Below are 72089 nucleotides of genomic sequence, written 5' to 3'. Positions count from 1 at the left end.
CATAGATTATAGACTCAGCCAATGTAGACAGAACTCTCATAGATTATAGACACAGCCAATGTAGACAGAGCTCTCATAGTTTATAGACTCAGCCAATGTAGATAGAACTCTAATAGATTATAGACTCAGCCAATGTAGACAGAACTCTCATAGATTATAGACTCAGCCAATGTAGACAGAACTCTCATAGATTATAGACTCAGCCAATGTAGACAGAACTCTCATAGATTATAGACACAGCCAATGTAGACAGAGCTCTTATAGATTATAGATTCAGCCAATGTAGACAGAACTCTAATAGATTATAGACTCAGCCAATGTAGACAGAACTCTAATAGATTATAGACTCAGCCAATGTAGACAGAACTCTAATAGATTATAGACTCAGCCAATGTAGACAGAACTCTAATAGATTATAGAATCAGCCAATGTAGACAGAACTCTAATAGATTATAGACTCAGCCAATGTAGTCAGAACTCCCATAGATTGTAGACTCAGCCAATGTAGACAGAATTCTCATAGATTATAGACTCAGCCAATGTAAACAGAACTCTCATTGATTATAGACTCAGTCAATGTAGACAGAACTCTCATAATTATAGACTCAGCCAATGTAGACAGAGCACTCATAGATTATAGACACAGCCAATGTAGACAGAACTCTCATAGATTATAGACTCAGTCAATGTAGACAGAACTCTCATAATTATAGACTCAGCCAATGTAGACAGAGCACTCATAGATTATAGACACAGCCAATGTAGACAGAACTCTCATAGATTATAGACTCAGCCAATGTAGACAGAACTCTCATAGATTATTGACACAGCCAATGTAGACAGAGCTCTCATAGTTTATAGACTCAGCCAATGTAGACAGAACCCTCATAGATTATAGACTCAGCCAATGTAGACAGAGCTCTCATAGATTATAGACTCAGCCAATGTAGGCAGAACTCTCCTAGATTATAGACTCAGCCAATGAAGATAGAACTCTCATAGATTATAGACTTAGCCAATGTAAATAGAACTCTAATAGATTATAGACTCAGCCAATGTAGACGTAACTCTCATAGATTATAGACTCAGCCGATGTAGTATCTTTACACTGTCACACTCTTTATATACATATCAGTTTTACTTAAATTGCAGATTCAAATTTTGAAGATGATGATAATAGTAACCCTGGCAGCAATTATCACATAGCAATGGAGAGTGTAGATGTGGATGTTGCTAATAGTGATCCTGAGTTGAGTGAGTTAGGAACACCTCCAGAATATGAATCACTGGGATGTACAGGTAACAAGTCAAATTTAGGTGCACACACTTGATAATGTACAAAAATGTCTGATTTATTCATAGTAAATGTACGTACATGTACATGTGATTTTAGGCTGTAGTATTATGTTTTACAATCATTACATGAAAGTAACCACACTAGGTTGTACCATCTTCAAGTTCAACACTAATTAACTTATGTTATTTCTAATCTATTTGCTGGACGGAATTGAGTTTCAATTTAACAAGGATTTAAGGTAAAACCCGGTCAGGTATTTGCACACATATGCATTATGGGATCATATCAATGAGTTTCAGTACTGCCTGAGTCCATACTCTTTCCCTGTGTGTAGTAATAATTTGGTGAGATCTAAAAAGGTCAAAATGCTATTGATTGCATTTGGTGACATGATTCTACTTCAGGAGGGCTACATGCTGCATACAATGTAAACAAAGTAAACTTGCCAAAAGTGACGTCAATTTACTCACATTTTTTAAATTCTATTGTTTTCAGTGTCAGATCATAATTATCATACTTCGCATTGTTTCAAAGCTAATAATTTTATCCTGGAGAGGCAGGTCATATCAGTTGCATTCTGTTTTCTTGCACAAAATTGACAAACATTAGTCAACAAGTTTAGAATAATATCTGTATGAGCTTTTTCATCAGTGCTGTGTTTATGAGAACATCTGCACTTGTCAAAAGTATAAATGTAATTACATTTAATGTGAAAAACATCTAACTTGTCATCGCTTTATGGTGATGATACATGTAAGGCAGTATAGTGGTTTCAAATAAATTCAATGAAAATTCAATGAAAATTAAATCTCAGGGGGTTTAGTATTTAGACAAAATTAATGACATTTCTCTGAACAGGTTTTACATTTTAAACTACAAGTACATGTATACAGAATATGACAATATCTTTTCAGATTTTTACATGAAGTACAAAATACTGTGCGAGAAATGAGTTCAACCTACAGGAAGTCAATTCTTTCATAGTTTTTATGATTACACGTGTGGACCAGGTGTTGTAGTGATTTGGGCAACCATTAACTTTCCAATATACCATGACGATAGAGAATTCCGTAACAGACTTGAATGATGTTCTTGGATTATCTCAAAAATTTAAAAAAGGTTTTGTAGTGAGTCCAAAGTGGTCCATTCTAGTAATGCTTGTTTTAGACTGATTTAATTGGTTTTTAAAAGATATCACTTCTGCTGTCACTAAAAAGCATAGAATGATGAATGCTGTCATGGTAACTGCATGTCCTTATGATTGGTTAAAATATATATATTTTGTTTTTTTTCCCATTCCAGATTCCACAGTTCCTCCACCACAGGTGTCTGTGCAACAACCACAACTACCAGAACACAGATTTACTGAGTAAGAATAGCTTTATATAGTGTGTATAGTGTGAAATCATTAAATGAGTTTGTATTTTTGCCCATTTCTCTGGTAGCTCTACGGGAATATATTGTTTCCTAACAAATCAGTAAATTAAAAACATAGTAAGTATCCTTCCAACATCAAATCTGCTAAAATTACACCCAGTGAATATTTTAATGGAAAAGTACAGTGCCCCCCCCCCACATGTAGTGCTTTTTAAATGGTATGTTGCATTTAGTATTACTGGAAAAAAATCAATACATGGGTGGCTTTTTTACCTAGCCAGTATAATAATGAAGTGTTGAGGTATAGATGTTACCATATCTTTCATTGCTGTTGTCGTTATCGTTATCACCTCATTGTGGTCAGGATAATTCAAGTAATTTTTGTTTGATTTTCCTCAAAATCCGCGATAAAATGAATGTATAATCAGTGTAGTTCAATATTGCAATGGCTGCATGGCTGATATATTTTCTGGAGATGTTGGGGGAAAATGTGCTTAGGTTTTAAATTTGTAATAATTATCCTATTTCATGCTCCTATACCTGTATCACATAGGACTTTATTTTTAGCTTCCTTTGATTTTCTCATTATCATTTAGTCTTCCCTACCTTTCTGAAGATGATGTAAGAGATGTATTAATTGATCATGTTGCTAATCAGGATTGCTATGGTAATCGAGCAGCAAGAGAAATGAACATCAGTAACATTATTCCGTCCAATGCACTTCATGTAAGTATACATGTTAGCATTCATAATATTGAAATTTAACGGCAATTATGTGCCACTTAGTATGTTGCCTGTTTTTTTGTATCGCATGTACAATATTTATCATTTTTAATCACATTTGCAGTCCTTAATTTTCGCAATTTTGATTCACGCATTACAAAGCTAACCTTTACATACCCCCAAAATGATTTATGTTTCCTCCAATGATCGACAACCTCTAATTGCATGCACTAATAATAGAACAAATACTGTCTATGTATTTGTTTATATTGCTATATATATTATGTGTTGACATTATGTGCAGTTATTAATTCAAATCATTGTGTATATTTCTTGCAGTATGAATTGATTAGTTTCACAGAATGCCGCCATACTAAGCATGTCAGTGTGCCATACGGAAGTGAGTATAACACAAGTAACATAAGGTTATTTAACTTATTTTAGAAAATTGGAGTTTTCTTTTTTTTTCCTGCTTTCATTTAATTAATTGAATATGAAGTGAGTGAAGGTTATTATAAAACATATTTATTTCAAATATTTTAAAATGTTATTTTTTATTTGAAAACCATTTTGTTTCATATCTTGTACACAATTAATCATTTCACGATACTTTTTTTCAACACAAGCCAATTCTGATTGGTCTAGGAATGATGTATTTTCATGTCAATGTTTGCTGCTAATTTATAAGACACATGAATATAAGTAGAACTGAAATAAAACATTATCTTTTGATGTCACTAAAGAGGTTCATGCCATATTGAAGATTATGTCATTTTGTTATTGCTTTCAATATGATGGGTTAATGGCATTATAATTCTGAAAATGAAAAAAACAACACTTGGTCTCAATAATTCTGTTCAAAATTAGTACACAGCTGAAAACAGGGACTTAGATTGACCTCAGTGCAAGGTGGCACACATCTACCATATCATGAGCACCAAACCTGATTAGATTTTGATACATATCTTTGCATGTTAATTAGGTAATTTGCATAATAATTAATCAGTTGTAGCATGTTTACATGTAGCATCTTTGTATATGTATTGTAACTTGTTACATGATTGCTGTTTATATGTAGATATTAATTAGTTAATTATCTTTCAACTTGTTTATTCTGTATCATAACAGTTTGCTTCAATGAATTGAAACTTGTACATTTGATTGTATAATAATAATTTCTATATAATCTGTTTTGTTTAATTAGCAAAATTACATACTAATTAACTGTTATCATATTTTGTTGGTTTGTATAACACTTTGCTCAAATGAATTGAATCTACTATTAATAGTACACATTTACGGTTTTTCTAATTCCTGACTGAGCCGATCAGTGCATTTTAATTGAATAATTTGCATAATTAATTGATTTCAGCATGTTCTTTCTATGTTTGAAAACAGTTTATTCAAATTTTGTACATGCTTGCTGCTGATTCAAACAAATATTTAATTAATGTTTAATAAAATAACATTCTATGAATATTGATTAGCTAATTTGATGTTTGTGTAGATAAATCCATGAATGATAGTTTATAATAGTTTGCAGTTATATGCAAATTACATGTAACTGTTATCAGCTTTTTTTCTGTATTTTACAAACATGACTTGACAAAAAAATCTTTCATTGGGAATGTTTAAATATTAGTTTTGAATTAATCTGCTCACTTAATCTGCATAGTTAGCAATCAGTAAACACATGTGAGCACATTCATTTCATGTCTAGCAAGGCCAAAAACTTATCAAAATCACATTCAATATTCTGGAACAGAATTCCAGTTGTGTGTACAGATTTTGTTAAAAATAAGTACATGCATCTTTGACTTCACCTATTATATAACAAACATCATATCTGACAAACAAAGGTGCATTTTTGTCAACATCAAATTCAAAATGGTTGATGACTATTGTTTAAACAATCCAAAGAGCCATATCTCGTATATGTCAGTTAAGATCATGAATAACACTTCTGTAATCATGCTGGTACTATGTCATTGACAATGACTTGTTCAGTTTATTTTTGTTTCATTCAACTTTACTAACTGGCTAGTATTTCAATCCCCAAAAAATTAAGCACAACTTTTTTTCAGGCATGCTTGTACCAATTTCATTGAAAATTGATGAGTTACTGGTGTACGTTAGTTCTGGTTTAGTGATTTGATTGAAATTGAAAAACTGGCTGCCATGTTGTTGTTATCATTTCCCAAACATGACTTGACCAATTTTGCTGAAAATTGATAAACAGATATATTTAAAGTCATAATGGCTTACATATTTGCAGATCAATTTGTTTATTGTTCATTTGACCTTTGACTTACATTTGTCAATTTTTGTTTCAAAAACCATGCATGTATCATTTTAACATGTGTATCATTTTGTTTTACCCTCTGCAAATAAGTTCCCAGATGTTGCTATGGCAATATTCATTTTTTCAAAAGTTTAACACCTATAAGCCCTGTCAAGCTGTATCTGGTTAATACAAAACTAAAATCAGTATGCAAATATTACAAAATTTGATCATTGACAAGGTTTAGCAAAAACTGAATTGTAAATTTGAACTATGATGACTTTATTGTAGGTGGTGAAGTCGATGGTCCTTCGAATGGAACACCACCTAGTCCTTGGGATATTGAAGTAAGCTATCGGCATATATTTGTAGATGAAGTCAAATACTTAGAAATACCGCATACAGCGTCCATCAGATCATGTTATTCTTGTCACGGTTCCGGGAGAGTGGAATGTTGGAGGTGCCAAGGCAGGAAGAAAGTATGATTACATTTTAATTATTATAAATACACTTCAAATAAAATGTCGGTGGATTATAGATTAAAGACTTCATGTCTTTCTGTTATCATTTTCTCAAAGTAGACGGCAAATTTCTCTCAAACCTGACATGTTGAAGACAAATTACTGGATGTGCAATTTTCTTGCGAAATTGTTGCATATTAATTGGGTAATTTGCATAATTACTGCTTTTAACATGTTTCTGTGCATCTCATCAGTTGTATGAAATGTTTTCACTAGTGCGTAATAATTATCAAATTTGCCATTTTTAGCTTGCTTGTAATGTTAGTGAAGGGGAAGTTATATGAGGGATAAATATCTGCCTTGTCGTCGTCGTTGTTGTCTACTTCCTTAACAAAAATGCAATTTTTATCTAATCATCTTCAAACTTGAATATTATTAAGTTCAATTGGGTAGTGGGATTTGCTTGTTTACTTTTTAAAGATATCAAAAAATTGTCTCATTTTGATGGTTCAATAAGACAAACAATTTTTATCTGATCATTTTTAAACTTAAAAATCTTATCTATCACTATGACATTTGGGTAAAATAAAACATTTTGTTAGACATTCTTTTCACCAATAGTTGACAGTCAAGCAGTTTTTTCCTGCCAACAATTCTGGCCTGTATTTTCTCACCATATTATGCTTAGATACATTGTTGTATTATTTGAAAACTATGCAGTAAATCTTATATTATCATCTAAGGAGCCTAGAGATTATTTTCTGTATTCATTTAATTTATATCCTCAGTCAGAAAATCACTACATTGATCAAAATTAACACTTTTTTATGCTTACTCAGGTACTAATTTTAAGAGTAGGTGATCACAAATATGGTTCACGTGGTTTGGGCTACTTGTAAATTGGAGCCCAGCAAATATTTTTTACTGAAATTGTGAGAGTATTTTCCCTCTGTAACTTTCACATAGTTCATGTCATACTTTTTAAGGGCACTGATATAATTTCTGTATGTTTAATGCTAACCAAGAAACAAGAAGATTTATTAATTTCATAATTAATTACTTATGACCTCATTTTCATTGTTTACTTTATAAGAGAACAATACTAAATCAGTGAATTCCCCACAAATACCCCAGCTTTGACCCTGAGAATTATACCCAATGTGTTTGTAACCATTACATCATAAATCACAGTATAGTTCACAAATTATGGGTAAAGTGATCACTATAAATTTACCATGCTATTAAATTAATCTCAATGAAAACGCTATTATATAATTATAGAGTTACAATTTAATTGACTTTTAATTAAACTCCAGTTAAATCACAATTCTACATGGGGTTGCATTTTAATCTGACATAATGCAGCAACTATTTTAAAAGTTAATTAACTTGATGTACTCAGAACATATAGCAATCACAGTATGCATGTGTGTATATGCAAGTCTGTTTCACTATTATCTCAAGAACCGTTGTTGGATTTTGATACAACTTGGTATATTGATGCCCAGAGACAAAGCAAAGACCGAACTAGTAGATGGCTAAATTTATATCTATTAATTTCCTAATTTGCATAACAATTAGCCTAGTTTCATCTTTTCTATAGATCTCAATACACATTTTAATGAAACTTAGTACATAGATGCCCTGGGACAAATCTGATTAGTTTTGGATTGTAATTTGTGAATATTATATATAATTTATCAATCTTCAGCTTTTCTTGAGACATCTGAAGAACTAAAACATTACTTTTCATTTAAACTTGGTAAGAAGATGCTCCTCGACAATGCCCAGACCTCAACAAACACTCATTCAGAAGTTAATAATACTTGGTACACCTGTGCTCTGGGAGAAATCATATACATATTTAGTCCAGGGTTGAATTTTGTGCATACTAATTATCCTATTTGATCATGAGATCTCATGAATATGCAGTTTCAATATTTTAAGATCTAATCTAACACTGTTGTATGCAGGACAATGTAACCAATGCAATATTGAAGGCATCCACAATTATGATACATTTGTATATGACCAATAGATTGCGATGTATGGTAATGTGGCCTAATTAATATGCATACTGTATTTGCTCCATTCGTAGCGCATGTGCTTGAATAATCAGTCCCCATTCGCGCGCAGTTCCAAAACGGCGACTTATGTTTTGATCTTTGTGTGTCTATGTGTCCATGTATCCATGTGTCCATGCGTCCAGACCTGTATCTTAGACATGCCTGGACCAATCACAATAAAACTTCACACATATATCATACATAATATTATACATATGCACATTGATTTGTTTCATGATCTGATTCAAGATGGCCAAATAATGGCCATTTTTGTGCTGAAAAATCAGCATTTATAGATGTATTTTGTTCAAACTTGGTACATACGTTGGACATTATGGGACCTTGATGAACATCGATTTATTTTTCAGATCCAATTTAAACTGGCCGACTGGCATCCATTTTGTTTTAATGATTGCAGTTCTAGTGCCATATCTCTGCCATGCTTTGACTGGTTATGATCAAATTTTATATATTCATTATAAACATGACATAGTTATATTGGTTTGACCATCTGATTCAGAATGGCCAAATCGCAGCCATTTTTATGCTAAAAATCATCAAAAATCAAGCATTTCTGGCTGACTGGCGGTCATTTTGTTTAAATGAGTGCGCTTCTAGAGCCATAGTTCTGCTATGCTTTGACTGATTATGTTCAAATTTTATATATTCGATTCGTTTTATATCATTATGTTATAGATATATAGATGTATTCAAAATGGCCGACTGGTGGCCGTTCCAGAGCAATATTTCTCAATATGGACAAGTACTCGTTTGATGATCAGATACAAGATGTCAATCATTTTAATGTTAAAAAAATCATTATAATCAAGCATCTTCTGGATCCATACTTCTGACATGTTCATGTTCCAACTATATTACTGTAAACAAAACTATATATCTTAAATTTGATAACTAACATGGACTGTGCCATGCATGGCTTCTTTATAAATATTTTTTGAGATGAATAATGTTTTAATGATTCCATATACAGCCAATGATATTTTTGATTTCCATGTGCTTCTAATAGAACAAATTCAGTAACTATAATATCTCAAAATACTGTTGCATATATAGACACACAACCAATACTACAATGTCACTTCATCATGTACTTCATGTCTCCAATGCTCTCATAGCACAGAATTTGTTTCTAAGGTTTCTTTGATTTCTTGTTTAAAGATGAGATGCTCCACTTGTAGTGGTTGTGGTCGAGTATCATACAGAGTATATGAAAATAATCACACAGTAACTAAATATAAGAGATGTAGTAAATGTAGTGGATCAGGAAAGATAGTGTAAGTATCATCAATATATGTTCTGTAGCACTGTATGTATTATGTACAGCATGTGTTCTGCAGCAATACATGCATTATGTACAGTATGTGTTCTGTAGCACTGTATGTATTATGTACAGTATGTGTTCTGCAGCAATACATGCATTATGTACAGTATGTGTTCTGTAGCACTGTATGTATTATGTACAGCATGTGTTCTGCAGCAATACATGCATTATGTACAGTATGTGTTCTGTAGCACTGTATGTATTATGTACAGTATGTGTTCTGTAGCACTGTATGTATCATGTACAGTATATGTTCTGTAGCACTGTATGTATCATGTACAGTATATGTTGTATGTGTTCTGTAGCACTGTATGTATCATGTACAGTATGTGTTCTGTAGCACTGTATGTATCATGTACAGTATGTGTTCTGTAGCACTGTATGTATCATGTACAGTATGTGTTCTGTAGCACTGTATGTATCATGTACAGTATGTGTTCTGTAGCACTGTATGTACCATGTACAGTATGTGTTCTGTAGCACTGTATGTATCATGTACAGTATGTGTTCTGTAGCACTGTATGTATCATGTACAGTATGTGTTCTGTAGCACTGTATGTATCATGTACAGTATGTGTTCTGTAGCACTGTATGTATCATGTACAGTATGTGTTCTGTAGCACTGTATGTATCATGTACAGTATGTGTTCTGTAGCACTGTATGTATCATGTACAGTATGTGTTCTGTAGCACTGTATGTATCATGTACAGTATGTGTTCTGTAGCACTGTATGTATTATGTACAGTATGTGTTCTGTAGCACTGTATGTATCATGTACAGTATGTGTTCTGTAGCACTGTATGTATCATGTACAGTATGTGTTCTGTAGCACTGTATGTATCATGTACAGTATGTGTTCTGTAGCACTGTATGTATCATGTACAGTATGTGTTCTGTAGCACTGTATGTATTATGTACAGTATGTGTTCTGTAGCACTGTATGTATCATGTACAGTATGTGTTCTGTAGCACTGTATGTATCATGTACATTATGTGTTCTGCAGCACTGTATGTATTATGTACAGTATGTGTTCTGTAGCACTGTATGTATCATGTACAGTATGTGTTCTGTAGCACTGTATGTATCATGTACAGTATGTGTTCTGCAGCACTGTATGTATTATGTACAGTATGTGTTCTGTAGCACTACATGTATTATGTACAGTATGTGTTCTGTAGCACTACATGTATTATGTACAGTATGTGTTCTGTAGCACTGTATGTATTATGTACAGTATATGTTCTGTAGCACTGTATGTATTATGTACAGTATGTGTTCTGTAGCACTGTATGTATCATGTACAGTATTTGTTCTGTAGCACTGTATGTATCATGTACAGTATGTGTTCTGTAGCACTGTATGTATCATGTACAGTATGTGTTCTGTAGCACTACATGTATTATGTACAGTATGTGTTCTGTAGCACTACATGTATTATGTACAGTATGTGTTCTGTAGCACTGTATGTATTATGTACAGTGTGTGTTCTGTAGCACTGTATGTATTATGTACAGTATGTGTTCTGTAGCACTACATGTATTATGTACAGTATGTGTTCTGTAGCACTGTATGTATCATGTACAGTATGTGTTCTGCAGCACTGTATGTATTATGTACAGTATGTGTTCTGTAGCACTACATGTATTATGTACAGTATGTGTTCTGCAGCACTGTATGTATTATGTACAGTATGTGTTCTGTAGCACTGTATGTATTATGTACAGTATGTGTTCTGCAGCAATACATGCAGTATGTACAGTATGTGTTCTGCAGCACTGTATGTATTATGTACAGTATGTGTTCTGCAGCACTGTATGTATCATGTACAGTATGTGTTCTGCAGCACTGTGTGTATTATGTACAGTATGTGTTCTGTAGCACTGTATGTATTATGTACAGTATGTGTTCTGCAGCAATACATGCATTATGTACAGTATGTGTTCTGTAGCACTACATGTATTATGTACAGTATGTGTTCTGTAGCACTGCATGTAGTATGTACAGTATATGTTCTGTAGCACTGTATGTATTATGTACAGTATGTGTTCTGTAGCACTACATGTATTATGTACATTATGTGTTCTGTAGCACTGCATGTAGTATGTACAGTATATGTTCTGTAGCACTGTATGTATTATGTACAGTATGTGTTCTGTAGCACTACATGTATTATGTACAGTATGTCTTCTGTAGCACTGCATGTAGTATGTACAGTATATGTTCTGTGGCACTGTATGTATTATGTACAGTATGTGTTCTGTAGCACTACATGTATTATGTACAGTATGTGTTCTGTAGCACTGCATGTAGTATGTACAGTATATGTTCTGTAGCTCTGTATGTATTATGTACAGTATGTGTTCTGTAGCACTACATGTATTATGTACAGTATGTGTTCTGTAGCACTGCATGTAGTATGTACAGTATATGTTCTGTAGCACTGTATGTATTATGTACAGTATGTGTTCTGTAGCACTACATGTATTATGTACAGTATGTGTTCTGTAGCACTACATGTAGTATGTACAGTATATGTTCTGTAGCACTGTATGTATTATGTACAGTATGTGTTCTGTAGCACTACATGTATTATGTACAGTATGTATTCTGTAGCACTGTATGTATTATGTACAGTATGTGTTCTGTAGCACTGTATGTATTATGTACAGTATGTGTTCTGTAGCACTACATGTATTATGTACAGTATGTGTTCTGTAGCACTGCATGTAGTATGTACAGTGTGGTCTGTTATTATTTTTGATAAACAGTTATATGCTCACAAACCTTGTATTGTGTAGGGTTAAGTGCTGTTGATTATTTTTTTTTGGTGTTGCTGCCATGCATTTTGATTTCTTAAAGAAAAAATTTCCAAGCTTGTGCATCAGCATAAATTTCATTGTTTTGTCCATTGAATATTTGTGGATACAATTAAACATTATGCTTTTGTTTCTTGGCAAAGCTGAGAAATGTTTCTAATAATTCTTTATTTTAATTATTATTGACATATTATTTATGATAATTGTTTTTTTTTAGGTGTGGAAAATGTGGTGGCTGTGGTATTGTTACTTGTAAAACATGTCATGGGTTGAAAGAACTCAAATGGTATGACAAGCTGACAGTCACATTGTAAGTTTCATTAGTTTGAAATCTTTTGTATATTATACATTCTATTACATATAACAAATTTGATTATTATCTTTCTAATTTGTTTCTGTAAGAAGTTTTTCTTCTGAAGCTGGATCACTAAATGGATTCTTTCACTATTTTCTACTTGGATAGTTTTTGGAAATCACTCTGTTATCCAAAGACAAATTCACAGTTTTATTTAAGTTCTAAGTCAGTGTTAGTGAGCAAATATTTTAGACATCTGTGTACAAAGCGTACAATTAAGTAACCTCTGTAATGACCCTCTATGAAATATACAGCGCACTCTCTTTCTCTTTTTTTCTCTTTCTCTCGCATCAAAAACTAAGACTTGTACATCACAACTTTAAGTAATGCAGGAAGGCTTGGCTGAAAGCTGCACTAACCCAATTTAGGTATAGGCTGATAGCAAACATTTCACATGCATTGTTGAATGCTCAGAGCAAACGTTCTAAGTCTTATTGATCTAATTGTTAACTGATCACATTTCATTTGTAAATAACTGTTTATTATGATGTTGGATAACACTCAAAACTAAACTGATGAACAAACAAAGGCTTAAATTGATAATGTGGTTACACTATTTACTCAAAAGCTGTAAATTATAGATTTTTTTGTAGCTTTATCAACCTTGTAATAAACGCAATGTTTTGATTTTATAAAACTGTGCAATAGCTATCTTCTTTGTTGTGGTATTTTCAGTTTGTGTGTATTTTCAGTTTGTGTGTATTTTCAGTTTGTGTGTATTTTCAGTTTGTGTGTATTTTCAGTTTGTGTGCATTTTCAGTTTGTGTGCATTTTCAGTTTGTGTGCATTTTCAGTTTGTGTATTTTCAGTTTGTGTGTATTTTCAGTTTGTGTGCATTTTCAGTTTGTGTGTATTTTCAGTTTGTGTATTTTCAGTTTGTGTATTTTCAGTTTGTGTGCATTTTCAGTTTGTGTGTATTTTTAGTTTGTGTGTATTTTCAGTTTGTGTGCATTTTCAGTTTGTGTGTATTTTCAGTTTGTGTGTATTTTCAGTTTGTGTGCATTTTCAGTTTGTGTGTATTTTCAGTTTGTGTGCATTTTCAGTTTGTGTGCATTTTCAGTTTGTGTATTTTCAGTTTGTGTGTATTTTCAGTTTGTGTGCATTTTCAGTTTGTGTGTATTTTCAGTTTGTGTATTTTCAGTTTGTGTATTTTCAGTTTGTGTGCATTTTCAGTTTGTGTGCATTTTCAGTTTGTGTGTATTTTCAGTTTGTGTGCATTTTCAGTTTGTGTGCATTTTCAGTTTGTGTGCATTTTCAGTTTGTGTGCATTTTCAGTTTGTGTGTATTTTCAGTTTGTGTGCATTTTCAGTTTGTGTGTATTTTCAGTTTGTGTATTTTCAGTTTGTGTATTTTCAGTTTGTGTGCATTTTCAGTTTGTGTGCATTTTCAGTTTGTGTGTATTTTCAGTTTGTGTGCATTTTCAGTTTGTGTGCATTTTCAGTTTGTGTGCATTTTTAGTTTGTGTGTATTTTCAGTTTGTGTGCATTTTCAGTTTGTGTGTATTTTCAGTTTGTGTGCATTTTCAGTTTGTGTGCATTTTCAGTTTGTGTGCATTTTCAGTTTGTGTGCATTTTCAGTTTGTGTGCATTTTCAGTTTGTGTGTATTTTCAGTTTGTGTGCATTTTCAGTTTGTGTGTATTTTCAGTTTGTGTGCATTTTCAGTTTGTGTGCATTTTCAGTTTGTGTGTATTTTCAGTTTGTGTGTATTTTCAGTTTGTGTGCATTTTCAGTTTGTGTGTATTTTCAGTTTGTGTGCATTTTCAGTTTGTGTGCATTTTCAGTTTGTGTGTATTTTCAGTTTGTGTGCATTTTCAGTTTGTGTGCATTTTCAGTTTGTGTGTATTTTCAGTTTGTGTGCATTTTCAGTTTGTGTGCATTTTCAGTTTGTGTGTATTTTCAGTTTGTGTGCATTTTCAGTTTGTGTGCATTTTCAGTTTGTGTGTATTTTCAGTTTGTGTGCATTTTCAGTTTGTGTGCATTTTCAGTTTGTGTGTATTTTCAGTTTGTGTGCATTTTCAGTTTGTGTGCATTTTCAGTTTGTGTGTATTTTCAGTTTGTGTGCATTTTCAGTTTGTGTGCATTTTCAGTTTGTGTGTATTTTCAGTTTGTGTGTATTTTCAGTTTGTGTGCATTTTCAGTTTGTGTGCATTTTCAGTTTGTGTGTATTTTCAGTTTGTGTGTATTTTCAGTTTGTTTTCAGTTTGTGTGCATTTTCAGTTTGTGTGCATTTTCAGTTTGTGTGCATTTTCAGTCATTTGAATAATAACGAAATTAACAGCAAACAAATAACGACTACATGTCATGATATTAATTCCATAATTAGCATTATAATTCATAATTTTGTGGTTCTAATCACATTTCAATATAAAACTTGGTACATGGATGATTTGTTACATTGCGCAGACCTCATTAGTTTTACACTCAAATCTGTTTATATTAATTTTCTGATTTGCATAATTAGTTTTCAGCTTTTCCATCAATATCTCAAGTACAAGTAATTTCGAATTATTTTTAATGTGTCTCTAATACTCTCAGCACATGGGAGTTCTTTCTAAGCTTTCTTTGATTTGATTTTCATTGTGTTTAAGATAAGTAGTGATAATTAACTATACTGCATTTATGACAGAGACAGACTTTAATTTACATATATGTTAATTTTATATTTACAGTGCCAATATGATTGATGAACATGTTGTTGAACACACTGATTTACCAAATCATCTCATTAAAGATGTTCATGGTACCGTAATATTTCAAGAGACTGAAAACCTAGTAAGTTGGCAATGTTTACAGAAATGTATGTCTCACATTTTGCAATATACATCAGACAAAGTATAACACAAGGCAATATAAATATGCCATAACCCTAACTACATAATAACTCACTCAATTTCATTTATTTTATGCAGAATTGTTAAAGTATGACCGTAGACACAACATGTGGACACAACACTTATGAAGCACCCCCATCGTCTGAAAATTAAATTAACACAGGTTTGTTTTTATTTAGGTTCAGCCAATCATGAACCATCCTGATCAAGAATTGAATACCTTTTCTAAAAGTTTATTAGATTCTCATGTGAGGATGTGCCAGACTGATATGAAGAAAATTCACAGACAGGTAATATTGTATGTTTTCAATTATTGCAAGGTGTAACCTTATTAGTCAGCTGTGGTCTCTATGAATATTGCCTTGATTAATAACACCTGTATGGTATATGTATGTATGTAAATCAGTGTGGTGGTTTATATGGATACAAGTGTGTTGGTTTATATGAATATATACAATTGTGGTGGTTTATATGAATATACAATTGTGATGGTTTATATGAATATACAATTGTGGTGGTTTATATGAATATACAATTGTGGTGGTTTATATGAATATACAATTGTGGTGGTTTATATGAATATTCAAGTGTTGTGGTTTATATGAATATACAAGTGTGGTGATTTATATGAATATATACAATTGTGGTGGTTTATATGAATATACAATTGTGATGGTTTATATGAATATACAATTGTGGTGGTTTATATGAATTTACAAGTGTGGTGGTTTATATGAATATACAAGTGTTGTGGTTTATATGAATATACAAGTGTTGTGGTTTATATGAATATATACAATTGTGGTGGTTTATATGAATATACAAGTGTGATGGTTTATATGAATATACAATTGTGGTGGTTTATATGAATTTACAAGTGTTGTGGTTTATATGAATATACATGTGTTGTGGTTTATATGAATATATACAATTGTGGTGGTTTATATGAATATACAATTGTGGTGGTTTATATGAATATACAAGTGTGATGGTTTATATGAATTTACAATTGTGGTGGTTTATATGAATATACAATTGTGGTGGTTTATATGAATATACAAGTGTGATGGTTTATATGAATATACAATTGTGGTGGTTTATATGAATATACAATTGTGACAATTCATCCATCAAACAAATAAAATAGGTCAAACTTGAAAATGGAACATATAGCTTAAATAACTGGTCACGTGGTATAATAAAGTGTAATAAAAATTAAAATATGCTAAACTTTATCATCATTGGATATATGTCCGATATTTATCAAACTATAACTATAAAACAACCCAAATAAATTTCCCTCATCTAATATTGATCTAAAACTTGATAATCAGCATAATTATTAAAGTTTAAGATTAATATTAGATAACATTAATAATTCACAATCTCAGAAATCATAACTACCATATAATCTAAACCACAGCCTGTCTAATAACAATCTAATATTGATTGAAAAGGAAGTCTGTGATATGTTGCCTGAATAGCTGCTCACATGCAGTTTAGTAAAAATTACAATAATGTTTATTAAGTTTATTTACAAAATATTTTGTTATTTTTCAGAAACACACCGTAAGAGCTGTTCCTGTATCAGAAGTTCATTGGACATGGCAAACCAAGGGCAGTAGATTCTGGGTATATGGAAATGATAGAACAATATATATAACAAAATATCCACAGAAAAATTGTTGGGGCTGTCAAATACTTTAAAGGGGCACCTTCCAGTTAAGCCTAATTTCACAACAAATTTACTTTCTGGATTAAAATAACAATGGATAACAAAAGATAGATTAACATTGTAAACAACATAAACAATAGAGTCCCATGATTCTTTGGTGCAATCCATGGGATTGAGTGGTGGTTCTCCATTAACATGTTTGTGAAGCAATATTCATATGTCTAAAAACAAAGTCGTGACAGTCATTTTATTGTATTTCACAGATTATCCACTCTTGAATTATATGTAACATTTTATTCTAGACATGCTCATCCTGCAATTAGATCTTAGGTTTATTTAATACTCATCGTGTGATCTAGAAAATCCCACTAGAATGTCAAATTTGAATTTGCAATTATTCATATATGAAGTTTTACCACGTTTGAATGAATTCACCCAGGCATGCTGATTTAACAGTCAACACATTAAAATGTGTTAGGAGATTAGAAAAAAAATTAAACATTGTACGTACAAAATATTTCTTAGACTACAACAGTTGCTGAAATGATCAAGTGACCCTTCATGTATTAATACCCCATGTACCTTCACTTTATAAGCAAATAAATACAGACATAACAGTAAACAATTTGTAAGCTGACTGAGAATCAATAAATATATACGCTAGTGTCAATTATGGTAAATGTTTATATAGTATCTAATGTTTGTTTTTTATCACAAATTTGTTATTTATAATTATTATATAATTCACAGTGTGTGTTTTCTCAGGTAACTACAGCGATGTTGTGTAAAGAATAATAATGCATTAGAGCTGTATATTTGATTATTGCTTTAGCATTAGAGTTTTTACCATCATATCTTAAGGAAAGTTTTATAGTTAGTTTTACTAATTGTAAAAATCTTTAATAAATGAAGCAGACATGTTCACTACTGAACAATTGGTATTAATAATATAGATATCATATTTAAAATCTATATTTGTTCACATAACGTTATCTAAGGCTGACATTTACTCACTAACACAGAACGACAATCATATCAATTATATATTTTTTTTCAAATTTAAACATAGCAACTACTATTTAAAATATTTATACCATTGTTTTTAAAATGATTTTATTTTTATAAAAATGTAATATTTATAGTTATAGTAGTAAAAGAAATGTAATCAACTCACTCCATTTGAACATTCAACTACAAAATAGTGTAGGAGACATTTACAAGATTTATTTACATTACCGTATGTATTTATGGAAGAATTTGATATTCAATAAATAGTTTATTTTAATTAGAGATTTTGTGGTATCCTTTATAGAGTATGTGCAAGCATCTTATTTTATTTGTCCAGTCATATATTGACCAGTCTCCTACCTGTACTATATATTATTATACATCTGTCACCATAACGCCATAAGTTACAGCGTGCCGTAATTTTGCGGTATTTTACGGGGTATTTTCATACTACCATATTAGGAAATGCGAATTCCAAATATGGAATGATTACGCGCGTAAGCGTCCTCTAATAATAAAAACAAACATGGCTGCCACCAGGATTTGACCGGACTCCACACAAATAAGTTCGCTGATTCTGTTCTAAACTTTTTGGATTTCGGCATTCCCATGATGTATCATTGGAAGGAAAAGATGTATAATAATAAGGTTATTACGAAGATACCTCAAAGAATGCACTCGGACAGTACGCTGTCGCATCGACCTCCGCTGCGAGTCGGTCGATACTGCCGCTGTACTGTCTTCGTGCATACTTTGAGGAATCTTCGTAATAACCTTATAATATAGTACCAGTATATTCTGCATAAATCATTAACATATTTGTACATTACCCCTATATATATATTAATAAAAGTAGCACAAGATAATTTCAATGTTAGACTGTTGATATCATTTCTAATTGCATTACATAGTCCTATAAGTTATCAAGTTTGGACATGAACGTGGTCAGTCAGAGATATGGAACAAAACATCATTCATTAAAACTGTCCACCAGCCTTGTAGTACATTGTTTCAAGAGCTGTTTCAAGAAATAGGAATTAAAAATAAACTAAATAAAACAAACAATTTCATTAAAATAATGACGTGCTTCATACCCCTGGCAAAGTTTCTAAATAAAGCAAAACAGAAATCAGGTATATGAAAGCTATCACCTCTACAATTGGGAGAATCCTGTAATTAACATTATTTTTTTCCCTATAAGGCTTTTAACATCTCTTAATTTTATTTTTCATTTTATAATTGTTTAGTTTATTTAGCTGCTGTATTTTTATAATTTGTATTTCATTTTATTTACCATACTGCGCCCCCTAATGTCATAATAGTGTAATAAAGTTGTTATTATTATTATTATTATTATTTACTAGAAACAATTTGAATAGGCTGGGCGACAACCAACATCGTTTAACAGTATACATCTTTGATCCTTTTGTTTGTCGCTTTAATTATATAAATTATATCAACAGTCGCAGACGCCAGCATGATGAGAAAATTAGAACTACGAAAATGATCCGTGGTACATCATGGCCATTTCACAATGTAATCTCATCCTTACAATTAATTAAATTAGTCTTATTTGTGACTCGCTGTTAACATAACTCTGTACTATGGTATTGGTGATATATGAATTGGGTGCCATAGGATGGTACTTGATGGCCAACCAACCTAATCAAATATGTATTATACGTTATTAGGATATTAGTACCAGCTGTTTTATACGCATGCGCATTGGCCGATCCTGTCAAATCTCGTCATCTGTTTTGGGGCGTGTCTGGTCGATGTGAAATTGCTTCAGCCATTGGATAACAGAATTAACTGGTGTCTGTGTGAAAACCGCTGTAAAGTGGCGGTAAAATGATTTTGCGCGGTTTTACCAACATAGTAAACACTGAGTAAACCAAACTTAGAACTCTCAATACTAGTGCAGACGACTATGGTTGAACAACCATGAGAAATAAATGGCGGGACTTTGGTGTTGCACATTTAACACAGAAATAAAAGACACGCCCACAGTTGGACAACCAATCATTTTATTATTGGTCACGATGAACCACGGATCATCTGCACGTCCTTTGTAAACACCACATACATGATGTGCCGCCATCCAATGGCGGGATGAGCGGATTCCTTTGTGTACAATCAGCGTCAACTTCATGAGAAAAACACGACGCACTTGCTAAGCCTGGTGGCGCCCTACTATTTCATCAATAACCAAATATACTATTATCCTGTTCCCGAATTGGACATTTGTTTATTTGGAGTAATTTCCAATTCTACGCCAGGTCCTTAGTAATTAATGATTTCACGTATTTATTTGGCCGTTATTTGACAGATTTGACAAATTTAAACACACTGAGTTCTGATACTGATAATGAATTAAAAATTTGCCAAAAAATACTAAATTTGCTATCTCATGGAAATAATTAAAATCAACATATTTGGCAATATATTAAGTTTTGCGTCGCATGCACACGATTGAAATATTATAATCAAAAATGGGCCTAATATACTAATGTTGTATTTATTTATTTGTAAGAACGAGTTTACATCCTGGAATGGCCACGATGTACCACAGATCGAAAATGCTGATATCGTCGCCCTTGAAAATTGAATTGGTAGTTTGAGACCTATAGTTGGAGTCGTTTAGTGCAAAGAACGCCGGGATCCAGCGAATGCGGAAGTTAAAATAGGTCAAAATTCGAGGTCATAGAAAGGTTAATCTACGCTGTTATGACTCAATCATCTTGCGAAATCTCTATGTTCTAAATGTGTCTATGGCATGCAAAGGAAGACATTGCGTATTCTACCCAAGAAACAGCTGAGTTGACCGAATAAGAAGACGCGTTCATGGCATCCTTCGTTCATGGTCTGGGAATAGACATTACTACAACAACAACCGGACAACCCAACCATGCATCAACAGGTATGTACTTGCTCGTCGATTGCGTAACCACAGTCACTTGTTACCCGTCGGAGGTCCGTACCTCCTCCAATACACAGAAACACGGATTGTTAATAAAAGACTTGTTATGGGTAACAAGTGACTGTGTGCGTAACACGTATTCAACGAATTGTTTTGTCATAGATTATAGACAGAACTCTAGGAGATTATAGACTCAGCCACAGTCCCTCTATCCCCGGTCTGGAAACGACTAGCGTTCTTTTGTCTCGAACCGCGGTGCGGGTAAACAAACCGTTCACAACTGGGCCGAGGGAGTCAGGAAGTCAGACAGATTACAATACCGTCAAAATATTCATTAAAATCGGAAAATTTACCGTCATGCAAAGCGATACCTCATTGTATGACTTCACTTTGACTTCAAATTCGGGCAACCACAACGTAAACAAACATGTAAACAAAATTATCACTATGAAATTTGCGTTTTTTGAACCCTGATACGCATCACAACCAGCCTACCAACTCATAAATATCTAGTTCCTGCAATGCAAAGATTAATATCGGGAATTATGTTCATTTTCTCGTTTTAATAGGGAAAAATCTTCGCGTGCCAACATGCTGACATTGCTAAACAAATCTTGTCAAAATGGCGTCGTTTATGTTAACGTAGCCGATCGAAAAACCTGTGATATTTATGATTCTTGGGGGTTCTTAACAATTCAAGTCAACTATACAACAACTAATGACTTTATTCTATGCAAAAGTATATAACAATGCTTCAATGTTTGTATATAAATTATTTTTTAGCACAGAATTGAGTACATTGTCATTTCAAAATGTCGCCATTTGCAGTTACGATCTAAAGAATCCATAAAAGTCGCTCAATTTAACATTCATAAAATGCGGTATGACAAATAACAAATCAGCCTACCAATTTTTAATGATACGTTTCGATCATAAAATGTCATAATCGAAGACAAATATTGGTTTCGAGCCGAGAAGTATATATGATAAATAAAATAGAGTTCATTTCAATCACCCCAAAATCAAAAACGACAAATATCTGAGTATGAAAATTTGTTGCGAAAATGTGTCGCTGCTGGTAAAATAGATGAATTAAGGAACTACTCGCTGGCTAAAATATGACTTTATACAGATATCCTGATTAAAAAATTATGTGAAAAAGCATGAATTCTGGAATAAACAACTAAGTTGTAAAAAAATACATAACTGACGATGTCAAAAATAGTGGCCGGCTGCGTACTGATCACGTGACAATGCTTTGCACATGCTCCTAATGCGCCTTTGCCAGGGAAGGAGGCCAATTCACACCTAATACAATGACCGTTTCCAGACCGGGGATAGAGGGACTGTGACTCAGCCAATGTAGACAGAACTCTCATAGATTATAGACTCAGCCAATGTAGAAAGAACTCTCATAGATTATAGACTCAGCCAATGTAGACAGAACTCTAGGAGATTATAGACTCAGCCAATGTAGACAGAACTCTCATAGATTATAGACACAGCCAATGTAGACAGAGCTCTCATAGTTTATAGACTCAGCCAATGTAGACAGAACTCTCATAGATTATAGACTCAACCAATGTAGGCAGAACTTTCATAGTTTATAGACTCAGCCAATGTAAACAGAACTCTCATAGATTATAGACTCAGCCAATGTAGACAGAACTCTCATAGATTATAGACTCAGCCAATGTAGACAGAACTCTCATAGATTATAGACTCAGCCAATGTAGAAAGAACTCTCATAGATTATAGACTCAGCCAATGTAGACAGAACTCTAGGAGATTATAGACTCAGCCAATGTAGACAGAACTCTCATAGATTATAGACTCAGCCAATGTAGGCAGAACTCTAATAGATTATAGACTCAGCCAATGTAGACAGAACTCTCATAGATTATAGACTCAGCCAATGTAGACAGAACTCTAATAGATTATAGACTCAGCCAATGTAGACAGAACTCTCATAGATTATAGACTCAGCCAATGTAGACAGAACTCTAGGAGATTATAGACTCAGCCAATGTAGACAAAACTCTCATAGATTATAGACTCAGCCAATGTAGGCAGAACTCTCATAGATTATAGACTCAGCCAATGTAGACAGAACTCTAGGAGATTATAGACTCAGCCAATGTAGACAGAACTCTCATAGATTATAGACTCAGCCAATGTAGGCAGAACTCTAATAGATTATAGACTCAGCCAATGTAGACAGAACTCTCATAGATTATAGACTCAGCCAATGTAGACAGAACTCTCATAGATTATGGACTCAGCCAATGTAGAAAGAACTCTCATAGATTATAGACTCAGCCAATGTAGACAGAACTCTAGGAGATTATAGACTCAGCCAATGTAGACAGAACTCTCATAGATTATAGACTCAGCCAATGTAGGCAGAACTCTAATAGATTATAGACTCAGCCAATGTAGACAGAACTCTCATAGATTATAGACTCAGCCAATGTAGACAGAACTCTAATAGATTATAGACTCAGCCAATGTAGACAGAACTCTCATAGATTATAGACTCAGCCAATGTAGACAGAACTCTAGGAGATTATAGACTCAGTCAATGTAGACAGAACTCTCATAGATTATAGACACAGCCAATGTAGACAGAACTCTCATAGATTATAGACTCAGCCAATGTAGACAGAACTCTAATAGATTATAGACTCAGCCAATGTAGACAGAACTCTCATAGATTATAGACTCAGCCAATGTAGACAGAGCTCTCATAGATTATAGACTCAGCCAATGTAGACAGAACTCTCATAGATTATAGACTCAGCCAATGTAGACAGAACTCTAGGAGATTATAGACTCAGCCAATGTAGACAAAACTCTCATAGATTATAGACTCAGCCAATGTAGGCAGAATTCTCATAGATTATAGACTCAGCCAATGTAGACAGAACTCTCATAGATTATAGACTCAGCCAATGTAGACAAAACTCTCATAGATTATAGACTCAGCCAATGTAGACAGAACTCTCATAGATTATAGACTCAGCCAATGTAGACAGAACTCTCATAGATTATAGACTCAGCCAATGTAGACAAAACTCTCATAGATTATAAACTCAGCCAATGTAGACGTAACTCTCATAGATTATAGACTCAGCCAATGTAGACAGAACTCTCATAGATTATAGACTCAGCCAATGTAGTATCTTTACACTGTCACACTCTTTATATACATACCAGTATTACTTAAATTGCAGATTCAAATTTTGAAGATGATGATAATAGTAACCATGGCAGCAATTATTACATAGCAATGGAGAATGTAGATGTGGATGTTGCTAATGGTAATTCTGATTTGAGTGAGTTAGGAACACCTCCAGAATATGAATCACTAGGATATACAGGTAACAAGTCAAATTTAGGTGCTTACACTTGATAATATACAAAAATGTCTGATTTATTCATAGCTAAATGTGCGTACATGTGATTTTAGGCTGTAGTATTATGTTTTGCAATCATTACTCAAAACATGAGAGTGATCACATTAGATTCCCAGAATTCATCGTGATCTGGCGAAATTATGCTGACATTGAGTTATTTTTTACCTTGCCCGTATCATCAAAGATGAAACGGAAAGGTATATTAAGGGGAAAGTTTCTGTTGTCCTTGTTGTTGTCATACAATAACTTTACTATTTCTATTTCTATTCCAAATATCAAGCTTGGTCACCCAATTCATCAGTATAAAATCTTCCCTTAGTGCGAATGACAGATGTCCTGAGAAAGTACCGATAGTAGTCAAAATCTGATAATCTTTGACTGACTGCATTCAAGTGTCACTGGTCCCAGTGGGAATATGCATTGTTGTATATATGTTCAATGAAGTAAATCATTTATATTGTAATTTATATTGTTGGTAATGTATCTCCGAAATCCCATGGGAATACTAGACTGGGTTTCAACACGGTTACCAGAAGAACGGTTAGGAAACTCTCTTTTGTTAGAATGTGTGTCTTGGTAAACATTGGAGTTTTCTGTTACATTTTTTTTTTGATATCAAATGCTATCAAGATTTATACAACCTTGTCAGGATTTGGTATGAAAATGATCACTGAAATATAAAAAATATATTCAGATTAAAACTGCACTATGAAACCATAGACCTTCCTGTGTCACTTACACTGACACGAGTAGCAGCGAGCAGGAGAAAAACAAGATGACCGACATTGCTATTTGGGAGAAAAATGTCTACAAACTTCTAGAAAATGAATTAACATCATAGTGCTCCCATAAAAGACTTTCAGATTCTAATTTAATGTACAAAATATACTTGTGAAACGTTTTGAGATTTTGGGGAACAAAATTTTGTCGCCATGTTGAACATCATCAGACGCTGACTTACGATCGTCCTACTGAAACGATGAAAATTTAGTACTTAACTTAGTATTTAACTTACCAAAATTATAACAATGTAAACTATATATAGTAATTTAACAATACTAAAATATAATTCCGTCTGATTTTTCAGCAATTTTCCTGAACTATTATGACAAACGCACATTATTTTGTTTTCAGATAAGATTCAAAATAGCTGACTGGCGGCCATTTTGTTTCGATAAATGTGGTTCTAGTGCCATATCTCTGACTTGCTGTGACTGATTATGTTCAAATTTGAAATATTCCTTATACATCATGTCATAGATAGACAGATATATTGGTTTGACGATCCTATTCAAAATGGCTGAATGGTGGCCATTTTTGTGATAAAAAATCATCAAATATCAAGTATTTCTGGCATTTATGGATGGATTTTGTTCAAACTTGGTACATGCATTAAACATTATGGGTTCCTGATGCATGTTATTTTATTTTTTTAGATCGGATTCAGAATGGCTGACTAGTGGCCATTTTTTTTAATGAATGGGCTTTTAGAGCCATATCTCTGACATGCTTTGACAGGCTATGTTCAAATTTTATATATTCATTATACATGTATTCAAAATCGCAGATTTTGTTTTAATTAATGCTGTTCCAGAGCAATATCTCGTGTTTGACTATCAGATACAAATGTCAATCATTTAAATGTTAAACAATCATCATAATCATATTCCTGACATGTTTATATTCCAACTATATTACTATAAACAAAACTAACTGGGACTGTGCCATGCATGGCTTGTTTTTATTGAAATCATAGTCTTTATTATGTTTTCCAGCCAATTTCTTGGGCCTGTGTACAAAAATATACCCTATTTCCGCTTTCACCATTTTGAGAACACGATCGATTGCACAGTGGCGTTAGGGTCTGGCCTGCACAGTGATGCTGCTGTGTATACCAACAAATGAAGCTTATGACCTGGACCCAAAATACTGTTTAACCACTGGTAGTTCTAGTAATGCTTGTTTTAGACTGATTTAATTGGTTAATAAAAGATATCACTTCTTCTGTCACTAAAAAGCATAGAATGATGAATGCTGTCATGGTAACTGCATGTCCTTATGATTGGTTAAAATATATATATTTAGTTTTTTTCCCATTCCAGATTCCACAGTTCCTCCACCACAGGTGTCTGTGCAACAACCACAACTACAAGAACACAGATTTACTGAGTAAGAATAGCTTTATATAGTATGTATAGTGTGAAATCATTAAATGAGTTTGTATTTTTGCCCATTTCTCTGGTAAATCTATTAAATTACAGTAAAAGTTATTATTTAAGTATAACAATATAATGTTTTGTTTCTTTCACGAGCCAGTGATATTAAAGCATAGTGAACATCCATGCAATAAAATCTGCTAAATTAAACCCAGTGGTCCCCTTCACATGTAGTGCCCTGCATCTCCTTGAGTTTAATGGTATGTTCCAATCAGTATTACTGAAAAAAAGAAAAATGTTTCTGATCAATCAGTTTTCTAAAATTGGCACATTGTTGCCTTGCAACACTGGAGAAAAATGATTTATTAATATATTTTATTTATTTTTCAGTTTTTTTTGCTCCGCTGTCGACTTTGTCGAGCGGAGCTTATCATATGAGTGATTGTCCGTCTTCCGTCGTCGTCCGTGTCAGTGTTTTACTTTTTCGACTTCTTCTTGAAAACTACAAGCCTGAATGCTTTGATACATGGTGTATATGTACCTTGGGTAGACCTCTCTCAGATTTGTTCAATTCATGATGATATCTTCAATTCTCTAATTTTGGTGAATATTTTTGTTATTTTTGGTATAAAGTGATATTTTCAACTTCTTGTTAAAAACCACAAGTCCAATTGCTTTGATAATACATATATAGGTACTACATGTGGAATTCTCTCAGATTTGTTCATTTTGTAATGATATCTTTAATTTTCTAATTTTGGTGAATATTTTTGTCATTTTTGGTAAAAAGTGATATTTTCCACTTTTTGTTGAAAACCACAAGTCCGATTGTTTTGATACTATACATATTGTTCATTTTCTAATAATATCTTCAGTTCTTTAATTGAAATGTGCATTGCTAACAGCGGAGCTATCTCAGCCGACAGGCTGCTTGTTTGTTTGATGTTGTCATTTATATGGATTTGTCTGAAGTAAATAAACAATAATAATAATAAATAAAAATATTTATTGCATCAACAAGAAAAGAACAAGAGAATCGTTTTCCCATTTGTATCCTATTAATTCATGTTATTTTTACTTCTTATTATAGTTTCTACAGTATTTTTTGTGACACCAAAAGATCGCCTAGGTGCTGAAACATTGTCTATTGTGGTTGTCAATTTTTCAGATAAATTTATGGTTATATAAATCATTTTTGCCCTCCAAAGTTGACAAATATATTTTGCCCAAATCCCGCCTGAATTAAGCTTAGTTAATAATATATTGCTGTATGATTTGAAAACATTTATACAATTCATGAAACAAAATGTTTGCTCTTCAATCATCAACAGATTTGTTTGATCTTGGTTTCTTATTCTTAAATTGTTGAATACTGTAATAAGGCATTAATCATTCACTGGTTTTTAATTTCATCATTTTTATTGAAAAGTCAAATTTACTAAATTAATTCCATGTAAAATAACAGTACATCTCTGTTTTCTCTGCCAAAGTTTTGAACTTAATCAAAACATCGAAATAGTGAAATTAAATGATTTTACAGTTTGTCTTAAAATATTTCATACTTCCAGTACCCAAAATACATGGGACTTCTTTCTAATCTTTCTTTCTCATTGTCATTTAGACTTCCCTACCTTTCTGAACATAATGTGAGAACTGTACTAATTGATTACGTTGCTGATCACTTTTGCTATGGTAATCGAGCAGCAAGAGAAATGAACATCAATAACATTATTCCATCCAATGCACTTCATGTAAGTATACACGTTAGTATTCATAATATTGTATTATTCTGCTGCAGTATATGCAACCTTAAAGTAAATACATCTAAAACAAAAATGATGGTAAAGTTTTAAATATAAGTATATTGTAATGTTTGTATACAAATTACGAATTAGATATAGTAACGGTCCTTAGGCTATACATGTACTTTGTGAAGTCTTCTGTATCCTGTATTAACCAAGATTTATTTGGCCCTTTGTAGTTTGTGCTTCTCGTTGATCTGTTATCATTTATTGTAGGGCTCACCATTGACTGAAAATATGCAAATAACCAAAATTCCCCCCTCCCCCTCTTAATGAATGATCACAAAATGAAAATAGGATTTTGAAAATGTTTGAAATTGGCAGTCATTAGCCACTGACCAACTATGCTAGTTCATGTCACATTATGTTAGTACATTTCCACTTTATATGTTATCTGTTCCGTATCACATAGACACTGTTTTATGTTTACTCATGTTCGCTTCTAGTTCATGTTTTGTGTAGCGTAGTTTCTGTACTACTTTTCAGTTTTCGTTACTCGTATATTTATTTCTAACAATTTATAGAAATGTTCTTTTTTCAAATGATGCAATAAAATATTACTATTACTGCGATTTAGATTATTTTCTCTCCACCCTAAATCAAACAAGTTTGTTTCCCATGTGTCAGTTTTTATGATCGACAACCTCTAATTGCATGCACTAATAATAGAACAAATACTGTCTATGTATTTGTTTATATTGCCATATATGGTATGTGTTGACATTATGTGCAGTTATTAATTCAAATCATTGTGTATATTTCTTGCAGTATGAATTGATTAGTTTCACAGAATGTCGCCATACCAAGCATATCAGTGAACCATATAGAGGTGAGTATAACACAAGTAATATTAGGTTGTTACAAGAATACTGCAAAGTATGCACAAAGACAATGTCGTGATCATATCGATCAATGCATGTTGATGTATTCTCATTCTGCCTGACAATATAATAATTTTTTTAACTTGATCAATGTTTATAAGACCTATCAAACTGTATCTGATTCATAAAAAAATAAATTGTAAAATATACACAGTATTACAAAATGTGATTGTTGTCAGATTCAGCAAAAATGTTGTTGTTTTCATGACTGCATGATCGGTTGACTAAACATAATGACTCATTGTAGGAGGTGAAGTTGATGGTCCTTTGAATGGAACACCACCTAGTCCTTGGGATATCGAAATAAGCTATCAGCAAATATTTGTAGATGAAGTCAAATACTTAGAAGTACCGCATACATCAACTATCAAATCATGTCATACTTGCCGTGGTTCTGGGAGAGTAGAATGTGGGAGTTGCTGTGGCAGAAAAAAAGTATGTTTAGATGTCATGTTATACCGAGCATTTCAATTGAATACATTGTTCTGATTGGTTGAGAGTGTGTTTTTAATTATGCAAGCCATGGTAAAATACACAGTGTACTGTGGTTGTTGAAAGTAGGCCCCAAACATGAATAACACACAGTAGGGGTAAATCCTGCTGTCAGCTGAAATCGTCAAAAATCATTTTTGCTTCACGGGAATAGACCTCATTGAAACCATGCCAGCTATTTGGGGTTAAAAACAGATGCATGAGAAACTAATTTTTTCAGAATTACATTTGTATGTGGTTTTTGATGCTTTAAAGTTAATTCCATGTATCAGATGTTGTAATATATACTGGCAATAAACCACCACTAAAGTTGGATATACCACTCAATTGCACAGTCCACTCTCAACACACATACTCAGGCTTATGTGTGTATGTCATGGATTATACGTTGGTTCATATTGTCTCAATAATTATTAAGCTTCAAATAAAATGTTAGTGAATTATAAATCAAGGTCCAGCAAATTCACTTCATGGTTTTCCCGTTATCATCATTTTTTCATAATTTGTTTATTGTAACAACAGTTGGTAATTAGAGTAATTAGTGATCTCAATAAGATAAAGTAGTATTTTCTTGTTAAAAGTATCATGCTCCTCATGTGATGGTGATGGTCGTGGTCATGCTACATACACAACATATCAAAATAACCGCAGAGTAACAAAATCTAAACTATGTGGTGGATGTAGTGGATCAGGAAAGGTGGTGTAAGTATAATCAATATGTGTTTGTGTTTTACAGCACTGCATGTATTATGTTACAGCACTGCATGTATTATGTTACAGCACTGCATGTATTATGTTACAGCACTGCATGTATTATGTTACAGCACTGCATGTATTATGTTACAGCACTGCATGTATTATGTTACAGCACTGCATGTATTATGTTACAGCACTGCATGTATTATGTTACAGCACTGCATGTATTATGTTACAGCACTGCATGTATTATGTTACAGCACTGCATGTATTATGTTACAGCACTGCATGTATTATGTTACAGCACTGCATGTATTATGTTACAGCACTGCATGTATTATGTTACAGCACTGCATGTATTATGTTACAGCACTGCATGTATTATGTTACAGCTCTTGTTTCTTTGACAAGCTGATAAATCTCATCACTGTTGACATATTTAGGATTCACCTTTTTCAGGTGTGGAACTTGTGGCGGCCTTGGTAGTGTTACCTGTAAAACATGTCGTGGGACGAAAGAACTCAGATGGTACGTCCAGCTGACTGTCACTTTGTAAGTTTTCATTAGTTTGAAAATGTTTTCTATTACACAATAGACCATTTTCTGTTTACTATGAGATCCCGTGTTATGTTAATTTAGTTCTAAGATAGCAGAACATACAATTAAGGTACCTTTTTGTGGAACATGTGTGTGTGTGTCACTGATATCTCATGAGCCACTTCACAAAAAGTAGGTGGACTAGGAAATCACAAACCATATACAAAATTATTTCGTTTCGCTTCTAGTTGAATAGACTATAGTTTTACATTTTTAGCTCTGCTGTCATCGCAGATGACCCAGCGGAGCTGTTGGTATAGGTGTCTCTCCGGCGTCCCGTGTGAAGTTTTCCTTTAAACGACTTCTTCTTCAAAAGAACTTGACCAAATGCTTTCATATTTCCAGCATTGATACGTGGGGTGGTTCTCTGTCAGATTTTTCAAATTTGTGTCAAAATATGCAAATTTAAATTTTTAGTGAATATTTTTGTCATTTTTTGTAAAAAATGTTATTTTCGACAACTAGTCCGAAACCGTAAGTCCAAATGCTTTCATATATTTCCAGCAGTGGTACTTGAGGTGGTCCTCTGTCAGATTTGTTAAATTTGTGTCAAAATATGCAAATTTGGATTTTTAGTGAATATTTTTGTCATTTTTGGTAAAAAATGTTATTTTCGACAAAACATTTTTTCTTTTCTTGACTATTTTTCAGGTTTTTGCACACCCACGATTTCTTAAGTTTAGCCTCAATGATGTTTGTCCAATGTCCTTAAGAACACTATAAAAGTTCATAATTGCAACTGCAAGCAACTGTAACTCAAGTGCATCCGTTCATTCTTTGCATGTGCCTAGTACTTTATGTGGGACATGCAGTGGTTTAGCGATTCGATTCAAAATAGCGGACTGGTAGCCATCTTGTTTTTTGAAAATGTTGTATTTTGGACATGCTTTGTTAGTTTTCATTCAAATTTGGCGTATACATGTTAGAATACATGTCCATGACAATTTGTTTCAAAATCAGATCAAGGATGGCCGATTGCCAGCCATCTGACTTTTTGGCCTTACTACTATATTTCCAAGATTTATGTACTATTTTCATTCGTATTTGGCACGTACATGTCAGTTTGTTTCATAATCAGATCAATGATGGCCGAATAACGACTGTATTTATTTTTGGCCATATTACTATATCTCTGTCACCCATGTATCATTTTCATTGATATTTAGCATGTCATAAATGGATACATGTACGTGTCAATTCAATTTGCAATTTGATCAACTGGCGGCCATCTTGTTTGTTTAAAAGGTGATAACTTGGACATGCTTTCACTTGTGATCCATTTTTTTTTCTTTGCTATGTCTTAAACCGGAGGGGTTGTCATGCAACACATGTTCGAATTTGATGTAAATAAATAATTTGTTGTATACGCCACTTGGGACTCAAGTTTCAAGGACACACTCGCAACAACCCCTCCGCTTTATATGATGAGCACAAAGAGAACTTTCAAAAATTTAATGGGAACTGTGTCATTTCCAGTGACTTGTTTCTGTTCCATTAATCCCATACCCTCATTACAAAGGATTTCTTTCTAAATATTTTTTGATTTTCATCATGTCATAAATGCAGTATAGTTAGACATTAATTTACATATATGTTAATTTTATACTTACAGTGCCAATATGATTGATGAACATGTTGTTGAACACACTGATTTACCAAATCATCTCATTAAAGATGTTCATGGTACCGTAATATTTCAAGAGACTGAAAACCTAGTAAGTTGGCAATGCATGTTTACAGAAATGTATGTCTCACTTTTTGCAATATACCGGTACATCAGACAAAGTATAACACAAGGCAATATAAATATGCCATAACTACATTATAACTCATTATCGCATCTCACCGTTGTCATGCATGCTGTGATTGGTTGAGACATAAAAATGGATATTACATGGTATATCACATGAATGACGTCATCTCATGGGCAGAATAAAGGAAGAAAGCACACAAATAAACTGGCTCCATGTTGTATCATGTCTGTCACATATGAGTATGTTCATAATTATTTAGCACTAATGTTCACAGTCACTAAAAACTGGACAGGGACGCCATTGACAATGACTATTTACATTCCTTACTATAAGAACAAATACATTAGCTCACTATACCTCTAGTATAGCAGAATATGATCATGTATGTTTCGTCTTAATATTTGCTCAGGGGAATAAGTTACGATCGTTCCCGTGAACCTCCTAAACATAGTTATTTTGCGGTATAGGCCATTTCTCGATGTTCCTTTTTTCTATGTTTCTGATCTTTTCACTGCTGCTTTATAAGATAAAGATCTTTGAAAATGCGTCTCGGAATTTTTATGTGCCTCATAGTTCTGGAGATAAAGTCTGTTGAACTATATGGACTAAATTTTATGATCGTCTCCATGTTCTCAATGCCTTAACTCAACGTCAACATAAACGTTCATGAGACGTTTTGTGACAAATAGATTGTGTAATTTGTACATCGTTAGCGCAGAGAAAAGTGTTAAAAGATGACATCTTCAATAGTTATGATAGTAAAAAAATAGTTTCCGTAAAAACTCAATAAAACATTTCTCTGGATTTGACCATTTCGATCATACTTCGTAAATATACAAGTATCCGACCTGTGTGGACTGTTACATTGTGAAAATCGGTTGGTTGTTCCTTAAAAAGTGACAAAACTTAGCAGTTTCATCGAAAGTGAGTGCTAAATTGAACAAGTACGCCACCCCGCAATTAATGTATTCAAGTCCCTTTGTTATGTTGAACAGCGTCAACAGTACAATAGGTTCTCTAAACACACATTTACATCTCGTTGTTGGTGTCACAATCACTCAGGACAATATTTTGCGCAGAACTTTTGTTGTTACTGTTGATTGGCTCGTCTTCAAACCACTTTGCGGGCTGACTGTAATTTGAGCACAGGTCACTTTTATTTAGATATCTTTTAAGGATGTAGTAGACTTAACAGTCACTATTTTATACATTTTTTGTTTATTTTGGTGGCATTTGTCTATCTGCATGCAGTGGATGTGTTTCCCACTCGAAATAGTTTTTAAACATTTTTAACAAAAAAGTTAGAATATGTTTATAACAGCAGACCGCTCACTTTGATTTCAGGATAATCGGCTTTGAGCGCAAACAATAAATATTGACCTAATTTGCATAAGTTAGCCTACTTAGCAACGGAAACAACGGAAACACGCCCTGTCTCTGTGATCATTCTATATTAGTACACCGAGTGTGACACCCGGGTGTAACACATCCAAAAATTAGCGCTCCTTAAAATTTTTATCAGAATTATTATTAGAAATTAAGAGAAGGAAGGGATCAAAAAAGAGGAATATGACTCCAATGTCCGAAGAAGCAAAACTTTGTCTAAAAAAACAACAACGATCCGACGATACTGCTGTGACGGTGCAACATTTGTCTACATGCAGCTCAGACCATGGAGCTAGCTCCTTGCTCAGACATTGAAGAACTAGAAGAAGCGCCAAGAAGTGCATCAGAAAAGAAATTATCATCACATGGTGACGATGATGAGATGGCTGACGCAGATGGATCGATGAGACTGATCGATGTCTACATTGTAAATTGCTAACTTTTTCGGCAATTGCGGTGCTCAAGCTGCAACGAAGGGATTTGACATTGGAGGAAGACACACGGCACGGCTGGGGATCCCACTTCCAAATTAATTGTTCAAATTCCGAATGTTATTTTTCCTCACCCGAGAGCATTTTCATGTCTTTTGAAAAACAAGGAAAACAGTTTCAAGTAAACAGGAAAATGATGATCGCAGGAAGAGCGATCGATAAAGGCAACGTGCGATAGCATACATGGGCTTACTGACACCAATCCACTGGGGACCATATGAAAAACACGTCGTTGATGTGGCAAATGGAGCATAGAATGAACTTGAGAAGGAATTTGTAGAAGCGGCGTCAGAGCTCCGACAAAAAAATTCAAATAAAGAAATGTGTCAATCACCTCACTCAATATACGGAGTGTCCCCGCCCAATTATGACGTCAAATTTTCAGAGCTGAACTGTACTGCATGTTTACTTCCTGCATGGAGCTTCATGATTCCTGTATACCAGACAGGGTTAATTTTTACAGGCCGGCTTTGGGTATGGCAAGGTACTTTTTTTCACACGTTGTCCCAAACGACAAATTATTTATCACAACTAAATTTTAATATCCAGTAAGAAACTGAGATATAAATACAATTGAATAATCGTCACGCCAGTCCTGGGTGCCACTTGACCGAAATCATCATTTTTTACATGTTCGAAGCTGTTTCTCAGAGATGACTATGCCAATTTAGATCAAAGTTGATATGATGATCATACATATTGAGTTATAGGTGCACATAATTTTTTTTCTTGATTCGAACAAATATGTATGGCTGACTGGCGGCCATTTTGTTTTTCATGGTACCCATTCTACTTTCTCTTGAATGCAATGAACGTTTCTCTTTAAATTTTGTACAAAGATAGTATACCAATAGATACATTAACATGAACATTATTTTTGACTCCCGTGTGCGAAACACAAAAAGGGAGTCTTTGCAGTTAGTGTGTCTGTATGTGTGTGTGTGTGTGTGTGTATGTGTGTCCGTCTGTTCCACTGATATCTCAAGAACCATACATCAGTTTTTGATTTTAATTTGATTCAATATGACTGCCCAATGTTTTAATTCTAGTGTAAAAGCAATTTTTTACAAATCCATCTCCTATTAATGGTTTCAATCTAATCTCAATGACTTCATCAGCATCAAATTGATATGTCAGATCACAAAATTTTGGACGGGACTGTGTCATTAACAATGACTTGTTTTTTCTAAGGGGGATGACTGATATGATCGTTGTCGGTAACTTAGACATTGTGTGGAAAACATGCGGCGATTCAAACTAGTCACAGTTGGCCTACATTAAAAATTGCAGTAGCTGCCACAATAAACTCAGTCGTGCGGTTCCCGGTTACTAAGGAAGTAACCATAATCTCTCACTTATGTCCAGTCAATAAACAACCTTTGTATGTGCATAGGATTACGTAATTTATCTTTTGTAACTGTACGACGCTATCTAGATGAACGAGTCTCGCCAGTGCTTTGGAGCCTGGTTTACGTTGAATATCGACGATACGCTTGAACACTTTGTAACTTGAACCACACAATCTATAAAATAAAAGTATACCCTTCGCCCGAGTGTAAAATATTTCCCAAACAACGTCCCAAACTGAAAATATTGGTTCAGTTCGTTCAGTGGAAAGGTTATTTGCCGTTTCTGCCAAATGAAAACTGACTAATTACTACATTATCGAGTACGCTGCATTCCCTGGGTATTGCATTCGCTTGAATTTTTGCATAAGTGTCAAACAAACATGTGAGAGTGTTTTATTGTAACAATGGCCATTGGTGAAAAATCAGGTTTTAAACTCAAAGTAAATTAAGTGTAATTCAGTGACCGTGGTCCAACATTTCAAGCTGGTCTCATGAAATAAACACATCTCGCTGGGCAAAAATCTTGTCACCCGATTGGATGGGACACCCTGTGGTCAACATTACGATGTTTGTTACACATCTAACTATAGTTTCATTTTCACGCAGTACTCGTTTTTTTTTAAATAATATTTTTTGTTTGTTTACTTAGCAGTCACGTGACTGCCATTGAATTAGATCAAAATGACCCAGAATTTCAGGAAGTGTGAAACAAGAGCTTTTAAATTAATAAAATATATAGTTTACTATAGCTCAGGACAATTCTTATATGAAAATATCAAGCCTTATTATAACATCCCTGTTAAATCTACTACATCCTTATCGGCGTCGGACATTTTTCGGCGGCCAGTTTTTTTCCATCTTGGAACTCCTTCCCATGATATATTAGTTTATTAAAACACCGAGAAAAACTTGAAATACTATAGTGTAATGTTTGTCTGTGCTTCGATCGCGTAACGGACACTATTTATAGATTACACAGAATATAATAAAGCTGGATGGTCAACAAATCAGTATGCAAATTAAATCCTTTGTCTTTAGTCTGTCACTCAACATGATGTGTAAATACATGAAGGACGTGTTCACCCACAACTAGAATAAACTGAAATTGCACACTGTGAATTTGCACCAAAGATTAAGATTAATATGTTTTATTATTCAAAATTTTTTTTTTCTAGTTCCCCCCCCCTCTCGCTACCTTAATATACTTATGAAGCACCCCCATTGTCTGAAAATTAAATTAACACAGATTTGTTTTTATTTAGGTTCAGCCAATCATGAACCATCCTGATCAAGAATTGAATACCTTTTCTAAAAGTTTATTAGATTCTCATGTGAGGATGTGCCAGACTGATATGAAGAAAATTCACAGACAGGTAATATTGTATGTTTTCAATTATTGCAAGGTGTAACCTTATTAGTCAGCTGTGGTCTCTATGAATATTGCCTTGATTAATAACACCTGTATGGTATATGTAAATCACTGTGAATTATGAGTATTTATCATACATTCAAGTGAGACATCCACTGATTTCTATTGTTATAGGAGTGAAAATGTCACTCGTTACTGCAGTGTTCCTGTTATGGCCAAATATAGATTTATTCATTGTTATTATGTTTGTTATTGAGACTATGTTTAGTCGCCACAAAAATGGTTAGTGTACTTTATTATACAACATGCATATGTATGTAATTGTTAGTTTAAGTAAACAGCGCCTCTAGTGGCAGGTTTGGGTAAGCCAAGGTCAGAGGTCAGTGACTCCAAAATGATGGCTGACAGAGAAAGTTGTGCATGAAGCTCTGTGAAAGTCGTCTGCTTTACTGCCATCGAGCACTCCTAATCCTGACTGGTTGAAAGTCTCAGAATTGTGTTGGTTGCTGGGTCAATCTATAAATACGGTGAGAATAACGTTTCTTGCAATTTGCTGTGTTTTATATGTGCTGTAACTTTCCCTGCTGCTCGATACAAGTGCATATAGATTATGATGCAATAACTTGGGCAGAGAACACTACATCATATAATTGCGTATGATCAATTAAACTATCGGCTATTTACAGCACATTGATTCATTCTCGTTGATGTTACACTTGAATGCTTTATTAATTCACTGTTTTCTGTGTTTATGTCAGATTTGCTCTGTATGAATTTAGTGAAGTGAATTCACCCGCTTGAGGGCGCTGTTTCCTAAGTCATGTAGTTTATTGTATGCTGTATTTTACTGTATGAATTGTTATGTACAGCAATTTGCTTATTGACTGTTTTTGTTTGTTTGCAGTCAATCGTTACTTGTCATGCGATATTGGGACTGGAATAAATTAGTTGCAAGTCATATTTGTGTATATTGATTTGTTTCATCCGTTGGCAAGGGACGCATTGATGAGAGACACTCAGCTGACCTTTGAGTAGCAGTGAACATTTTCGTGGGTCACATTACACATATTGGACCCCAGTAATCTTGGAGTTTGTTCATAATCGCTACATCAGTTCCAAATGAAAGTATCAGTCACATGATAGGTTTTATTTTATATTTTGATCCTGTGGCTGTTGGGCAGTGTAAAATAAATTAAATTCATTCAGGACGAATAAAATATAGTTCCTTAATTATGTGCAAGGATTTCAGATGTTTTTTCATAAAAACTACGTACTTCTGAGTAATTTGATGTTTGCTAGCTATTGAACAACTATTCAGGGTGCTCTTAATACGCTGGAAAACAAAACAGTAGCAACAGATGATGGCCAATAAAAAATTTTGGGTTTGTATACATCCCACACATTCTGACTCCCATGACCTGCCTCTCATCGATAGTACCATTAGCTTCATCACCCCCAGTTCCAGTACTTCAAATTTCATCACTATTTCCATATGATATTAATGGCGGGACATTTGACATTTCTATCAATTTCATTCCAAGCAAGAGAAAGCGTGTATGTCCTTGTGACAGGGATTCTGCGTTTGTGTTTGGTGGTCTAATTTCGAAAAATAAACACCATAACAATCGATTGTTTATATTCACAGAATATTATATTGAAGCGAGAGGGTCGTCGCCTGCACATGTGCGGGAATTGAGTCCCAAGCAACGATAACACACGCTATACATGTAATTCCTTTGCCACAGTACAGCACGATTTGACAATTTAACTACTCATTAAAGTATGTATGAACAACATTTAATATCTTGAATGGACCCGTTTCAAAAATACCTCATTGCTACATAAAAATTTGAAAGTCTGCGCAATGTAACAGACCATCTATGTACAAAGTTTCATTTAAAGGTGATGATTAGTACTCGAGATATCAGTGAAAAAGCTGAAATTTAAATTAATATGTACAATTATTTACCCCAAAACTAATCTCTGCATAGTCCTAGAGGATCTATATACCAAGTTTCATTGAAATGTGATGATTAGTACTTGACATATATGTGAAAATCTGAAAATTATCTAATTATGCACAAATATTTGTCCCAAAACAATCAATCTCTGCATAGTCCTTGAGTATCTATGTACCATGTTTCATTGAAATATCAAAAGCTGAAAATTAATTTATTATGCAAATTAGGTATTTAATATGTACTGATATCACCCTAAAAACTACCAAGTCTGTGCAGTGTCCTATGACTTCTAGGTACCAAGTTTCATTGAAATGTGATATCAGTGGAAAAGCCAAAAATTGATTAATTAATATGCACAGATTTTCACCCAAAAATAATCAAAACCTGGCATTAGTTCAGAGCATCTATGAACCAAGTTTCATCAAAATCCAATGAGTGGTTCTTTAGATATCAGTGGAACAGCTAAAAATTAGCTAATTAATATGCATGGATTACTACCAAAACCTGCGAATTGGCTCAGAGCAGCTATGCACCAGGTTTCATCAAAAACAGGTTCTTGAGATATCAGTGGAACAGACTGACACACACACACAGGGTGACATCCATTGTGTACTTCGCACACTGGAGTAAAAAATATCGCTTTATACCACTTGCTTTTCTGTTCAATATTCTCACTTGTCTCCTGTGGCAACTCATGAGAATGTTAAACATAAACACTAACCCTTTAAATAGAATATATTTTGCCATTTTAATCTGATAACTATAAACCAAATTAAGTTTTATCAAAGTTTTAGTTTCATATTAGATAACAACCTATATATATATACACGTCTATGAACTAAACCACAGCCTATCTAATATTGATTTGAATACAAGTCACTGAATTCTGTGATGATTATTAAGTACCGGTAGATCTATAATTAATCAGGCTTTGGGAGAATTCTTTGAAATAGGAATGAACATGTAGCTTAACTAGCTGGTCACAAAATATTTTGTTCTTTTTCAGAAACACATCGTAAGAGCTGTTCCTGTATCAGAAGTTCATTGGACATGGCAAACCAAGGGCAGTAGATTCTGGGTATATGGAAATGGTAGAACAATATATATAACAAAATATCCACAGAAAAATTGTTGGGGCTGTCAAATACTTTAACATGCATGTGAAGCAATACGTCTAAAAACAAAGTCGTGACAGTCATTTTATTGTATTTCACAGATTATCCACTCTTGAATTATATGCAACATTTTATTCTAGACATGCTCATCCTGAAAATAGTTTTTTCAGGCTTTTTATAGAAGTGGAAAATGTCAATCTTTTTGACTGTCATAAAAATTTTATATTTTTAAGAAACTAATAATGCAGTACATGTATTTTAGAAACTTTTTATTGGGATACAGGAATTGAGGCCAAAATTTAACTAGTATGAAACTTTGTACTAACTTGTTTTTTTGTGCAAATGTGGGAGACATTTACATTATAAATGCATTTATGAATAAAAAATTTAATATTCAATAGTTGAATATGTGCAAGTATCTATTTTATTGGTCTCAAAAATTGACAAATCTCCTACCTCCTACTATATAATACAGTACTGCATAAAATCATTAACATTTGTACATTACCCCTATATATACATTCATAAAAGTAGCACAAGATAATTTCAATGTTAGACTGTTGATATCATTTATAAATAAAAGGTCAAGCATGTCAGTCATGGTTCCAGAACATAAAACCTGCATCGCAATTGATCGATTCCGATCTGAAAACAAAATGTGCATCAAATTCTTATATTCAATTGTACCGGGGTATGTGCAATGTTGTATGTATAAAATCTCTCCATCCATAACCAAGATCTGGAATGGCAGATTTTAATGAAATTATAAAATTAAAATTGTCGGCATTCAGCTATCCTAAATCAGATTTTCAAACAAATGCAAGACATGATACTTGAATGTACATGTAATTGGTCAAGGCGGGTCATAAATATGGCTCCTAAATAGCATTTGTCAAAAAGTGGCAGCCAGTTGGCCATTTTGAATCAATCTGAAAAAAAGACATGCATCATGGCTCAGTCCATGACCAAAATCTGGTTTCAAAATGGCAGAAATGCTGATTTTGAGTTTTCATTAAGTTTCCAGCCCTGGGTCATTGATGTAGTGTAAAATGCATGAAATACACCATGTCAATGCTTTATTTTGCACGCACGCACGCACACACACACACACACACACTTCGAATACAAAGTTGCAGGACACAAACAGCTAAAATTTAAGTAAAACTTTATTTAAATGTCACATATTAAACTTTTTTTAATTCACACTAATTCACATAAAAATACCATTTCCAGGAAAAAAAATTGTGACATTCAAATGGAATCAATGATGAGGTTGCTTAAAAGTCTTACAATAAAGCACTTCTCATTTTTTGGCAGTTGAATTACTGAGAAATGAGCTAATAGAATGAGGGTGGTGGTTTGAACTTTAAATATACACCAAATGACAATACATAGCGTAGTGGTAGTTTGTCAATATGATAGTCTTCATGTTAACAGGAAATTGCATTACAACAGGTTAGTCATTGATAGTGACCAGATATCCAAGACACTGTCCCAGATATCATTCCAGACTAGCTAACCGACACTATTCTTTGGTTTGAAATCAATTATGCACATTGGATTCATGAAAAAGTCATCCTGGAATGGCAGACTGGTACATGGAGACAGCTTTAGTTATCAATATTCATTGGTGGACGAAACCAACAACCCCTCCCATAGTTGTATTTTTAAGACTTCCATTACAAAACAATTACAGAAAGTTGTATAGCCATTGAATAATTTAAAAACAAGCTTTTATACATTCAGGACTTTAAATACTTTGCATTTCTACAAAAGGAATATTTCATTTTTAGATCTGATTGATCATTACTGAACTTCACATGTCAACATAAATAATTTATTTTTGGAAATTGAAACGTAGCCATTTGGGATATGATACCGGTATATAATGCCAAACCTAAGCATACGAGGGCTCGGAATGGACAATAGCCCATGGCCAACCAACACCTGGATGGGGGAAGCCATTCAGCAAGATTAGTACGGTACCCCAAACTGAACTACCGATTTAGAAATTATTAATGCTTTGTTTTTTTATATAAATTAGTTGGTGTCCAACAGAAATTTAGCAATATGAATATAAATATAACCATGAAACTACCAGCTTTTAAAACTAGCAGCCCAGCAGATGTCAAGTAATGTTTACTTTAAGCCCTGTACAATTAATACACACTTAATGCAAAGAATCAAAATGCAATTATGCTCTAAAATGTTTTATCATGGGGATTAACCCGAGATGTAACACAGTAAGCTTGGACTTGCAAGATTTCCTGCGTTAGTAATAGTCAACACAGAGTGACAAAAATGCAATCTCTGGTCCGCACCAAATGTGTAAATCAATGTCACTTGTGTATTACTGCTGATCTAGACAAATGAACACACAAAACCAGCCATAAGCAGTATTCCAATCCAGTCTCGATTCATAAGTAACTGAATAGCTGCTTCAATGGGTGACTAATGTACAGCGGTAATTCATGTAGATGAATTCTCCAATAGTAGGGGTACTAATAAATTTCAACTAAAGTCGATAATTCATAATCTAATAGGCAGTGACCTGCTGAATAGTGTACATAACTTCCTCCCTCAAGCTTAGAACATTGTATTCTCATTAAAAAAAATACAAAAGCTCAGAGTATACAAGAGTTGATAAAGTTTGGGCAAAATGTTTGAGACAGGATACAGATTTACATATTTTTGTTGACACGCCCATTTTTTTTTCAAGTTTGTAATTTGAAGAATACAGTACATTTTCAACTTTGATCCATTGGTTCCTCTGACTCAACAGGTTTATTTTCAGTTTTATCAGTACTTTTATCAGACCCTGCTTCTAGTTTTATTTCCGTCTCAATCTGTTCTGTGATCTGCTCAGTAATTACTTTTGAGTCTGTCTCTCTTGTATCCCCAGCTGATTCTGTCACAACTTCCTTACTTCCTTCACATTCTTTTGGTTCTTCTAACTCGCTGACAGGCACATCATCCTGTTTGTCATCCGGTTTATTATCTAATGTATGGGTTTTAGACTGGGCTTCACCACCTGTACTGTTAGTTTCTGATTGACCAACACCATTAAGTTCATCCTCACCCTCAGTAGTTTTTTCAACATCTTCACTATCATACCTTGGTCTTTTAGCATTTGGTTCACAAACGTCTGTATCATTATCTTTGTGTTTTCTGCCAGCAGCTTCTAAAGCATTATCACCTGGATCAACAAAACAATGAAGACAAACCAGTTTATATTGTAACCATGATTAACAATAGTACATTGTAAAGCTGACAGACAGGTGACCAATTAAAAAATTCTGAATACAAATCTCAATGTTTTTCCTTCAAAAGTTGGGTTTCAGCATTCTAGTGCAATACTGATAACTTGCTAATTCAAGCTGTCTTGAAATTGCAGATATCTTTGAATCCAAATTACACTAAGAAACCAAACTATATTTTGTTTCTTATTCTGAATTAAAGATTGGTATACTAATATTCACCTGAGCTTTTGTTGATATCTTCACATTCACCACTGTCAGAAACAGTTGTAGAAACAATTGCACTTGTCTCTTCAGTTGAACCTTCCAAACTGGTCACCTTGTTGCTTGACTCTTCCAAACTAGTTACCTTGTTGCTTGACTCTTCCAAACTAGTTACCTTGTTGCTTGACTCTTCCAAACTAGTTACCTTGTTGCTTGTCTCTTCCAAACTAGTTACCTTGTTGCTTGTCTCTTCCAAACTGCTTGACTTGTTGCCCGTTTCTTCCAAACTGGTCAGGTTATCACTGGTTTCTTCCAAACTAGTCACCTTGTTGCTGCCGTCTTCCAAACTGCTCATGTCACTGCTCTCCACCAAACTGGCCATGTTATCACTGGTTTCTTCCAAACTGGGCATCTTGTCGCTGGTCTCATCTAAGCTGGTCGCATTGTTGTCAGTTTCATCTAAATTGGCCACCCTTTCTGTTGTCTCTTCTAAACTGGTCACCTTGTCGGTGGTCTCTTCTAAGCTAGAAACCTTGTCTGTTGTCTCTTCTAAACTAGTCACCATGCTACAATCAGTTTCTGTACAATCAGTTTCTTTAGTTTTCACTGTTTGTTCTTCACTTGAAGTGACCTGCATTGTTTCAGTGTCACCACTCACAGTGGCAGTTTGATCAAGTACATTGTCACTACTCTCTGTAAACAAATCAATGGTTAAAGTATAGCAAGGTAAGGTAAGTATGAACAAAACTTGTAACAAGATTGGTTATGAACTACACACATACAATTTGGAGATTTAGTAGAATACTTGCAAGTACATCCAGTAAGTTATTTTGTCACAGTGACGTCTACAGTTGCCACTAATTTATCAGATTATCAGATTCCCAATGACCATGCCAACTACCCTAAATATTGATCATTGCTTGCAAGCAGATGCGAGGACTAAACCAAACACTAATCTACACTACAAACTTACCAACATTGCTACTTGTATTTACTTCTTTTTCCTCCAAGTCTCCTTCAGTTTCAGCCTCATCAGACAATTGTTCATTGTCCTCCGAAGCATCTTCAAGGTGGTCTATTTCTGTGCTGCTTACATCATCTGTTTTTTCTATAAGCATCTCAGTTTGTTCATCATTCTCTGATGAGAATTCTGTAGGTACATGGGTAATACATTCAGATAGAAGACCATTAACCATAGCAGTACCATTAGTAGTAGGTTCTGAGGTAGACAATCTATTGTAAGGTTTGACAGTTGTCACGACTACAACATTCTGTAAAGGAAAACATAATATTTTATGTATATCATAAGCAAAAGAATATAACTCTTCTCATTAAACTCTTTATTCTGAATATAAAATGAACAAATGTGATCATTATGTGTTTAATCAGCCTAAAGACAACACCTCTGATGAGAGATTCAACATATTTCACACTGACAAATTTACAACATTGAATAACTCATTAATAATTGTATGCCAAATTTATAATTACTTGAGTCTATAGAAAATTTCCTTGAAAACCTATTTGGGTTTGAGAGCAGAGCAGAAAAAGTAGAAATCATATGCACAACTTTTCCTAATCACTTCAACGTCATGTTATGGTAGAGATGCAGGTTCGTGGGCACTCAGTGAAAAATTTTGTTTGTGCCTTTTCTTACCGAGACGGTCTCGTGGTTCACCATGGTTTGAAAATTGAACAGGGCGCACCAATGTGAAGGTGGAGTGGGCGTGGCACTTGACCTTTGACACAACATTTTGTAATATGCATCATTGGCTGTGCTCTAGCTGTCGCTCGCAAATGTCGTAAATTACGAAATTTGGACCAGATTTACGAACAAAATAAATATCTATTAGTAGGATTTACGAACACATTTTGTACAAAATACCCTCGCAAATTGCCCTCATTTAATTGTCAAGACTCGACTGTGATCATCACGCGTGTTACGGTTTGAGTGATTGTCATTTTAAAGTTAAACAATGTCCCGTTACTTCTAAGATTGCAACAATTGTTACATGGTGATCGCGATCAACACGGAACTGCCACTGAATGTATTTTTCCACTCTAAATTTATTTTGGTGTCATCGCACATGCGTAGTTTAGTCGACATGCGTTTCAAGATACCCCGCGACATTACTCTCAGTATGGAACGGTTTCATGTCGCCCTTATCAAACACGTGATTTGTTTATTTATTGAAAATGGAGAGTACGTCAAAAAGAAGCAGACAACTGCTCGACGAATATTTTTCACGACGAGATGGAGAAACCGCTAAATCGTGTTCAGAACCAGAAACATATGGGTGTCCTAACCCTGACAGCACCAAGAAACGGAAAGTTGATCGTACTGCAGCACGATTTCAGAAATAATGGAAGGTTAGCTGCGGTTCCGTAGCTCTTTGGTGCGACATACAATCTAATTTTGCCCTACCAATTTCATTCGGACGTCTTGTTTTTATTTTTGTTGTTATATGTCGAACATGGGCCGGCCAGTGTCTGTCACGTAAATAATGCGGTCGGCAACATAGGGCTATGATTCCACAGCTAATGGAAGGCGAGACAATGTTAGCGAATCGATCGAAAAATACTATAATTTGTGTAACATTCTTATCGGGCATTCTTAGCATTGAGATAGAGTTACAAGACCGAAAGTTACAGTTTCCAGACAAAGATTACTAATACTTTTTTTTCTTGATTAGTAAATTTACTATTACCTAGCAAATTCCAGAGAGAGCCCAGATTGGCATGGATGTTGAAAAAAAGGGAAACTTAAAAATCTTTTGTACAATCACATATGCATAATATATATTTATTATTACAAAATAGTTTCTATAAATGAATGAGAAGTTTGAAGAGCTATTATTAAGTAAACGTCACCACATACAATCAGCTGATTTTAGCTCCACGATTCATCACGGCTACAGCAGTTTTTTACCAATAATGACTGCATCCAAAACAAGCCATTCATGGCACAGTCCCCGTTAGTTATCAAATTTAAGATATAAAGTTTTGTTTATAGTAATATAGCTGGAATATATGTCAGGAATATGATGATTGTTTAACATTTAAATGATTGACATTTGTATCTGATCGTCAAATGAGTATTGAGAGATATTGCTCTGGAACAGCATGAATTAAAACAAAATCAGCCATTATGAATACCGGATTCGGCTGATACCCCGCCCTGGGCGATCTTATGGAGGATTCGATTTTTTTTAAGAAAAATGTGGACCAAAAGATCGCCCGGGCGATCTTTTGGCAGATATTACGAGGCCCATCTTGTCTAAAAAAATAACCCTGGGTTGATAGAAATGGTCTAGAAAAAATAACGTTTCGCGTTGACCAAATATAAATAAATTCAAAGTGTTTTAATACATTGGTGAGAGGTCGAATTTTACGTGAACAAGAACATGCACTAAGAAGGAAAAGCAAGTCAAAGTCGAAACGGAGTGCATCATGGACATGACACAACACACGCTGCGACAACTGAGTGATTAGCGACATAATTTTGGGACGCAATTGAACTTGAAGTACCGTACTTCTTTGCGAAACTTGCTGCGCGGTGATGCTGGCATCAAGTGTGTGTTGACCGAAGTTTGACCACAAGTCACGCGCTGAACTGGCGCGTTACCTTAGCAACCTCTTTCTTTTGCGGTCCGCGTGTCAATCTAGTAAAATTTTTTATTATATCCGACGGTACTGTAATTACGCAACTTGTATGCAACTCTGTACTGGCTTTGAATATATCAACATCGTTTACTTAGTGCACTGCTTTTCTAATTATGCAAATTTGTTTACAATATTGTACCAGCTCTGAGCATTTCAACTTCGTAATGAATTGCTTTCATGATAATTTTTTTTTTAACCACGCGTTTGAATTACGTGCGGCATTGGGCAATGACCTCCAGAGTTCATGCACTGATATTTAAATTCGGGCCATCCAGCTTAACGCAAATCAATATAGTTACTTGACATTTGTTCAAACAATCTTTCAACTCTCAAATACCATGGACGCGAAGAGTTAACTGGGGGTTAAATGAAAAAGAACGTCTTTCTTGGACAACAAATACGTCAGTGCAAGATTATGTGTGCAAGGTTAGATTTATAGAACGTACATGACCGCTTAACTGTTTTTTACCGAATCCAGTATAATGAAAATGCGACACGAGGTCAATCGCCCGACTAATCATAGGGCGGTTCACTTAAATGACATAATAGAATAATGGTGGACACTTGGTCGATGCAACCCAGTGGACCAGCGACGAAAAAGCCCTGTACTAAGCTTTCCATCAAGGAATTTCGTAATCGATGTGCTGACCGATGGATTTTTATCGACTAAGAAATAATCTTGCCCAACATCTGTAGTGTCGTGGGGGAATGATTTTTTTCAGGTCAAATCTTTACCGAACCTAAACTGCTTGCTAACTGAAAGGCTGTGATGATGGAGATCATCTGCGATTGCGGCTACACAAAGTACTGATAACATAAAAACTCAAACAAAATGTATATTTTAATGTTTTCATGCAATATATTCTGAGTTAACCACTTTATTCTGGCCCGCGAATAAATAGGATACAATTTTAAACATGTTTTTGAACGCCGCGAATTAAAAGGATACATTTAAAAATTAGTTACCGAAAATAAATTCGGTGTGCGAATTAATAGGGACCGCGAATTAATCAAGTTTTTACGGTATGTAACAACGCATTTGACGAGAAAACCAATCAGAATATCTGTTCCAGAAAAACACAAGTAAATTTATTTCCTCCACTTCTGTGTTTCCGCTGTCGCTCGTTTTTTTCGTACTTTCAGAAAAAATAGAAGAAAATACGAAAATATTTAATATATTTATTGTGTATTTTACGAACATATTTGGCTGTCAAAATCGACGAAATTATTTATCAATACCTTCGTACTTATTATGATTTCACTGATTGAGACTTGTTTATAATTTTGTTTTTTTTAAAAATCTGGGCAAATCTTTTTTTTATTGTAAAATGGTCGCTGAATACGAGCCGCAGATACGAGTATAAACAAATCAGTCAGTTACGTACGCAGCACGTAATAAATGGGGTCAAATGTACTAAGGTTACTTCGTAGCAGGCGTGTCGTGTGCAACACATTCACGTGACATACCCAATGGTGGCAGCGTTGGGTATAGTGTGTTTGTCTCATTTGAATTCCGCAATGGCGAAACGAAAAGCTGAACAGGATGGAAAGTTTGGATACGACATCCGTAATTTCCTTTCACCAGGCAAAACTGGGGACAAAAAAGTAGTACCAAAAGATTTAGATTCTGAAGGTAATTTACACGATCGTTTCGAAGTACAAGACACGGCGCCTGTGATGGCGCCAAGTCGTGCAGTGATGGTGAATTGGCCTCTAGTGAAATAGGCGCAACTCAAAACAATATTCCAAAAGGGAAAGGTAGCAAGCGACAACGAAAATTCAAATATCACCCAGAATAGGAGGTAAGTACCAAATTGTTTGTCCCCATACCGATTTAAAATTTAAATCTTGAAAGCGAGTTTACGTTAGCTTACGGTGTTAATTTATAAGCAAATTACGTATTTAACAAATCAATTTGCTTTTTGACTTGTTTGCTATTTGTTAAAATTTTTTTTTTTTTTTTATGTTAGTTGTTTTTAACTGTTAATCAACTATTTATGTTTCAGCGACAAGTACTAAGAAAAATGTGATTCATTGATGTGGTCTTGCTGTACTTTGCGCTGAATGTGTCAGGTATAATATAATTATTGTATTAAATTTAGTGTTTGCATGTGTTAAAACTAATTATTAGTAGGGTTTGTTGCTGTATAATTAATGTTTACTTTGGTAAAATAGTGTTTTTTAAACTATCCATTGACTTTTGTTATTCCTTGTTCTTTTTAGATGACATACCAGTGGTTAACTTACGATGCTACAAAAAAAGTGATGGTTTGTGCAAAGAAGCTGGGAAAGTAAATGCTTTTACTAATCCAGGGTGTCCATACATGGTATAAGATGATTGCAGAAAACATTCTGATACCAAACAACACCAAGCAGTAAAAGATGCAAGGATGACTTCTGCTCCAAGGTTTCAGGCAACCATAACAAATTTATACCGAAAACAATAAAAAACCATACAATCAGCGATAAAAAATGTTTATTATATGGCCAAAAAAAATCATGCTAACTCATCATTCAAGGACTTGAACTGGTTACTAATCATGCAAGGGTGCGATACTCTACAGAGACTTAAAGTAGATGCACACACTTCATATGAACATTCGGACCCCGTTCATGACTTTCAGAATAGTATGAAATTAGTCATTGATGAACAAATTATATCTGAATTAGATAGTGCTGGATATTTTGCCATATTGATAGATGAAATGTCTGATGTTTCTATGGATAAAACTATGATAATTTATCTGAGATATGTATTAGCTGGTAAAATAGTTGTCAGATTTTTTGAAGTTATTGGTCTTGCAGGGTGTAATGCTGATGACATATATCAGGCCCTGGTCAGTGTACTTGAATGCAAGGTTGTTCATGTGAAAAACATGTTTGCAGCAGGTACAGATGGGGCATCAGTTATGGTAGGAAAACATGCAGTGTTACTACAATGTTAAAAACAAATATCAATCCTTATATGATCAGTGTACACTGTATAGCCCATAGATTAGCACTTGCATCAGCTCAGGCTGCTCACAAAGTGAAGCGTATTGATAAATTTGAAATTAGAATGAACCAAATATTCAATTATTTTCACTATTCTACTAAACACATGTCCAAAATAAAACAAATCTATCAGGTAGGGGGTAATGCAATGCATCGCAATTTTGTGAGGCCATGTGATACAAGGTGGCTTTCAGTTAGAGGGGCTGTTGAAGCAGTACTTATCAATCTTAAAGCCATGTTCTACTGCCTGCAAAGTGATGCTGAAAGTGGAGATAGTACAGCTAGGGGAATGCTCAATGAAATGGCTACTTTTGATTTTTTGGCCATATTGCATCTTATGGCAGATGTATTGTATTATCTTGGGCAGTTGAGTTGTGTTTTTCAGAAAACGTACCTAGATTTATCATCTGTTGATGGGCATATCAAAGCTGTTGTCAATATACTTAAAAATATGAAGGATGACCCAGGACGCAGACTGAAATCATTTCTTAGTTCAGTCCCAGAAACAACATCTCTAGAATACAAGCAATATGGTTTTAATGAAATTGAAACTTTGTGTAGTTTTTATTGGACACCCAAAACCACAAATGATGGTATGCAACATGCACCTGTTATTGATTCTGATAAGCTAAAAGATGAGTGAGTGGCCAGTGGTGAAGGAAATCTTGAGGAATAATTATATGCAATGTAATTTTCAAGATACTTGGGGATCTCTCCTGGGACCACAAGCTTGCTTACCTACTCTTTATCCAAATATTGCTAAATTGGTCACAATTTCACTTATAATACCTGTTAATACTGCAAGCGTGGCTTTTCTAGATAATTTAATCAAAACCAAGGGAAGAGCTAGATTAAAAGTTTCTTCAGTGAGTGCTTTGATGTCTATTGCCTTGGGTACACCACCTCTGAAAGAAATGCTGTCCTTCAATTTTAGGAGGGCATTTCAAATATGGTGTTCTATGAAACAAAGAATAATAATAGACACTTCTAAGTCTATTCAGCCAGCAAGTACTGTGAAAAACACAAATGATTGCATGCTAAAACTGATTGACAGTGTTAAACAGCTGACAAAATTAGACCGAGAAATTGACTGTTTTGGTGATTCTGATGACTGTATAGATGAATAGAAGGTCAAACTTGTTTGGTAAATAATACCAGATTATTGTATGTCAAAGATTTATTAATAAATCTGATTATCTGCAGGAATATATTGTCATTGTGAATGATTTGGTTGTGTAACAATTTCAGTAAGAAATTTGTTGGAACCCAATTCTGACTTTTCAGAATTTTTTTACACTTTTCAGAAACTTTTTTGTACCACATTCTGACTTTTCAGAATTTGTTCATAGACCCAGAGGAAACACAGCACTTATGATGCGAGTTAGAAGCATGGCTGGTTTACCAGGGTTTTTAAATAGTGATTTAAAGAAAAATCAACTATACTTTAGTGACATTCGTTTAAGCAAGCATTCGTGTGAACGTCTTGGTGATCAGCAATGTCTGATGATACGTCTGCTGCGCTGGTCGTTTACCGATCATGCAAGTGCATGGCTGCCTTTGTTCTGCTTGGCGGTGACGATGTCACTGCATTAACTTGGTTTTAACCATAGGCCTTATGTTTTAATGAATGGTTTTACCGATAACGATTTTATATATTTGACGTCACCCTGGCAGTAAAAATATGGGTACGATAATACACTTTTCTAGGCCACATGTATCGTGTTAAAAAACTTGTTTTGGTTGTGTTATCACCTCGGTGACCTGCTACGATAACAAGCCGGAACAATGAACCCTTAGCACGATGAATCATTTTCGGAAGACAACGTGCGAAGGTCCGTTTCTTTGTCTGGGACCAGGGTGGACAGGAATGTTGGAACGTACTCAAAACGATTTTAAAATATAGGGAATCCAATCATGCGTATGTGATAAAAAGTACCAAAAGTTTGTTTGCATTGCTCTTTGATTAACAAGTTATTGATGTTATATGCAAATGAGTTGCTGGCCTTATTTACGGAGCAGTGGTGTGAAACTTTCTGTCCTGGCTCAATGTTTAATTACTACAAGCGCGATCAACTAGCTTCGCAAACTACAGAAAAAAAGCAAAAAAACAGTCAAGGCGTAGACGCTTCCAGCATGCAAGCTGAATGAAACAGACATACAGCAGGGTTTTTTTTCTAAACCGGGAAACGGGGGTGTAGCGCCCTGATACTCGGCTGGCGCCCTCTTACTGAATTACCGATTGAACTTTTAAGTCATAAATATATTTTTTGCTGCCGTACAAAATGAAATCTTTCTCAAATATATTTTTCTCCGTGAAAATTACTCCAAAAATATTTCAATGGCGATAGATACACTGCTAAAACGACGCAGAAACCTTCCGATACAGAGTTTCAAGGTTGCCCTGCTCCCTCGTCTGTGTGGGCTCTTGTTCATTTCTTCTAGAAAAAACCCTGCATACAGTTGAAAATGATAAGTAAACTTTTTCACCCTTATCTCATATGTCAACAATTTATACTGTTAAAAAAATGGTTTTTTTTTTATTTATTTATTTTCATGAAAGAGAAAGGCATTTTGGGCGAAACTAAAAAATGTTTCCACATATTTTTTACTCTAAAGGCATTTTAACACTGAAGTAATAAATTGTTGTTTCACCGTGCTGATAAAATTGCAATGCAATGCAAACACCACTGCTGCTGTTGTCAGACAACTAACTTTTCAGTGTCAAAATACACAAACTTAAAATGCTTGGTTAATTAAAAATAAAAAAATTACCCTGGAAATTACAGACAAATCGGGAACGAGATGCAGTTTTCAAACACCGCGGAAAAATCGTGCACTCAGTGATGCCATCTTGATTATCTTAATAGGAAACCCCCTTGTCAGCTAGCAAAGTAGCATGCACCAGTAGCGATGTCGTAAAGTATGTTGTATGGCCGTGCTCGACACTATGAATTAGGCATTTCCTGAGTCAGGGTTCATTTAATTTTCATCAACCCGTCTTGTCTGTAGTTGAATGAAACCTGCCTCGATAAATAGTTTCCCTTCCAATGCGACTTCATTTCGATTTTTTTTACCGGCGTTTGGGTGATTGAGTAGTAAAAATGCGAATAGCCGTTGTGTAGTCAAATATTAGGGCCCATTTCAACCGGGTCGTCTAACTTTGCACGGTTCATTTCACAGGGATCGTGAAAACTGCGTCATACAAAGTTATTTCTTAAAGGGGAAGGTAAATTTTAACCGACCACATTATTGGTCTGTGCATGTCAGATACAAGAGTGCTTGGATGGAACCCAAATTATAAACCACCTTTTGAAAGATGGCCAAGACTTGTTTTCCTGTTCATATTTTAGTTTAGCTAAATTTATTTTGTTTGTTGAAAGTTAAACCTAAATCAGTCAAAGTCAATATTACAATGGTGCAAGGGAACAAACAGATGATGGTTTTGAAGAGCCTATACATACACAATTACATGCATCTGCAGACCAAAAAATAATTATTAAATTGTGACCTTAAACGAATCATCTGTAAGAATCTATCATGCTTTGACCATCGCTTGCACACCACTATAAGCCACAACATCTTTAGCTAGCCTAAGGTAGCCTGTTGGTTTCATTAGTTTTAGTAAACAAAACACTATGGCAGTGACAATGTACTTGACAATTAGGTACTAGATTGTGAGGTACATACCTTCTCAATTCCTCTCATGAACTTATCGCTTCTAGAATAATACTTTTTGGGTTCAATCACCAATTCACATAGTCTTTGTATTGTGAAAGGTGCACTGTAAAGCAATTAACAAGTTTTGATGATAAGGGAAAGTAAACAAACAAAAAGAATGTAGCAAACATCATTAACAATTGCTTTTATCCTTGAAGCAGTAGAGTCAAATTTTGCACTACTGAGCAGGTTTCTGAGAATATATGCAATGCATCATGGAAGAGATCTTCAAATTGCATTAGGTTTTAATGCTTGATTATAATACAATTTTTTTATTGCATATCAGATTGCACAACATTTTTAGATAATTGATACAGAAACCAGCGCAGAAATGCAAATTTTGACCCTTTTTCAAACTCAAATTTTAGTTTTCTGGAAAAAATTTCAATGACCCCAATTTTGTCACGCATTGGCTTCAGACATGCAAGTAAATTGGAGCCAGGCTGAATCCAGCCACGTTTATCAGGCTGTCCTTGTTTGAATATTTTATTATCCAGTACACAAAAAGAACTGTTACGATTCGTAAATTACAAATAACAAGAGCATTACTCACCTACTGAAAGTTTCTAATGCAGTCATTAAACGTATTTTCATTTCTTCAAATTCAACATTTTCCACATTTGGCAGAACTGGGATTTCTTCATTTGGATTACAATCCACAAACTCCTCTATAGCTAATTCCAACTTGCAAATGAAGAGCTTTTTAACTTTAGACCAAGGAAACCTACAAAGTAAATCCTTGTAATTTAACTATGGTATAATACCAGTGCTTGCAAATTAATCAAGAAATCATGGACATACCAACACTGGATGAACATCAACCAAAGTATTTTGATTTATGTGCGTTGCCGCTATTTACTCTCTACTAGAGATTAATAAAAGGTTAATTAGCTTTTCACTGCAGGCAATCGGCTTATCAGAATAATCCTGCACAATTCACACCTTCCGAATATGACGACATGCAACTTCAGACCATCACCACGATTGTGCAACTGTCAACCAGGAAATAAACAATTGAAACACAATGACGCGATCTATACTAACAACAAATCAAAGTTGGAATAAGAAATTCTGTTCTTGACTCCAGGTGAATCAGCAAAGCCTACACACCGCCATTGTTTTAATCTGTGATGAGCTCCCCGATCTTCATATTTATGATACAGCAACTCTGATTGGTGGCGCCAGCTCACAGAATGTTGCAATCAAAAGAGAATATACGTAACTATTAACAGCATCACGGACCGGAAATTGTCGGCAGTCAAGTTATGGTTTCTTGAAAAATGTAAAAATTCCTAACATTAAAAGTGGAGAAACCGGTTTTACATCCAACGAAAGCAGCGACGGCGAAGTTATGCAGAGTTTCCGGTTGGCTGAAAGGTCAGCTAACAGATGTGATGAATTGCGCATGTTTATTTACCCGTCACTGAAACTGCACAACTCTTGTATTCAGTGTTCTCCACCAGGGGTTTTAGGGGGGCCTAACCCATCAAGTTTTACGGCTGTCGAGTTATTCTCAACACCCGCCCACGAACGTACATCTAGCTGAAATTATTTGTAAAAAGCTTACATTGTTCTTCCTAAGCCTAAACAAAGGAGTAGTTGCCCAATCCTTTATTTTGCTATTGTTTCAAGAGTCCAGACATAAACAATGACCACTAGAAGTCTGCAAGCAATTATGTGTATTCATGGCAATGTGTCAATCGCCTGAATTCATTGTCGCCCGACATTGGTGCCACTTATTGCTCACAATACGCAACTACAGTGGTTTCAATTTACAGCTGTATTTTTAATAATCTTCTTCCGATCATAAAATACGAACAAAATGTATATGCACTGAAAATAAACAAATATATTAGCAGATTGCATGTAAACATAAAATTAAAATTCTAGCTGTATTTACAACATTCGCTCGATTTTCGTGAAAACAGCATGGAGAAGGCAAACTGACCTTTTGGCCTACCCCATTCAATGACTGCCGGCCACCCACTGCTGTAACGATTTATTATCTAAGTTGCATAGGGGAACAGCGCATTCTGGGTGTTCGTGTACTGAATTCGGAAAGCGGTAAAAATCATCAAACATGGCTGCCGGATTAGTTCACACGAGTATTTGTAATTGAATATAAATTTTAGTTATCTTTTCCACATACTTTTTTCAATTTATCGATTTTTTTATGTTGAATCTTTTGAGAACTCACCTCGTATATTTTCTACATTATAACTCAATTATGTTTTGTACTTCGTTACTCGAATTGCATTTCATGAACGTGGAATAATTTGAGAAAGTTTAAATCACCGATTTCAAACCATGCATTTCGTAAATATTGATATTGACCAATCTGTATTTCAAAACATTGTAACATGTAAATTACTTAGTGTGTATTGTAAATGATATGCAATTAATATGCAAATTTATGCTAATTAGACCACCCACCAGCTATTTTGTATTGTGGAGAACACTATTATATTCACAAAACATTTAATTTTCGGTACCAGAGCTACGCCCACTTTTTTTAGCGGCAACGCACATAGTACATCAAAAAGATTATTAGGCGAACAAAAGAACAAGTCGATTAACTCTCCTGAAACAAAATGTTCATCCTGTGTTGGTAGGCCCATGAAGAGATCAAGGTCTGAGATGCCTTGTTATCAGACTGTACTAAGGCTACCATGTCATATATGTACATAATAATACAGTTATCATAGGGACAAATTAATCACGACTGCACAAAATAAAGTTCCAAATTTTGATAAAGAAAACAGAATAAATTCATATTAATTATGGGAAACCATACAATAGCACCACCCTTAGCTGTCTTCTTAAAAACGGCTATGAAACAAAACAGCAACAACTATCAGTGCATTAGGTTAAAATTAGAGATTGCTTTTCTATTCTGTATTCACCATTGGTTGCAAATTGTCTTTAACTTATTAAAAAAAATAAAAATAAAAATATTTGGCTGGCTTAGAAATAATGGCTTAGACAAGACGCCTGATTTCTGTCCTATGATCTTCAAAACTTCATTGTTTCAGTTGGCAAAGTGTTCAAATTTTCACTAAACCTTATCATGCAAAAGAGTGCATTTTGCATAAGAAGTTATCTGAAGGTCATTTTGGCTAGAGTCATGAGTACATACAGGAAACTGATTCTAGTGATTCTATTGAAGGGAAAGCTTAGTTCAAGCTTTCAGTACATTTTGACATTTGACATTTACAGTAAATTTGACATTTTCCAATGCAGAATATCAAAACTTTCGTATTTTAAATTATGCAAGTTATGAAATGGGACTTATTGTGTGGAAAAAGTTCTTTTTGTAACACCCCCCCCCCATGCCTAACCCTACGACTTGAAACAAGAGGCATTTTCTGAGAAGTACAACACACCAATGTTGTGCCTTAATTAGTTAACCATCTAAGACATCATGAAAGGTATTAAATTATTGAAACAGTAGAAAAGAAGTTGGGAGAATGAAATAGAAAATATGAAATGCCTAGTCCACAGAGGTATCTTATATATACATTTAGCTCTTATATAGTCTTCGAATTAGTCATTTGAAAGACGAATAATATTACAATGGCCAACAACAAACGTGTACAGACTAGTGGGCTTAGTTCGAAACAAAAGAAGATTGCCGCCGTGATTTACAGCCATTAATTACGAGCTAAAACATTTGAATGCGCACTTCGGAAAATCACAAACACTTGTCCACTGAAACTGAAATCTAGATGACATTAAACGTAAACCTAAAAAAGTAAATTGTTCGACTGAAGCCGGGTAATTACAATAACATCGTGGCCTCATTTTAATACACTGACCTTGTCATTAAAATGTTACCACGTTGGGAATACCTACATATGCCGGACACATTTCACAATTGGTGCATTAGCAGACAATGGAACACTGGCAACAAGAACCTAGTTGTCAAAAAACGATACAAGTTAAAACCAGGGATAAACTCACCGAATTTCGCCTGTTCGTGCGATATCACACAAAAGCTGTTCCAATCTATCTGGAATGTCATTGCAATTTTTCTTCTCAAAATCTACAAGAAGAAATAAAGTTATTCTCAAATTATGTTTTAGCTGCGATAACCAACTCAAACGGTATAAAAATATGTCTAATAGCACGCAAAAATTACCGTTCAAAGCGTCTAAAATGCAATCCGGGTCGTCCATTGTCCCGGAGACTAAATCAGCAGAGGAGACCACCAACATGGCGCTGGTGACGTCATATATCCATATTTGGTAAACGAGAGTGGCGTACTGAAATGTCAGTACTTTCCAAATGTCACGTTAATCGCGGTTGACTGAAAATGTGCATTTGTTATTCTAAAAAAAATCGATGTGATTCTAACTGTTGTAATTGGTAATAAATGGAGGTTTATGGCAACGTAGGTCACGACCATTTAATGTTCAACTCCCCCAACGACCACAATTCATAATCTTTTCGTCTATATTTCTTATTCTTCGCACAGGTTTTCAAGTTTCATACACTGGCAGTGATATAGTACAATGACTACAATTTTCCCCGTGAATTCCACCTCATGTAAAAATAGCAAAACGTCAAGGATTTTACCTTTACAAGTATGTCTCCCTGTCACTGCCTTTAACCAAACCGGGATAAGTATTTTTTTTGTTAAATATGCTAGATATAACGTGGGGGGGGGGGGGGGGTAGCTGGTACAGGTTACAGGAAATAAAAACGGCATTTTACGTTTTTACAGAAAATAAAATGAAAATTCCATTTACAGTAAAAATAGGTTTTTACACTTTACAGATAAAGCAAATTCCTAATTACATTTTTATAATATTTTTGATAATTTGTGTTTAAGAATCAAAATTGGAAATTACATACGCTTTATACGCAGATTACACCTTGGTCCATGCTTACACAAAATGAGATCTTTGTGCAAATTACGGAGGAATAAAATAACTGATTACATTTTACACCCTGTCCATGTTTACGAATTTACGTTTTTTATTCATTTAAATTACATTATTACGAAAATAAAAACAATTGATTACAGCTTACGAAAATACCCCTCGCCGACCCTCATATAGTTATCACATTGTGGGAGCTATAACTAAGCTGTTTAATACTATCATCAAACATGGTCAGTTTCCTTCAAAATGGAATGATAGTTATTTTGTACCAATCTTCAAATCTGGTGACCCTTTTAATACTAATAACTATCGTGGCATTGCAATTTCCAACTGCTTGTCAAAACTCTTCACAATGTCTTTAAATAGCCGATTAGTGGAGTATGTAAAAGAGCAAAATTTAGGGGTTGACAATCAGTTTGGCTTCAAAAAGAGTCACCGCACTGCAGATGGAGTATATGTTTTGAGAACTATGATTACTAAGTATGTCAGTAGCAAATTAAAAAGATCAAAGAATCATTTATTTGCATGCTTTATTGATTTCTCTAAAGCATTTGATTCAGTTTGGAGAGATGCGTTACTGTACAAATTACTGACATTAGGAATTGGGGGGAAATTCTATGGTATTATTCGCTCAATTTACAGTAGCACTAAATATAGGGTTAAATTAGATAATGGTTTAACTGAATCATTTAATTCATACCGTGGTGTTCAACAAGGTTGTAATCTCAGCCCACAGTTATTCAATTTATATATTAATGACATGTGTCAGTTAATTAACAGTTATGACCCTATCCAGTTAAATAATATTTTGTATGCGGATGATTTACTTATGGTCTCTACTGAAAATGGATTACAGAATTGTTTAGACAACCTTTAAAACTACTGTAGTCAGTGGAAATTGAATATCAACATAAATAAGACTAAAGTAATGGTGTTTAATTCTAAGGGAAAAAAATTAAAGGATTTATATCAATTTTATATAAATGGTAACCAAATTGAGATTGTCGATACCTACAAATATCTTGGTATTACTTTTGAGAGTAATGGGAAATTCAAAGTTGCAATTTCAGCACTTCAAGCCAAGGCACAACGAGCATTATTTAAAATATATAAAATGTTGTGGGTTTATAGAGACTGTCATTCTGTTAAATTAGCATGCAAGTTATTTGATTCTCTTGTAAAGCCTATTGCCATGTATGGTTCTGATGTCTGAGGAGCATTTAACTTTGATATCAGTAAATACAACATTAATAGTACAAATGACAAATTCATTAATACCTTGTTTTCAGATAAATTAGTTTTTGAACAAATGCATGTTAAGTTCTGTAAACAGATTGTGGGAGTTCACAGAAAGGCAACTAATTTGGCATGCACGGGTGAATTGGGTAGATACCCACTCATCGTTGATATTTGTACTAGTATGGTGAAATACTATCAAAGATTTAAATGTGGAGATGTTAAAAACACTATTCTCCTTGAGGCTTGGAATACAAGCAATTCAATAGAGACTGGTCAGTGGTTTTGCTTTGTTAAACAATTGTTAGATATTACTAATTTAAAACCAGCTGACATTAATAATCCAAGTTTTGGTAATCAGTTCAACACAAAATTAAAGCAAATTTATTATGACAAATGGTATGAAGAAATCAATAAACTAGCACATAACAAATTAAAAACATATAGTTTATTTAAAAATGACTATGCAATGGAGAAATATTTATGTGACATTAAATCTGCGAAACACAGAGTGGCAATGACTAAGTTTCGCCTGTCTGCACACAAATTACCTATAGAGACAGGAAGACACAAAGGTATTCCTAAAGAGAACATATTTTGTACAAAGTGTTCAAATAATGAAATTGGGGATGAGTTACATTATATCTTTAATTGTAATAATAGTCAAATTAGTTATTTTAGAAATGATTTTTTTACAACTTTATTTATGTATGCACCAAATCTTGAAATCATAGGGGATGACAATTTATTTGCAGAAATGTTTTCAAGTACCGATAAATTTATCTATTCAGGCTTAGCCAAATTTGTTTTTAGTATTTTAGAGCTTTTTTAGTTTAGTTTAGTTTAGTTTAGTAGTTATGTAATTTTTTCTCTTTTGTTCTTGGTCATGGCATTTTATATGTTTCCGTACCAAATAACATTTATCTTATCTTATCTTATCTTATAAGTTAGGACGTGCATTGAAACGTTTCATACAAAATCACTGTGAACTCTTCAGAATCGCTTTGTTGTATTCGGCCATCCCATAATAACTATTACTGGTAGTAAATGCTCGTGTGATAAAGTATGTGTATTACAACCGTGTCGATATATTCTAAGCTATCAATTTGGTTTTCGTTTCGATTGACCACCTCTTTACAGATTTATAATCTATAATTTATAATTTATAATCGTCTGGTACACTGAACGATTTATCTATTTGACATTGTAGTACAATCTTCTGATATTGGATCACATTGCGCAGAAGCAGAGTACAGAATACAATGAATTTGTTAACATTTTCGGAATGGGGAGATTTATTTTCTTCATACATCTAGTGTTTGATTCATTCGAATGTGCGTTCGACATTTCACTCCAGTATTTGTCTATCAAATTGTCTTTTTTGAATCAAATCGGAGCCGGAATTACATTATTATCAAACAATTTTGGATGTGAATGTTACGGTGTCTGTATTTAACGAGCATAGCAATGAAGCAATGGACAACTCTAGTCATTTATTTGTCCTTCTGATCGTAAATTGTGAAGTTACCAATTCTTTCAATTCCAAGACAACAAAGACACTCACGGGTTTCCAAGACAACAAAGACACTCACGGGTTATGAAGGTTTTTGATAACAAAAATCTGCAACCACTGTTCGAGAATGTTCTATTTGAATAGAAAATGTAAAAATGGAAGAATTGCTATTTTTATATGAGCCTAATAATTATCTTTATACGACATCTATTTCGTGCTCACACAAATACAGCATGTGAAGTTATTGAGATATTTGTTATGCTGAAAGCCTATTTATAATTTTGGAGAAAGTTGGTCATAAATCACTCTGGCTGTTCACTGATAATGTTCATTCGTTTATTATGTACAATAATGGAACTAGTGTCCTGTGGCACAATTAAATAACATTATTTCATGTGTTGCAGTGACGTTTTTGAGAAACATGGCCTAATAATTTTAAAAAATCGCTATTTTTTTTAAACCCCGAAGTTTTGAAATAAGTTAGGACAACAAAAAGTATCCCATCATTAACAATTTATTATTTTTCAGCCTATATCACCAGCCTGCAATTTGAGATATTACATAATATATCTACCCAAGGAACCTATGGTAAAAGCGTTATAATTTTCCTAAATTTTTGCTGAAGCGCCACCAGCGATAGACTTTATGAAATAAAGTGGATCCGGATTGGCTGATTTATCTCACGTGACTGAGAAAGTACATTATTTAAATGTTTCAGATGCTTGTACAATGTTTTCATTGTGCGTAATTCATCGATGTTTTGTTCGGAACAGTATACTGCCATCGGTAAGTGGACAGATTGTATATAGATTAGACCCATGACACTTGTAGGGTAGGAAACTAGGGGCGAGTGGAAGGGAGTCCCGCAGCAAACCCTTGGATCGTCTGCAGACGGAGAGGGAGTGACGGATGCAGATAACTACGAAAAGCATCGGCTACAGCCCAGTAGTCCGAAGGTCCACGAGGCCGAAGGTTCACGAGACCGAAGGTTCACGAGACCGAAGGTCCACGAGACCGAACATTCGAAAAAAAAAATCATAGACATTGGAGTCAGGTGCGAAAATGTGTCTTCGTATCGACTGTGTAGCCTCACTACATACATTACCTTTGACGTCTAAACTATATAAGCTAATAAAGATAAACCAGGGACGTTATTCACATTCATGGATAAACACAACACATGCAGTTTAAACTCTTTTCGAGCGATTAAAAATCGTCTAGAATATAAACTCCTATATATTTAGAACGATGCATGTGGCAGCTCACCACCCCAACTGCAACGTAACTGCCTATAATTTTTTTTTTCGATGGATAAATATCGTCTAGAACATTCCATCTATTTTGTTACGTTTATTTTTTGTTTGAAATACTTTAAAGAGGGTGTCTTTAAAACAAAGATCGAAGAACCCCCCCCTAAATCGCGACTTTATACACAACTGAAGTCGAGGTTCAAAGGGAAATTGGAATTTTACGCACACAAAAGTCTCCAAAGAAACATGTTTTAGTATTGCTATCTACGTATCTATCAACACAAAGACCTAAAAAGAAATCTCGATTTTACACCATGAATGCCGCCAATATGAATATATTAGTACTGTTATGTCCGTATCTACCAACTACGCACTAATTAAAATAAACTCTACGAAAAATGGTTCATATTAGCGAGTTATCACAGGGTCTTCGTTCTAAAGATTACCCCACCCAATCTGTAAAACGAAGACCTAAACGGAAATCTCGATTTTACACACATGAATTAGTTCGTAATATATATTGAGACATTTGTGTGTGTAAAATCCCAATTTCCCTTTAAACCTAGACCTCAGTTGTGTGTATAATGTCGCGATTTAGGGGGAAGGGGTCTTCCATCTTCGGTCTTCGTTTTAAAGACACCCACTTTAAAGTTTGCAGAGTTTTTAAGCAGCATATACTGAGTTATATGAGTGATGTTTGTCATTCTGAATGTGTGCGGATAACGAGATATCGGCCCGTCGTTAATGCATACATTATTATATATTTGCTATATTTATCTCAAGTTTAACTTTTGTGACTCTATGTCCTCTGGTGAAGCGTGAAATGTTCGTTTTATTTGTCGAGAATATCGATAGTCCACATCTTTACTCGTTTGTGATTTTTGAAAATGCTGGACATCACGTTATTCGCATACATATCTCCAGAATGCGACACTCAATCTAATTTGATTTACCTATACATATAGGTAATTCCTTTAGCACAGGCGCACTAAATGTTTTGCCTTTTTCCGCGAACGTCTCGGAATACTTCTAAGATCGCTACACAAAGTGCACTGTTATTTCACGATGAGCCATATAATATTGATATCTTGAGGAATGCATAATGAAAGGAAGATTATTTAAAATGCTAAACAATGCTCACAGTTATCCATATTGCCTCTTTAATTTAATTTTTCAATGACCTTTTCGAGTTTTATTGATGTTAAGAGTGTTAACATTACAAAATAGCATGATGAAACACGCACAATCTACAGGCGTATTTATTAGTAATAGGTGCATTTTATGCAAGTCGTTATACTTAAATTTGTCTAGCTGATTTTTATTTTTAGTATTCTATCCAAATCTGTCCATTTCTTTAATTGTGGCGTTTTTTATGTTTGATAATGGAAATATTTTCTAAATATATTTCACAAAGTCGGGATAGGTCGAATATAATTATGGTGAGCGAAACGTCAAGTGGGAAGAACTTGAGTCATACATAAATACTTTTGTCATATGAGGTTTGGGAACTAATGATGATTTGACATATAAACAAGTTAAGAAAAATCTGCAGAAACCCGTGCCGAAAAAATTATTTTGCTCAACTTTACGTGAAATATAAAACAAATTGGAGGCAAATCTACCATAACCCCAGAGTGTATTATATAACCATCTGCATTTAGCTCGGTAATATTATATTACCAACTATAGAGCAATGTTCAGTATGAACAAATTAAATGTTTCTTTATTAATTAAGTAAACACTAATTACTATCTGTTGCAATGAGCTACAGTTTATGTTTAAACGCGTTTGTAAGTATTTATAAACATTGGTGTCTTGTTTTCATTCAAATCCTAATGGGTAGTTGTGATTGGCCCAGAGCAATGCCCACCGATGCGCACGCATACTTCAATCATGCACGCCCACTTAATTTGAAATGCATTCGGAGGGTGATTGGCTGACTCGACGTGACTCATGACTCTATTTATGAAGACTGAACTATACTATCCCCGGATTGGTCAATCGGTATTCTACAGCGATTTTGAATTTACCTTTGAATAACTATTTTGTCAGCATCAGTAGGAGTGGCGGCTAAGTATAAATCTGAACCTGTTTTTGTCAGTTATCTTTACCATGTGCATTTGACCAATGCGGAGTGATAAGTTACCACATTCAGCGGCTACGTTTTGGTTGAAAATAACCAAATTGTAACACAAATGTATGAATCATGCTTATTTAAATAGACAGTCGCATGTAAAAAATGATTGAATACTCATGGACTACTTTTAATTGGCCCATCAATTCGTAGCATGCGATCTTACACACATCAGGTGACATATTGAAAGGTCGACGTCAGAAATATTGTCACCTTGCTTCATTTATGGTGGTATTTTACGCAAATACTAGTTTAACTTGTTTCTTTTCAACCGAAACGTAGCCGCTGAATGTGGTAACATATCACCCCGCATTGGTCAAATGCACATGGTAAAGATAGCTGTTAAAAACAGGTTTAGATTTATACTTAGCCGTCACTCCTACTGATGCTGACAAAGTAGTTAATCAAAGGTAAGATTATATAAAAAATATTCTCACCTATATGATTGTTTTAAAAATACGCGAGAAAGAAAAGTACACATATTTGTCGAATTTACATTAACTTGATGCAAGCATATTTTATTTAACGGCTGTTTATTGCATAAAATGCATAACGATGTTATTAAAAAATGCGTAGACTTTTTGTATTACAAAACGCATAACGATGTTACTAGTATTACAAAATGCGTAGACTTTTTGTATTACAAAATGCATAACGATGTTATTACAAAATGCGTAGACGGTGATTACAAAACGCATAGACTTTTATTATTACAAAACGCATCGAAAGGTATTACAAAATACGTTTTTTATTACGAAATGCGTCAAAATTATTACAAAACGCGTCGTTATTACAAATTACCGCAGCACAGACATGTTATGATACATGTGGTATATAAACATTCTAGGACTTTATTTATCAAGACCTGGGACATTTTATAGGAACCGTCTTTACCCCCAAAACACTTCACTTTTACTATCACAAATGCCACAACCATGGTTCGAACTCAGGATATTGATTCGCAATACTGTCCACTTAACTGATCAGCTATGCACGAATTCGATAAAATGCTTCCTTTTGTTATGGCATTTCTATAACACCCAACATTTGAAAATTCATGAGATAAATATAGTAGCGTTTTTCTAGCTACGTATTTTAGGCGAATCCCTTAGTTTGCTCAGTTTTAAGTATGAAAAAGACCTCGTACACGGGCTTTCTGAGATAAAAGTCCTTCCCGCAATAAAATGTTTCGGCCTGCGGCCATTTTATTTTTGGTTCGAACTTTATATTCCAGAAAAGCCCTTCTATTCAGTCTTTATCTTATACATGATGCATAAGCGGCCCTGCACGTACTCACTTACAGCCGTACTGGATGTTTTTAATCACAATTTTCTCCAAGAACATCGCCCGGCGCGTATACTACGCGATATAGCACAGGATAACGACATATACGAACGAGCAATGCTTTACTGCTATTACCAACAATATTTCTGTGTAAATTTGAAGGTGACAAATTTCAAATACAACCTATTATTTTGGCTTTTTTGATACACCGAGGAGCGGTATAAATTCTAATTATTTAGAATCAATGTAATATACGTGTATTTATTATATATAAATGTATATAAGTTCTACGATAATTGTACCATTATTTCCAAATAATTTGCTTGTGAAAACTCATAATAAACAAATAAAAGTTTGTTATATTTATTGTATATATAGTTATGTTAACTCATACAAATATATACGATGGTTCCAAGATACCTTTATAACAACCTCACATCATGGCAAAAATGGAAAACAAATCCTGCACAGAAAACAATTCTGCAGAAAATCCAAACTGAAAAAAAACACACAGAAAGAATTACATAAATCCGCGCAGAAGAAAATTTGGGGCTCAGCGCTGCGCAAATCGAAAACATTTTTTGCGCAGATTCTCTGCCATCATCTCCCACAGAATTTCTAATGGTAGACCCCTTAAATAATCGCATTATCTATTTTCGGTCTCGTGAACCTTCGGACTTGTGAACCTTCGGTCTTGTGAACCTTCGGTCTCGTGAACCTTCGGACAACTGGGATGTCCCCAAAGCATCACCCCTTCCAATCGCCTAGCATAGCAGTCGAATTAACTTAGCAGGGATACCACAGTGAAGGGCCTAAGAAGCCCCCTCACGGCAAAAACTGTGAGTGGAGTAGAGGTTGGCGTTCGGAACCAACGGCTGCAATAGCGATGACAAACGCCTAACAAACAAAGGGCATGGAAAAGGACGTGGTCAAGGAGAGCTGCACGGGAGGACGAACGCTGGGCTCGTTGATGGCGAGGGTGAATCCCTGAAAGCGGTGACAATGGCTGATACCGGGCAGAGAGGGGGTAAGGCTTGCTAAAAGATACAATGTTGCCAGCTGTACTGTAGTAGTTGCACTGATCACAAAATTGAAAAAGACACCACAAATTAATGTTTATTTACCTATTCTAATAAGCTGTCAAGCTAGCTCCTGATTGGTAGTCATGCTAAATCCCTTGATGATGTCCTATGACTGACTCCCCATGGCCCCGCTCACAATTGACCTTTAAAAACTGAGAAGGCCGGATTATCACACTGAATTTAAAACATGTTAATAATTAACAAGGCCTTAAATTCAGCTTGACCATGGTAGGCAGCATTGGGCAGGGATTGTATTCCCCAATCCCAGTTGATCCTGTCGTATTAGGGAGGTATATATGCAGCCCACCTAGCCCATCATCTCTCCCACAGCTCCATTCGTCAGTATCTCAATATTGTCCGCCTGCTCCATGTTGAGGGCGGGTTGGCCAACCCTCTCCCTGGTAACTTCCCACTCACCTGTATCTTGCAGGGTATAGCCCGGGTTAAAGGCACTTCAGTTTCAGAGGAAGTTACCAATTACCCCGGATCTGCTTCTGGGCATTCAGGCTCAATTAGAGTTGTCATGTCCTGCTGACATAGTTTTTTGGGCCATTTGTTTGACGCTGTTTTTTGTACCACTGTGGAAGTCCAACGTGCTCCCAACGTCCATGTCACAATTTGATGGTTCCCGCCATCTCACGTGTGGGGATTTCTTGGTTTTCTCAGTGGTCATTCGATGGTCCAAGACTATACAGACCAAGGATCGTCAATTGATTTTACCCCTCCCAGTGCTTAAGGGCCACCCCCTCTGCACTGTATCAGCCATTGTCATCGCTTTTAGGGATTCACCCTCACCATCAACTAGCCCAGCGTTCGTCCTCCCAGTGTTTTATAGTTTGTAGTTGTAGTTTGCCAGTACCCACCCAAGGTCAGCTACCTCATTTGCATTTGTATTTGCTCATTTGCATATCAATGGGAGGGCCTGGGTTTCGTAGCTTATAGTATTGTAGTTTAAATAAATTCTACCCCTATTGGATCCAAGACACTTGTGTGTGTGTGTGTTCTTTTCTGACAATCCCTGCCCCATGCTGCCTGCTATGGTCAAGCTGAATTTAAAGCACAGTCCCTCTATCCCGGGTCTGGAAACGCTTCGCAGTCTATTGTCCCAGGGCTGGTTGCGGGTAAATAAACAGTTCATACCTATGACAATTAGCCACGAAGCCGAGCGTACACTAACTTTAGCAATGTGATCACAAACTTTAAACAGAACAGAACATATTACCTTGATTTATCAAAATGTGAACATCTGAGAGAAAAACTAACCACCAAAAGGTTAATGTTCAAATCTATTCACATAGAAACAAATATTATGGTTGAACGCAGTTTTCTTACTATAAAAGGGGCCAACCCGCTGACTCGCATGGAGTAAGTTAGTAAATCAAAAACAAAATGGCGCCTGTAAATAAATTCTCATCGAGGCGAAAAAAAAGTCTGCCTACTCAATTTCTGGCAGTGCTAAAGAATTAAAGAATTGATACTGTCACCAGCATTGTAAACTACATCCCATATGCTTGGAAACAAAAATAATGACACGAAAATTTGAATGGAAATGAATCGGCGAGAGGCCATCTTTATTTTGAATGGAAAAAGTGATGCCTAAATATGATACATATACTGTCTATAATATAATAAAATAAGCACAATAAACCGTTCCACCAACTACAACTGGGTTTAAGCTATCCAATAAATGAAAAAACATTGATCTTTCTAAAACACATGACGAATAGAAGGGCCAATCGGTAAGGTGTTAAAAAGTGTTCCAAGTTGCAATCCCTGAACGAGTCCCTCAAATTTAAGTGCGATATTCACAAATAATAATGTCAATATGCCACTATAGAAAGACTTGCCGGCTAAAGAATTGTGTTGAACTTCTAAATCTATATAAAGTATCAAAATATATGCTTTTTTTTCGATTGTAAAAACTAGAATATGAAGGGAACAATGAAGCGATTGTTTCAATAGAAAGCTCTGCTTTCAAGAGACTATGCTTTGCGGAAAGCCATACCCAGTGCAGTCTGAGCACAGTGGGGAATTCACACCTTAGACAATAGCCGTTTCCAGACCGGGGATAGAGTGACTGTGATTCAAGTAAAAAGAAAGCTCTCATTAACTGGGTAAGATTATGTTTGGTTACATTTCTTTCTAATAAATCTCTGTTGCATAGTATGCTGCTATTAGTGTACATTTCCATTTATGGTTTCTTTTTTGTTTTACTAACTTGCTTCTAGAAAATAAATACTTGTTTTGATAAGTACCTACCTATATTTTTGTTGAATTTTGAATTTTTTGATGCAAATTTTTGTTTTATTTTTATACAAAATAGTCATGTTATTAGCCACTAGCTAATTATTTACACATACATAAGTTTATTATTTAATCTGGCATTATTTTTTCATTTGGTGTGACATATTATACATGTATATTGCACTGGAATCTCATATTTATTGTTTTCGTGTTTCATTTTGATCACTTTCATGTCGCATATTTAATAGCCTTTCAATCATATCAATCAGATATAAACTGGAATGGCCCAATGTGAATAAAGATTTTACATTAATTGTTATGAAGAGTTTATTGTTCTATGAATAGCAGGATGGATGGGGTGGGTGTGGTGGGGTTTTACAATTGTGTCTATATGTTCAACCTGTTAAAAACTGGAATATACAGGCCCACAAGGTATTTAATTTTTCTTGTACTTGATTTTTAGTGATGAGGAAATTGAAGACCAAGAAGATCCCAAAGAAAGACTCAACTAAGCTACATGTGAGGCAAGTAAACATCAATACTTAGTAATGAGCTAGAAGAACATAGTTTTTAGGTTAGATGAAATCATAATTCAATAAATTTATTGATTGTGTTAAACAACAATATTAATTAAAAATTATTATACATCTGTCATCGTAACGCCATAAGTTACAGCGTGCCGTAATTTTGCAGTATTGCACAGGGTATTTTCATCCAAACCATATTAAGAAACATAAATTCCAAATGTGGAATAAAACAATAAAGAAAAAAACATGGCTGCCTCCAGGTTTTGACTGGACCCTGCACATAGAAGTTCTAAACGATTTGGATTTTGGCATTCCCATGATGTATTCCTGAGAAGAAAAGATGTATAATAAGGTTATTACGAGGATACTGCAACGTATTCACCCAGATAGTATGTCATCACATCAACCTCCGCTGCGCAACGGTCAATACTCTTGCTGTACTGTCTTTGTGCATACTTTTTTTGATATCCTTGTAATAACCTTGTATTATTGCAAATTGTTTTTTTCCATAAATTCCTATTCAAGAGTATGATGCTATTGTAATGTATACAATGCTATTGTAATGTATATGACAAATCACTGTTTGACAATTAGCTGTTGTCACCGTGAAATAATTATACCTTTTTTTCAACCAATATAAATGCCAAAAAAATCATATTTCAATATTGACAAAACACTTTTACTATTGCTGATATTCTGAAATAACTGGCTTATTCTATCAGTTAAACTAGTGTATAAAAAAAAACATAGTGGATATTGTTTTGCATTAAAGTGCCTGTGCAATGCCCACCCACACGCTTCTCATTTTAGATCTGTGCCCCACTGAAATGGGCAATTATTGATTTTTTTGCTGAAAATGATTACTCGTATCCAAGTAAATATTTCCCGTGCTGTAGCCACGCCCACCTATCCTGAAACGGTTGACTGTTTCTGGATTTTCGACTCTCTCCGAAAGTGCGCCACCAAATGCTAAAATATGAGAGGAAGCCATACCCCTGGGCCGTACTTTTATATCACTGTGTCATTCAACATACTTTTAAACGATATATATATATTTTTTTTATCAGCGTTTCTTTTTTTTTGTCTATTTTATTTTATTTTTGAGAGAGCGAATTTTAAAAGTTGTTGTTCACAACAAACATTTATGATGGTTGAACGTTGTGTTATGGGCAGTTGCAGTTTTGCGTATAGTCATAGTCATAGTGTAAGTATTTATACGTTTCCAATCGATCTGAAGGTGCGAAATTAGTGGACGAAAGCCGTGAAAATAACAAGAAAGGGTTGGGGTGGTCGCCTCCTTACAGCGTTGTATGTAGTGTCCACTTCACCTCAGATTCTTTTTTTCGAAAAACTGTCCTTGTCCATGACAAAACAACTAGGTTTTAACGCCGAGAAACGCTGACAATTTAAACCTGGCGCAATACAAAACGTTTTCGAAAAAATAGATTCCGGACCAGCCCATGATGACCGAGACGGATTTCA

General features: G+C 34.5%; 2 protein-coding genes across 2 annotated transcripts; one reads left to right on the top strand and one right to left on the bottom strand.

Moving 5' to 3' along the window:
• Window positions 1-20950: 20950 nt before the first annotated feature.
• On the top strand, window positions 20951-41025 carry LOC144347230 (protein SSUH2 homolog). The gene is made up of 11 exons (XM_078007354.2): window positions 20951-21154; window positions 24388-24534; window positions 26673-26739; window positions 28348-28477; window positions 29297-29357; window positions 29657-29848; window positions 30483-30603; window positions 31057-31149; window positions 32807-32909; window positions 37437-37547; window positions 40511-41025. Exons 1-11 carry the CDS (start codon window positions 21079-21081, stop codon window positions 40655-40657), a joined length of 1248 nt encoding a protein of 415 aa, XP_077863480.1. The 5' UTR covers window positions 20951-21078; the 3' UTR covers window positions 40658-41025.
• Window positions 41026-41767: 742 nt separating this feature from the next.
• Window positions 41768-58681, bottom strand: LOC100373462 (uncharacterized). Its single transcript, XM_002732485.3, has 7 exons — window positions 58593-58681; window positions 58415-58496; window positions 55008-55178; window positions 54425-54518; window positions 45054-45351; window positions 44099-44773; window positions 41768-43815 (listed from the first exon to the last, which is right to left on the bottom strand). Exons 1-7 carry the CDS (start codon window positions 58666-58668, stop codon window positions 43367-43369), a joined length of 1845 nt encoding a protein of 614 aa, XP_002732531.1. The 5' UTR covers window positions 58669-58681; the 3' UTR covers window positions 41768-43366.
• Between the last annotated feature and the right edge of the window lie 13408 nt (window positions 58682-72089).

The sequence above is a fragment of the Saccoglossus kowalevskii genome, chromosome 3, assembly GCF_978046115.1.
Source record: "Saccoglossus kowalevskii chromosome 3, keSacKowa6.1, whole genome shotgun sequence".
In the NCBI taxonomy this organism is placed as follows: Eukaryota; Metazoa; Hemichordata; class Enteropneusta; family Harrimaniidae; genus Saccoglossus; species Saccoglossus kowalevskii.
This window is presented reverse-complemented; position numbering and strand designations above follow the sequence as displayed.

Coding starts and splice junctions, on each gene's coding strand:
- LOC144347230 (XM_078007354.2), top strand. CDS start 21,079: ATGGCATCCTTCGTTCATGGTCTGGGAATAGACATTACTACAACAACA. Junction 24,535..26,672: donor TGAATCACTAGGATATACAG/GTAACAAGTCAA, acceptor TTCCCATTCCAG/ATTCCACAGTTCCTCCACCA. Junction 29,849..30,482: donor CTGTGGCAGAAAAAAAGTAT/GTTTAGATGTCA, acceptor TCTTGTTAAAAG/TATCATGCTCCTCATGTGAT.
- LOC100373462 (XM_002732485.3), bottom strand. CDS start 58,668: ATGTTGGTGGTCTCCTCTGCTGATTTAGTCTCCGGGACAATGGACGAC. Junction 58,497..58,592: donor CATTTTAGACGCTTTGAACG/GTAATTTTTGCG, acceptor TTCTTCTTGTAG/ATTTTGAGAAGAAAAATTGC. Junction 54,519..55,007: donor GCATTAGAAACTTTCAGTAG/GTGAGTAATGCT, acceptor ATTGCTTTACAG/TGCACCTTTCACAATACAAA.